Genomic DNA, 72089 nt, shown 5'->3' on the forward strand with positions numbered 1-72089 from the left:
ATTTGTTAACTTTCAAACAAGTACTACTTAACTGTTTTATACAAAATCCTTATTTCAACATATGCGAGCCCCAACTAGGATTTGAACTCGTGTTAGCGTATTTTATCAATATAGCACAGACAACCGCTTTTACGCTTTGAGCCAAAGCACTTCAGCAGACTAGTGACTGACCAAATCGACTGCTGACTGCGCGGATATAATGACGTCATTACGCTAGCGTGCTCAAAATCACGTGACGGGCGCATTTGAAGCAAGCCTCGAAGCGGTGCTTCGATCTCCAGCGCTTCGAAAGCTCGACACAGTGTCGAAACCTGAGTATCGAGCGTCCCATCACTACTGACTACATTGCATGGTCCATTTATTTCAACAATATATAACATATTGGCGACGAGGATGGCAACTTTTGGACTCTCGCCCCCTCCTGTGTTTCTCGAAACTCCAGGTGAGCCTGCAATACCGTTTAACTCTTGGCTAAGGATGTTTGAGAACTATGTGCTAGCTCTTACTGACACGCCACTATCTGATAAACGTAAACGTGCCCTATTGATTCATTGCCTAGGGACTGAAGCTCAGCGTATTTTCTATACTCTTGCTATTGCTGATGATACATTCGCTGCTGCTCTTGTTGCACTAAAAGACTTTTTTATTCCAAAAGTGAACGTTGTGGCTGAAAGAAGTAAATTTCGCCAAAGAGCGCAGAAGCCTGGTGAATCTACTTTGCAATATGTTGCACTGCGCGCAAGCTCATTGCTAATTGTGATTTCGGCGTGCTAGCGGATGACATGCTTAGAGATCAAATCATAGAGAAAACAAATATGCCTCGCATTCGAGAACGATTATTGCTAGAGACGGACCTAACATTACAAAAGCGATTGCTATTGCTGGGCAAATTGAATGTGCAGTGGCTGAAGCTAAGGCTATGGTTACTAATAATGAATCGTCTGTTAATGCTGTACACACAAATTCACAAGGTACGGGACGAGCGAGGCAGGAACCTGTTTTTAATGCGCGTGCATCTGCAAAACAAACAGCAGCAACAGCTCAGGCTTCAATTGCGGTGCAACAGAAAACATGTTATGGCTGTGGATCTCGAATGCACCTGGCTAATAACCCCAGTTGTCCAGCAAAAGCAGTAAGATGCAGACATTGCGGTAAATTTGGTCATTTTGCTAAAGTATGTCGTGGTGCCACATCCACTTGTGCTGTGCAAGAAGTTACTGTACCTGACCTTACTGTTCTTAGCATTGATGACACTACAGTTGCACAACGGAGGAAGGGTCTCTGGTGCACAGTGTCCCTTCAAGCTGCCTGCACTCAACCAGTTCAAGCAAACTTACTTGTGGACACTGGCTCAGCAGTTTCAATTCTACCAGAAGTATTCTATCGTCAACATTTTAGTAACGTACCACTTGTTCAGTCAAAAGTGCAACTAAAGACTTATATGCAGAAACCAATTCCAGTACTGGGATGTATTACTCTTTTCATTACAAGGATGCAAACCATACACAAGCTACATTTTATGTTGTGCCATTGGGAGCAGCTTTGTTAGGCATGGACCTTTTTATGGCACTTAATTTAGAAATTAGAAATGGAAAAATTGCAGCCAAGAAAATGCCCAATGACCTTGTATACAAGATGACAGTAATGAATATTAAGAATACTCATACATTAGGTGTGACTGATAGATTTATACATAAGGTTAAACTACGACATGAGGTAATACCTGTTCAACAGAAACTTCGTCGTCTACCATTTTCTGTCCGTGAAGCAGTCTCTAAAGAACTAAAGAGACTTGAACAGGAAGACATTATAGAGAAAACTGATTCGTCTCCTTGGGTGTCACCATTAGTAGTAATTAAAAAAAAATCAGGTGCAATACGACTATGTGTAGACCTTCGTGAGCCAAACAAAGCTGTGGTGATAGATAGCCACCCTTTACCACACATTGAAGAAGTGTTCACACAGCTTCGAGGAGCTAAAATGTTCTCCACCATTGATCTTCAAAATGCTTACCATCAGGTACCTTTACATGAGGATAGCAGAGATATTACTGCATTTATAACACATGATGGACTTTTTCGTTTTAAAAGAGTACCTTATGGTCTGGCATCAGCTCCAAGTGCATTTCAGAGAATGATGTCCTTGATACTAGCAGGGCAGGATGGGGTGCAGTGTTACTTTGATGACATTATAGTATATGGGGACTCACCATCTGTTCATGAACACAGGTTACAAGCAGTACTTCATTGTCTGCATGACAGTGGGCTGCAGCTTAATATGGAGAAATGTCAATTCAGAAAAACTGAACTGACATTTTTAGGCCATAGAATTTCTTCTGCTGGCCTTCAGCCCAATGTTGAACACATAAGAGCAGTAACTGAAGCTCCACCACCTCATAATATATCTTCTTTACGCTCATTTCTTGGATTGACTGCTTGGTATTCTAAGTTCATTCCAAATTATGCCACTGTGGTAGAACCCCTTCGTGAACTGCTTAGGAATTCTGGAGAATTTTCTTGGACAAATGTGGCACAACAAAGCTATGATTGTATTAAGAAACTTATTGCTACCAGTCCAGTGCTTGCAATTTTGACCCTTCATTGCCTGCAATTGTAACTACAGATGCTTCGGATTATGGTATTGGTGCTGTTTTTACGCAGAATCATGGTGGATTTGAGAAAACTGTTGCCTTTGCATCTCGTACATTGTCAGAATGTGAAAGACAGTACTCTACTATTGAAAAGGAGGCTCTTGCTTGCGTGTGGGCCACAGAGAAATGGCGTACCTACTTGTGGGGACGTCATTTTACCTTACGCACTGACCACTGTCCTTTAACCACACTACTTACTAGCAAGGGGCTTGGACGAGCAGGCATGAGAATTGCAAGGTGGTCAGCCGACTTATGTCATTCAACTACAGTATTGAGTATAAACCTGGGCATGAAAATATCACTGCTGACTGTTTATCACGCTTGCCACTGTCTGAGACAGTATCAGAACAAGACCCTGACTTGGAATTTGTTGCACTGGTGTCTGTTGACTTTGCTGCAGTGACTGCAGAGCAGTTTCAAAGTGCTTGTGCATTGTGCCCTATTCTACAAAAGGTCAAGACTTATATTACTAAAGGATGGCCTTGTACTTCAAAAGGACTTGAATCAGATGTTATTCCATATTTTAGAATTCAGACAGAGTTGGCAGTACAAAATGAACTTATTATTCGTGGCACTCATCGGGTCATTGTCCCATCAGAATTACAGTCTAAGATGATTCAGCTGGCACATTCTACCCATCAAGGGATTGTACGAACGAAACAGAGACTCAGGGATTTATATTGGTGGCCTGGCATGGACTCCCAAGTGGAAGATGCTATCAAATTATGTACAACTTGCATACAGCATGATAAAACCGCTAACACAAATACAGCTCCATTACAACCAGTGCCTATCCCAAATTCAGCTTGGAACAAACTTGCTATTGATATTGTGGGGCCATTTCAAACTGCACCATATGGCTATCGCTATGCCATTACACTTATTGACTACTTCAGTAAGTGGCCAGAAGTTGCTTTTGCATCTGCTGTGACTTCGGAAACCATTATACATTTTTTGTGCACTATTTTCAGTAGGGAAGGAAATCCACTGGAAATTGTTACTGACAATGGATCTCAGTTTACGTCTTCTGACTTTGAAGCATTTCTTAGTGATAGGGACATCATACACACTCGCAGTTCTGTTTACTATCCACAAGCAAATGGTGAGATAGAGCGTTTTAACAGGGTATTAAAGGACTGTTTGCAAACAGCAAATATTGAAGGAAAGCCTTGGAAGTCATTTGTCACTGAATTTTTACAGACATATCGTGCTACTGCACATGCAGTAACACAAAAGTCACCTGCTGAGCTCTTACATGGTCGCCCAATGATAACTAAATTGAATATTAGAGACCTGCTTCCAACTTTGCCTTTGAAGCAACATACTACTGTGGCGCAGCATGTACAACAGAAACAAGAACAAATGAAAAAATATACAGATATGCGTCGCAGAGCAAAATCACCTTCTTTCACTTGTGGGAGTTTTGTGCGTATTAGGAAGCCAGGCATAGTCCAAAAGGATCACTTCAAATTCAGTTGCCCTTACCAGATAATTGCTCAGAAAGGCCCAGCCACATACCTGTTGTCAGATGGCAAGATCTGGAATGCAGTTCACCTCGCTCCAGCTGTACAATCCAGTCTGACTTCAGACACACAACCAGAGGATTCATACGTTCCAACCCGTCCAATTCAGTCGGCTGCTATTTCTACTGGTACACCTGGGCAGTCTTTTTCAAATATACGGAGAAGTAGAGTGCGACAGGCTCCGGTGTGGACAAAGGACTATGTCAGATAAAGATTTACAGCATTTGGAAGCTACACGTGTTACCTTAACAGTTATAAAGGAATGGGATAGTTTAATTGGTTGGTTAGTATAATGTTGAAGATTAGAGATTACAGTTTTCTCTTATAATGTTTTAATATTATTAATGATTGTTCTTTTTTTGTGTTTTTGTTTTTTTTGTTTTTTTTTCTTCAAAAGGGGGTATATGTGGGATATTGATGTAATCAGTCAGGAGGTAGAGGTCGCTGTGAGGAAAGGGGTGGAAGAAGAATGGAAGAGTAGAGGGAGGAAGTGTGAATAAAGTTAAAAGAAGATGTATTTCAACAATATATAACAGACACATTGCAAGATAAACCCATAAACATATATATATACTAGCAAAATAACCCGCGCTTCGCAGCGGCAAAGCACTGCCTTAAAATTTTTATTAAGAAGAAAATTAAACCTTTTTAAACTGAGGGAAAATATACCAATAATTATTTGTTAAGGATCTCTTTGTATACCACATGGTGAGTTCGGCCCTCCGGTTGTAATATGTCCAAGCTGTGCGCTGAGCTTACTCTTAAGCATGCAACGTACAGTTGGCCATGTGAACAGTAATCTTGTTTCAAATCTCACAGCTTGGATAGCTGCTGTCATGATCGGTTTGAGTTTCATGGTTTGTTTGAATTACGACAGTATTTGTAGGACTTGTGTTCAAGAGACATTCTGCATCTGTCAAACGTTGTAAGTATACAATCAGTTTCATCGATAACTTCACATCCAGCTTTTGAGAGTTTAAACATTCATAAACATCAAAGTGTCCACTACTCAAATCGTCACCTGTGAATCCAAGATGTTTAAGAGGCATTGTAGTATAATTATCTCCTGTGCTGTCATCAGTCCACACCTTGAACATGTCCCTGTCATTCAATACTTAAGACACAATGTTCCTCCGGATATCAAGAGTGAGCCTGATATGGCCGTGCAATATGTAACAAAGAGAATGGAAAAGGTAGGTTCCATCTCCGGGCATGGAAACCACTCGGTAAGTGACAGTTCTTTGATCCATGGTGATCACCTCGATAGACATGTTAATGGGGGTACGGTTGGAATAATAAAGGAAATGGGTACCTGAACAATGTAAAGTAAGTCTAAAATACCTACACAATAACTATAATCGTAATAAATGAACAATAAAACAGCGGAGAAGCCGTGAATTAAATAAAAAAGCTGTAGTTATCAGCAGGGAGATGTAAATCCCGTGGCGAAGCAAGGAAGGGAATGTAGAGACTGGAGCGACAGACGGCCTTATATAGGCAGGCAGTCAACAACGTGGGAGGCGTTGGGATGGAGGACCCAACGCCGCCTCACACGGTGAAAAAGCTGCAGGCTATGGACGTATATATGTACGTAAGTAGGATTCAGTTAGCGTTGGGAACCCGCGTACCAAATTTCTTGAAGATGGGCCCATAAGTAACAAAGACCGTTGAAAAGTTCAATATGGTGGCCGGCAGTGGCATCATACCACCGAAATAAGTACGTACATTGGTTTCGGTTAGCGCAGGGAAGCCACCTTCCAAATTTCGGGAAAATGGGGCCATAAATAAGAAAGTTCAACATGGCGGACGTTGTCGACTGTTATGACCGTTACGCGTAGAATTTCGAAATAAAACCTGCTTAACTTTTGTAAGTAAGCTGTAAGGAATGAGCCTGCCAAATTTCAGTCTTCTATCTACACGGGAAGTTGGACAATTAGTGACGCTGGAAAGTTCAATATGGCGGCCGACAGTGGCGTCATACCATTGAAATAAGTACGTACTTCGGTTTCGGTTAGCGCAGGGAAGCCGCCTACCAAATTTTGTGAAGATGGGGCCATAAATAAGAAAGTTCAACATGGTGGACGTTGTCGGCCGTTATCGACGGTTACGTGTAGAATTTCGAAAAATCAAACCTGCTTAACTTTTGTAAGCTGTAAGGAATGAGCCTGCCAAATTTCAGCCTTCTACCTACACAGGAAGTTGGAGAATTAGTGATGAGTCAGTGAGTCAGTGAGTCAGTGAGTGAATGAGTGAGTGAGTGAGTGAGTGAGTGAGTGAGTGAGTGAGTGAGTGAGTGAGTGAGTGAGTGAGGGCTTTGCCTTTTATTAGTATAGATAACTTTATATTCTTGTTACTGTACAGCTGAAATGTACATAACAATATTCAATCCTCTTCATAAATATTTAACATGTTAGTGTGTGGTATAACGGGTCCACAGCTCAGATCAAAGACCCTCGTGGCTTAGAGAGGGGTTCCCAGGTGATTTGTGATGTGGACGGTCCTCACTTAAGTGCACAGGTGAGGAGTCATCTGCATCCATAATTGTTGCCAAGAGCTGCTAATTGCCACACCTAATCCACGTCCCCGTAATATTTAATAGAAGCGCGAGGAGGATGAAAGGGGAATGAAAAAAGAAAGAAAAAAGAGAGAGAAAGAACAGAGGCTAATGGAGAAGAAGGGGGCAAGAAGGAGGCAGGAAGGAGAAAGCCGGTGCGGGAGAGTAAGAGTGAGAGCGTGAGCGACAACAGGCTCTAATAAGGTGGAAGGCAGCTGGTAGGATAGCCCCAGAGGAGTGTTTGGCCAACTCTCGGATGGGGCAGATTGAAACGGTCACTGTAGCAGAGCAATTTTGAGGAGCTGGAGTGACTGGCAGAGGGGTCGACTAGCCGTTGAAGGAAGCGGAGTTGAGGAGACTTTAGGCGTGTTGAGCCCCAGCATGAGCGCCCTGACCACTGGGGAAGGAACCCAAGTCTCAGTCCGGCTGGAGCTTGACGTAGCCGGGGATCAGAGGGCTACAGGACCAGAATTGAAGGATGCTGCAATTTGCTGGCAGGGTGACTAACCTGTTGCGAGGCCCATTATGGGAGAAGCAGGGGAGCCGCCTGTAAGCATCGGAGTTTTAAGAAAAGACTGCTTTCAGCCATTGTTTTTAATCTCATTTTAAAAGGATTTTTCTATTGTGTTTTTAACCTCCACAGATTCACCTGTTTTATTGGATTATTTATTTATTAACTTTGAGAGACACTGCACTCATTTACCTGAAAACTCTGATATTGTTGATTTTTAATAAAAGCACTTCACACTTTTTGCACCATCCCCTTGCTTCATGGTTGATGTCTTCACTGCCAAGCTCATTGGTGACATTACTGACGGTGTCGGGTTTGAGGGCTCCCAGAAGTAAGATGGGAGCATGGAGCAGAACCCGCATCGTCACATAGTGTCTTTAAGAAGCTAAGAAGACCTGAAAAGGGAGAGAGCAGGTGATGATGAAGGGGAGAGATGGACTGAGCTTCTAGGCAAGAAAGAGGAGCATACCCAATGTCTGCTTAGTTTTATTTTTGGATTTTAATGTACTGAATAAATTTATTTATTGCTGTTTTATATCTTCACCAATGCATTTATTTTTATTGGATCATTTATTTATTTTATGAAAAGAATGGCACTATACTTTTGGGCATTTTGTTGTCTGGAATAAGAAGCACAATGCACTTTGAACCAATCTTTGCTTGTTATGTGAGCTCTTTGCACTAGTATATCTCAATTAATGACTATCAGTGTCCTGGGTTCAGGAAAAGTAGATGCCAGCTGCTTGCAAAACAGACATTACAAAGAAAAGAAATATTCGTAAAGGTCCAGGATTTAAGAAAGCCATAAAAATGAGCAGCGAGGGAAAATCACCTAGCTAAGATGAAATTTTGATACTTTTAAAAGATAAGTCAGTATTTTTCAATTCAAAGTTATTTCTTCACAATATATAAAATGGTGTTCTAAAGTCAGGCATATTTTTTGATACATTTTAAAAATACCTTGTCTGTTCTTGCACCTTACAATAGGGCTTAAGTTAACCTGAAAAAAAAAAAATCAAATACCTCCATTTTTTTAAGGTAAAAATGTTATTGGATATTAATTCCCATCTTGAAATTACAGAAATATTGAAAAACAATGTATCTACATTGTTTTAGAAAGAATTTAAAAAAGGTAAACTATTAGTGAGATTTGGCCATTTTAAAAGAAAATCGAGATATAAGTACATACACACATTATATATAATGCAAAGCTGACTTACTCACTCACTCACTCATCAATAAAAGCACTATATCCTGTTTACTTAAAAACCTGAAGTTTAGAGGATGGTGTATCTAGGCCAGTAGGTATCTGATACAAAAGGACATTTCAATATATTCAATTTCAGGGGCAGAAAAACCCTACAACAGATAATCAAAACACCCCAAAATCTCAAAAATGCCACAATGAATTTGAATAAAATTTGGTGACATTATAGAAAAAAATTAGCTGCAACACTTTTTTTTACTTATTGACACTTACTAAAATTATGCAAACATACACACTCTTGCGAGGTGCTAACAGGTGGTTTTATGCAAACGAAGGACACAGCAGAAGCAACTGACAGCAGCACCAACCATTTAAGGTGGATGGTTGATTGAAGAAGAGTCGGTGTCCTGGAAAGGGAAAAACAGATGTAATGCCATTTGCAGTGTAGAGTGAGGCGTGAAATGAACAAGAGGTCAGCAAAAGTTAGCATGCCCTATAAAGGTTGAGTGCTGGTGGCAGTCATTGTTGCTGTGAACATTGGTTTTGTTTTGTCAACAGGATAAGGGGAGGGAGAATGAAATGACAGAAGTGGCACCCTTGAATCCAAGACAAGGAGGACAGATGACGTCAGTTTAAACTTAACAGGCCACCCATGAGCTACTCCACTGTAATATACACTCACATCTAAAGACGTTGAAGGGGGACCCCCCAACCTCGACTTCCAAAATCATTTATATTTACATGCATGTCTCCTTACTTTAAATGGGGATCCTCCACAACTGCTTTTCATGGTTCTCTACATATAGATTCACATCTGCTGTTTTTTTTGCCATGTATAAATATTCATCTGGGTCTAGAAAAAAAAAGCACAGTTAATTTACAGACCATCTGGGAATCATTCACTTCACTTTGCACATAAAAGAATCATCTTAGTTGAACAATGAAACAATACGTGAACTGCACTGCTCTTTTGAAAATGAAATCAGTTTTATTTATTTATATACTTACTGAGTTGGCTTTTTCAGAAAACATCTGCAAGATTCAAGAAAATTTTCAGCTTCAAACGTTATATAGAAAGGGTGATGTTATGTTAGGAGGGATATTTGAATTAAGTTATAAAACAATTGCTCCAGATTTCTCCTTCACACATAAGCCAGAGCAATGGAAATGTGAGAGGTGAGCAATTAAATTATTTTATGCTTTTAAGTGAGAAGACTGTTAAGTACTTCTTTATGGTGCCTGTAGTGACTTTTGGTTTTTTTTAGGATAAACTCCTTATTTAGTCTAGTATTTATGCATTTTCACACCAGATTTTAAGGTATTTGTTTTATTAATATATTGATGTTAATTAAACTTGACATTGGTGCCAAAGATCACATTCTGAGTAATGCTACATTTTATTCATAACAGTTATAGAAAAAAATAATAGCCACAGTTCATTTTTAAGAAGACAATAATAATGCTGAAATCTTTTGTCATTTATGATGTATTTGTAAAAAACAGTTGAATTGGTCTATCTTTTAGTTTCATTTCAGATTATGTTGAGTCTCTGTAAAATACTTTTTTTAGTTTATCTCGCATAACTGTATAAATGTATACTAGTGAGAACTCCCCTTTAAAGATAATTATTGAAAAATTATGCTTTTGTACAAAAAGCATGCATGGGAAAAAGTAAATAGCAGTTATTAGTTAAAGACCAAATGCTTTAAAAATGCACAGATATAACCTTTTTTGATTAAATTAAAACCATTAATATTTTTGAATTTGACATGAAATGAATCAGTTTTCAGTTTATTTTTATGTTTTATCTGACACTACACAAACACATTTAGAGTGTGTATATGAAAACATTCCTTTCTTTCTTGTTTAAGGAAAACTGCTTTTGGATGACATATTTGTATTGTATTTTTTTTCATGATAACAGTGTGGATTTTGAAGTGTTTCAGTGGGCACACACAATGATTTTTGCCATTGAAGAAATCAATCAAGATCCAGTGCTTCTTCCCAATATAACGCTAGGCTACAGGTTATATGACAACTGCTTAAAGCTACAGGTTGCTCTGAGATCTGCAATAAGTTTGATTGGTGGACTGAATGACAGCATTCCTGATAATGACTGCAGAGGACTGCCTCCTGTCGTTGGCATTGTTGGCGATCCACTTTCATCACATTCAATTGCCATTTCAAGAGTTCTGGGTCTGTTTAGAATGCCTTTGGTAAATTCCAGTTGTGTTGTTTTAATATAAAGTCTTTCAAAAAGCAAATCATTGTAATTATTTCACTTTTAATGATGCTAATTTATTGGAGTTTTAAATATTATCTGATATAAAAAGAAATTAAAATGACCTAAACATTTTTACTTTTTTGTGACTTTGGAATATGCCTTTAATTAAACATAAAGATATTTAAAATAAGAAAAAGTCAGTCAGTCAGTCATTTCCTAACCCACTTAGTCCTGTGCACAGTCATGGGAGCCTATGCACCTAGCATGGGGCGCAAGGCAGGAGCAAATCCTAGACAGGGTGCCAGTCCATCTCAGGGCAAACACACACACACCCATCCCAAGCACGCAAGTTCATCTAATCTGCATGTCATTGGACTGTGGGAGCAAACCAGAGCACCTGGAAAAAAACCAATGCAGACATGGGGAGAACCTGCAAACTCTGTACAGGGAGGACCCAGGACATGAATCCTGATCTCCTTACTGCAAGGCAGAAGCACTACCACCATGCCACCCTAATAAGAAAAAGTACTTAATAGTAATTAAAAATTACAAACTAATTTTTAAATTATGATAATACATTTTACACCTAAATAATCATTTAAGGTAATATTATATTAGTCTAATTAGAGGCAGCAGAAACTATATTATCTTACATTAAGAAGATTCACTATTATTTAATCATGTTTTTCTTTACCAGATCAGCTATTATGCCTCTTGCTCTTGCTTGAGCAATAAAATCGAGTACCCATCATTCTTTAGGACTGTACCCAGTGATGCATTCCAAGTTAAAGCTATGGTACAAATTATTAAACACTTTGGATGGACATGGGTGGGCATTATAGGAACTGATGATGATTATGGGCAATATGCCGTAAATAGTTTCCATGAAGAAATAAAACCATTTGGATGCATTGCTTTTACAGAAACCTTTCCCAAAGCCCAAGAAAAGTTCAAATATCTTCAAATAATCAATACAATAAAACATTCAACTGCAAAAGTCATTGTTGTCTTCTCTCCAACTGCAAATTTAATAGCATTATCCACAGAAATCATTCAGCACAACCTTACTGGAAGACAGTGGGTCGCCAGTGAAGCATGGAGCACATCAAACACTGTAGCAACCAATGAGAACTTTCCATTCTTTGGTGGCACAATTGGTATTGCTATTCGCAGAGGAGAAATACCAGGACTGGATAACTTTCTGTTCCAGATTCGACCCACTTCTGATCCAAACAATAATTTAATTCTTCGTTTCTGGGAGACAATGTTTGAGTGCAAATTTCAAGAAACTGTAAACAACCAAAATGATACTGCGTTTCCAGTCTCCAAAATGTGCACAGGATATGAAGATATTAAAAGCACCAGGACTGCATACACTGATGTGTCTGAATCAAGGGCATCTTATAATGTCTACAAAGCTGTCTATGCCTTAGCAATTGCCCTTCATGAATTAATGTTCTGTGAAAATGGAAAGGGGCCTTTTGAAAACAATTCCTGTGCTGATATCAAAAGTTTACAACCCTGGCAAGTAAGAAAATACTTTAACTCTATCTATCTATCTATCTATCTATCTATCTATCTATCTATCTATCTATCTATCTATCTATCTATCTATAACCATTCAATTCAATGTAAGCAAAGTAATAAGTTTAAATAAAAATAATTTAATTAATTTAAATGAAAATATCAAAACTCAAAGTGTAATTTAAAAAGTACTACTACAAAATTCTTTTTAATTTCTCAAAAAAAGCAAATGATATGATATATTTAAATAAAAAAACTAATTAAAGATTCTTATTTCTGCTTTGTTCTGTTTAATATATCACTAGCCGAAGCCCGCCATAGCATACGGAGGTGTAAGAATAGGAATGGAAAACGGCGAGAAAGGAATTCAGAAATCAAGAAGAAATAAATACTTCTTGAAAGACGCAGTTGTGAATAGGTGTTTTGGTGGTAACGACAGATAATGAGTCGAAAGATCTAACCCTAGAAAAAGCCATGTACAACTGACTGTGGCTGAAGATTGGTTGTTAGAATTATTGCGAAGAGTAAACAGCATGTGGGTATGAGGAAGGCCGCGCTTCTGAAATTCGATTATGTAAATATAATCAATAACAACCTCAAAAAGATGTTGTTGTAGAATGTCTCTAAGTAATTCCTGTAGCTTAATCCAAAAGACTCGTACTACAATATCAGGTCTTTGGGTATCCGACAGTGCATGTAAAATTTCCGGTCAAGAAGGATTACATGTGAAAGTGATAAAGAAATTAGGCTGTCCGAATTTTCGTACTATGGCCATGGCATCCTGACAGTTTTGTTGCATGTATCTTGGACTTCCTGGAAATGTGTAATATGATGATTTTGTCTACACATGCGTTGTTATTTTCAGCATTTGCTTGCAGTGCATCTGACAGTCCTTTGTATTGTTCCACGCGCAAATCTTGTTGATCTAATCTGAGATAGTTGAGATGCGCACCCTCTGGTTTAACATACGCATCTACGACGTACTGTTGAACTAGTTCGCCGCAGGAGTGCAAAATACTAAATGTCATTGCTAATCTGTACGTGTAAAATTGGCATTGAGTAAGCCTTCTTCGCTTGGCGGTTCTTTTATCGGGAACATGTTGTAAATCTTTGTGCCAGCCAATGTCTCCGTAAGGGAATAAAAGTGGGTAAACCATAGGATCGCAATTCATATTGAGCGTGGAAATCTGTTTACAGGCGTTGCCTATGGGACAGATGCAAATGTCCCTTTCGGCAGGCGGTTCGCCATCTTCTCCTATGAAAATCTCTGCAACATTGGTGTGACATGTCTGGGCATTGTATCGTTGTAAATCCTGCCTAGGGTTTTCCTCGAAAAGCATTCGTACAGATGCTGTTGGATTGGACTAAGTGATTTCATGCATGTGTTTGTATGATTGGTTCTGAGTATGGAATCTAGCTGGACAAGTAAATTTTCACTGCATGTAGAGTTTGCTTCATTTTGTAAGCGTACTTGAAAAGCTTGGCGAGAAATGCATGTTGGCTGCGTGTGGGTGGGACCGGTTTTGAAGAGGAGCCACTGGCAGCATGGGGAGGGGTTTGGAAGAGGACAAATAGGAATCGAGAAATGCCATGTCAGCTGTGTGTGGGTGGGACCAGTTTTGAGGTGGAGGCAGGACGATGGTCCTAGCTTCCTAGCTCTGATGGTATGAATCAGGGTTTTGTAGACAAAGGTTTTCCCTGTTCCTGCAGGGCCATCTAAGAAGAAGCATGTTTGTCGCGGATGGGAATCGCTGTATGCAGCGTGTAAACATGTGTTTGGTGAGGTGTTGGGGAGGGCACATGAGCAGGCAATGCGCATGCCTCGAGAGCAAGGGTGGACGCAGGAGGAGGGTTAGAGTTGGTGGGCGGCGCTCTGTCATGCATACTCCATGACGCGGGAGGAGGGTTAGAGTTGCTGGGTGGGGCTCTGTCGTGCGTACCCCATTGTTGGGCGACTTGGTCGATTATATATATAGAAAACCAGCTGGAACCGAAAAGAACAATGAAAAGTCAATGTGGCTCAGAGGTGCATGTGGACTGTAGGAGAGACGAAAAGGACTAAGGCTGTGTTTAGTGATGTGTTGCGTGCGGGCACATTAGCAGGCAGTGCACATGCCTCGAAAGCGAGGGTGGACGCGGGAGGAGGGTTAGAGTTGGCAGGCGGGGCTCTGTCATGCGTATCTCATGACGAGGAAGGAGGGTTAGAGTTGGCGGGCGGGGCTCTGTTGTGCGTATCCCATGGTCGGGCAACTTAGTCAATTATATATATAGATTATTAAGAGTACCTCCTATTGCGTACAGTTTTCACTGTGTGTTAATGCAGTACATGAAGTATCTGTGGATTTATTTTACCAGCATCACTGTAAAGTTCATCATGAATCAAAAGTGAAAATAGTTTAAAATTGTCAATGATGAAAATGTATTCATTTGGAAGACAAAATTTTATTTAATTCATTTGGAAATGTAAGTGCCACTGAGCTGAACTTTATAAACCCTACATATAAATCCATGTTTAAGAAGAAATGTTGAATAATTTCACTCTTACCACATTCTAATCTGTCTGTTTTATTTTATAAGCTAATGCATTATATAAGGAAAGTTAATTTCACCAATCGATTTGGTGAACGAGTTGCATTTGATGAAAATGGAGATGCCCTTGCAATTTATGATATTGTCAACTGGCAAAGAGCTGGTGATGGATCTGTGACCATTAAAACTATAGGTGTTTACGATAAAGCAGCCAGTGGAGGACGAGAGCTTTTCCTCAATGAAAAAGTCATCTTTTGGAACTTTGCATCTGGACAGGTAAATTCATGCGGCCTGTTTTGTTCAGATGTTTTTGTTCTTTGTTCATATTTTTATGCCATAAAATTTGTTTACCCATATTGGGTAATACTTTATAATAACTTTCACTAATGGTAAAAAATGCATTACTAGCCATTTGTTAAATAATTTGTCAATGTTTAAATGTACTTTACTTAATGTATGAATTATCATTTAATGACATTTATAACTATTGAACATGAACATTGAATGAACATGAACTTATGATCTGTTAAACATTACATATTGCTTGTTAATGCTTTATTACTGAAAATTATACCACTTATGGTATTACATGGACTCATTACCATAATGATTTACATTTCCATTGAAGTTCATGAGCCTCTCAAGTGTAAACTTATTGTAGATTTAGGTGGTCCTGAAAATAGATGGATAGTGTAAAGTATTTAATTGAATGGCGTATCTCAGATTTAATAATTTAAAATTTTCATAAAAAATGAAGATTGAATAGTTTGCTACTTTTTTGTTTACCTTAGTTTTATAAAAGTGGAATGTTTTCTTTGAAGTTTTAAATAAATGTACTTTCAATACCTGCTGTGTTCAGTATTTCAAAACTGTTAATTAATTGCATGTTTTACATATACGGGTAGACTGTAATGCTACTCAATTTTTGACTTTTATTTTGGCAATAAGCAAATAAGTTGTCTTAGTAGTATCAATAAACTGACTGCTTGAAAAGAAACGGGTCTGTTACAGTTTATCACTTTTAGTTAATATTTTCAGGGTAAGTATTTATACCAAATTCTGTAAATGTTCAATGTTCCTTGCCGCAAACTAGGCAACTCATCAATATGAAATTGACAGGAGGGACATGTCTGATGTTCCATTGAATGCCAGGAGAAATTGCTTGCTCAAATTAGTTGTTTTGTTAAGCACATAAGGTAACTGTCATGACACTCTTACAGATTAGACCAACCTTAAGGGCTACCTAATGCTAAATGCTTACATGTCACACAGCTCCAAATTTAAAACTAAGCTCAGATCAATACCAGGCAAATAGCTCCACAAGTTTGGGCCCAGTAGATAAATTTAACCTGGAAACTGCAAAAAGTCTGCATCTTGTGATCTTAATGAACGCTCTTTTGTGCAGAATGTATAAAGGCACTGTCAATTTCAAAGGTCAAGAGCAGAATTTTTAAATAAGTTTTTAAAAAATCAATTATACATTTTTTTTAAGGACAAGCAATTATTGTTCCTCCTAGTTCTATTTATAATTATTCAGTAGCTTTAATTAACTGTAAGACGGAGATGATTTGAAATACATAGATTTAGATTACGCATTTCTGTACAGTTCTTATAAATGAAATAGATTAAATACATTTTTTGTATTCTGCACACTAAGGAACCTGCTTAATCTCACTATATTTATATGCTGTACAGTAATGTGTGAAATAAACAATATATTGAATAGAAGATTATACACAACTTAATTGATTTTGCAAAAATAGACTTTAAGTTACCCTTTGATAGTAAAGTGTTTCTATAGGCATGAATGCAAAACTTTAATTAATTTTCTTTTCGCAAATTTGTAATTTCCTCTGCTTACTTGTTGGTTTTCTCTTCATACTTTTTGTATTATTTGTAATTTTGCCCTAATCACTTTCCTTATACTTATCTGTTTTAAGACTTTCAGATGTTAGTTAACAATCATTTTGTACTTGTTGGTCAGCTACCTTCCAGCTTCACTGTTCCTTTTTGTATATCCTTTGGTCTTTGATATTTTTTAAATTGTTCCCTTGGGTTTTGACTTCATGCTTTGTTCTTTGTTTTTTCTCCTGCTTTTATTGACTTGTTTGGTTATTTTAATTTCCTTTTTGTTTGTTTTAGTAATTATATGAAAGTACTGTAATTATATATCTTTTACTTTTTTTTGGCAAATTTTGTATCTTTGAGATGTTTGTATTGTGTGTTTTCTTTTTAAAATCTTTCCATAATAAGTTAAACATTATAAGGGTTTGGTTATTGAACCTTGGTTGTTATTGTTAAGATTTATTGTCTCTATTTTGAATATTTAGAACTTTGCTATATAATTTAACTTTATTGGAGTTTTTGTTAATTAAATTAAATTAAACAAATAGTCGTTCTTTGCTTTTTTTCTTTTGTTTGATATTTTGCATTTTGATTTTTGAATTCTATATTTAATTAACAAATAAATAGATCATTTATTGGTTTTCAGCAAGGCTTTCGGAGAGTTTTGGTCTTTCCATTTGGGAAAGATTACAGCAAATAAAAGTTTACAGACAGCTTTTATGTTGTTTCAGATTCCAGAATCAGTCTGTAGTAAAAGCTGTCAGCCAGGTACAAGAAAAGCCAACCGGAAAGGAGAGGCAGTCTGCTGTTTTGATTGTGTACCCTGTGCAGATGGAGAAATTAGCAGTGAAACTGGTAAGTGCTAAACGTTACAAAGGAGCTTGTACATGGAGCTTGAAGGATGCTAAGATGCAATGATCATTTATAACTATACAGTACATCTCTCATTGAATATGCATAATCCAGTTCAAGATCACAGCGACCAGACTCTGCCCCACTTGAAATGAATGCAAGGCAAGTACCAACAATGCAGGGAGGACATCACCAGGCACACTCAGATAAACATATCCACTTTCATTCATACAGGGTCAATTTGTAGTTGACAGTTACTCTAACATGAATGTCTAATGAATGTGATAGGAACAGTAGAGTGTTTGGAAAGAAAATAGCATGTACATAGGGAAAAGGTATACTTTCATTCCAGACTATGTCCAAGCTGTAGAAGCAGCAGTGTCTTGTTGTGCTAGAAAAGCAAGCAAAATAAAGAGTTCGACCAGGAGAAAAAGGGTAGTGAAAAAAATTTTAAAACTTAAAAAAAAATGTAAAAAAGATCAATCCACGCTAGCATCAAAACCAAAATGAGAAGCAAAAAAATCAAAGTCAAAAAGTATAGGCCAGAGAGGTCAGAGAACCAAAAAGATTAAAGACAAGCCTTCAGTTCTGAAAAAATTGCGCAAGGCAACAATGGTTTAGGAATCCGCAAACTCAGATGAGGAAGTGAACTTGAGATGACCATTTTAATCCATTCGTATCATTCCCAAAAGGTCACAGTCTCTGATGATACATCCATAGCAACACATGGTTACTACCCTAATGACAAGGGAACAAAATGGCAGCAGCTAATATGGTCGATAAAATGTTGCAAAGATTAAAGATCAAAAAGTTAACAAATTTGAATCTGTGGCTTGGAAACCCCAAAAATGACTGGTAAACAACAAAACTAATGAAGAAAAGACCTCAAAACATTAATCAAAAGCCCTAACATGTTGCAGTTTATAGCCTTACAATAACTGAGTACCAGTTGTTTTTAACTGTTTGAAACTCTATTAGGAGAATGCTTATAACTTATATACTATAAAAAATCCTGTGGTATGATTTCATGTATCAGTTCCTTTTGTTTCAGTATTGAGTTTAGGTTTGTTCTACAGTTTTGCATAGCCATTGTGGCAAGTTTGATGAACTGAGATGACCACATATCCGTTTTCCAGCTTAGATTTATATACTGTGCCACAGTTAACTTTTCTTTACAAAGATCCATGTAGTCATCAGGGTCTAAGGCAGAAATATTTAATGGGTACTGTTGGCAGAATAATACGTTTTTAGGTGATATAAATTTATACTAGAACCCACTGGAAAATCTATGGCTAACTATCTTAAGTTAACATGTTAAGCTTTTAAGGGTTGGTTTAAGATGACTAAGTCTTAATTCCTCAGTGGTGTTCATTTTTGATTGTTATGTTTGTTGAAATTTTTAATTTTAATTCCAATTTTTATTTTTAAATCCTCTGTAGTCTTAGAAACAATGGCTGTTATCACCTAGCCCCGGTTGCAGAGCAAGCAGTATACCGACATGCTTTGGTCTAATTGGCAGTTTCTAAGTTTCGTCCAGTTTGGCCAGAGCAACATTAACTATAGAGCTTATTGCAAACACTAAGAGAGGTATACACATGCAGAAATATGAAATTGGTGAAAAGGAACGTTTCTTTGGGTTTCTGGGAATCAAAAAGAACAGATGGCTGATCAGATAAGGTTTAAGATGGAGGTCTGAGTTGTGTAACACTAGATGGTGCTATACCAGTGCTTAACCTGACACACAGACACTGACAACACGTTTTAAAAACACCAAGAAGCAGTTTAATTTCTTCTTTTCAAGTAAATAGTGCCCAAAGCACCTCCACCACAATAAATGGGTAAATAATTACAGTATTAATCACACAATTCTCTCCTCCACACCTCCCAGCAAGCTCAGTTCTACTACCTCCTAACTCCGGCTCACTTGCTGGGTCTCCAAAAGTCCTTTAAATAGTCCTTGACTCGGAAGTGCTTCTGTTCTTCCTCCCACGTGACTTGCCAGCACTTGGTCAGCTGGAGAATTCAGGTTTTAATCAGCCCAGAAGTACTTTGGGGCGTCCGTTGTCATAGCCCATTAGTATTTCCGGGCTAGGCAAGAATTTGTTCTCCCACCAACTTCCCACAGCGTCCCCTGGCAGCACTCACGATCCCCAGCAGGGCTGTGTTGCCGAACTCCAAGTCCCATAGTGCCCTGCAGGCATCCGGGGCACCACTGCAGTCCAGGGAAGCTGCCATCTATCATTTGGGGGGAGGCAGTATCCTTGTTAAACTTCCATTACTGGGGCATCCCGGCCAGGATAAACTGCTGGCCATCCGTTACACCTGATAAACTGTAATACAGTATGAATGTGTGCTAGTGCTCCTGTGAATCACTAATTGTTTTGTGTGCCTGCCGTTACAAGCCTCCCTTGCCATTCCAGTCCCATTGCTTTGGCAGCTAACTTAAAACTGAATTATAATCTCTTTCTGATTCTTGTGAATGTTACAGTTACATTTATCAGCACAGTACTGGCTGTTTTGAACTCAGCTTGAAGAAACAAAGTGTCACATACTGTATAAGCTTGTGCACCACTGCTGGATTTTATGTGACAGTAAAATCAGAATCAATAATTAAAGACTGATAAATAACCTACATTTTATTAATGAGTATACTGTGACATTTATATAATAGTTTTGTTTGTTGTATGTTATGGAAGCTTTGACAGTATACTTTTTCATGTTTGCTTGCTGTACTGGGAGCAGGAACAAAAATGAATATTGTTGTTTTATTAGCATATGTCATAAAGACAAGTAAACTATACTAAAACTACAGTAACTACTTTGACTTCTAGACAGCTTCCTCTTATGCCTCTAAACTCACTGTAAAAAAGGACCATGATAAATAGTAAGTTGTATATAAACATGTATTTAAATCAATATTTTTATTTGTGCATATTTTATGTGAGGGCGGCATGGTGGCACAGTGGATAGTGCTGCTGCCTCGCAGTAAGGAGACCTGGGTTTGCTTCCAGGGTCCTCTCTGTGTGGAGTTTGCATGCTCTCCCTGTGTCTGCGTAGGTTTCCTCCGGGTGCTCCAGTTTCTTCCCACAGTCCAAATACATGCAGGTTAGGTGCATTGGCGATTCTAAATTGTCCCTAGAGTGTGCCGTGGGTGTGTGTGCATGCCCTGCTGTGGGCTGGCGCCCTGCCTGGAGTTTGTTTCCTGCCTTGCGCCCTGTGTTTGCTGGAATTGGCTCCAGCAGACCCCTGTGACCCTGTAGTTAAGATATAGCGGGTTGGATGATGGATGGATGGATATTTTACGTGAACTGTACTATTAATGTGTCTTTAAGCTACTGCCAGGAATATAATGACAAAATACAATGTAGATTGTCAATTTTTTTCTTTTCAAAATCCACTCATTTTCGTAAGCCATTTTTACTAGCCGATTAAGGAAGTGAATCTATTCATGTGGAACTGATTGCGGGTAGCAACCCCGAAAATGATGCCAGTACATTAAAAATTATACTTGCTAATACTAGGCATTTAATTTACAATGCAGATATTTGGGTTGTAGAAAGAAAGCTTTGAGATAAATATGCCACGTCCACACAGAAGGTAGCCTAGACAAAGGATTTCAGGTGAAGTTCCTTAGGTTCTGAGACATCATTACTAAATAGATCATATGGCCAAAATTTTTATTCAGGTGTTTTAGCCACTCCTGTTGTTAACAGGTGCATAAAAATCAAACACATTTCCATGGAGTTTCAATTGCCAAACATTGTCAGTAGAAGGAGTCGTACTGATGAGCTCAGTGACTTTAACACTGCTCATGGTATTTTATGAGTAACTATTTATTCTTGGGAGAGTCTTGTGCCCCCATCGTAGTGGACAGTCACCCTGAATTGATGCTGCAGTATTTCATGCTGTAATGGTGTGCAGGGTGAGGTTCATAATTTGGTTTAGCTACCATGATTATGACCCTGAGGATTTCTTGTGGGTAATTTGTATGCTACATCTTATTTGCTACAGTATCCTTTTATAAAAGTGTTTCTCAAAAACCTTAAGGTTATACTTCATACCATCTGTCATCACACTCTAATTATTTTATGTCATGTGGATTTTTTTATTTATATGGCAGCAAATGGATACATGACTTTTATTCTATTTTTGAAAGTTTGTAGCATTCCAAATTTGACAAATTCTCTAGTTCACTATATCCTGTGTTTTTTAATAGACTCTACACTATTTTGTTTGGTTCTTGCAGTGCTGTTTAGTCTTCATTATTTGTTAGTGGACTGATTTATAATGCACCTTGTTTTACTGTATTATTTAATCAAACGTCTCTGTTTTCTAGCTTTGCAAGTCTGCCTTTTTTATTCAGCAGTATACTTTATCACAGTTGGCTTTTAGCTTTAACTATACAACAGGTGATAAGTTTTTGAGGCCATTTGGTATCTGTAATATAGTATAAGCAAATATCACTCTTTTGATTGTTGCAAATGGCTAGTAAGGTGTGGAATATCTAACTAATTGTATTTATGCTTTAAAACCGAATATGATACATTTTATTTATATTGAAACACAGCACCACTACATGATACATGGCTGAGACATCCTCAGGGGAGAAGTCATTTTCATGTCTTATTCATTTTCTGTTTATGCTAAAAAAGTAAAGGATATACATAAATTTGTTTCACCAAATTTAAACTGAAAACACATTTATCTATTTCATTAAATTCACTTTCATGTCCTAGGGCAAAAAGTCAGTTACTTTTATTATTAAAAAAGTATTCAAAATATTTTGCTTGGTATTTATCTGTCATGTCTGTTCTGATCATTTATTTTGCAGATTCCATTACATGCACTCAGTGTCCACCTGACTACTGGTCAAATCAACAAAGAAACCAGTGCATATCAAAGGAAATTGAGTTTCTTTCATATGATGATGCCATGGGCATTACACTGGCTACTACAGCAACATTTGGAAGTTGCTTGTCTGTCAGTGTTTTAATAGTTTTCATTTACTATCGAAATACTCCAGTTGTAAAAGCCAACAATTCAGAACTGAGCTTCCTTTTGCTTTTTTCTTTAACACTCTGCTTCCTTTGTTCACTTTGTTTTATTGGAGAGCCTTCAAATGCAAGCTGCATGTTGAGACATGTGGTGTTTGGAATCAGCTTTGTTCTGAGCATTTCTTGCATTCTCGTAAAAACAATTGTTGTCATTATGGCATTTAAGGCCACATTGCCAGGAAATAATATGATGAAGTGGTTTGGTGTAACACAGCAGAGAGGCACAGTCTTCATGTTTACTTTTATTCAGTCACTTATATGCGTGGTGTGGTTGAGTTCAGCCCCACCATTTCCCTCTAAAAACACTAAGCATCAGAACTCAAAAGTAATATTTGAGTGTGATATTGGATCATTAATTGGATTCAGTTGCCTTCTGGGATACATTGGATTGCTAGCATGCATCTCTTTTGTATCGGCTTTTCTTGCAAGAAATCTCCCAGACACCTTCAATGAAGCCAAGTTCATTACCTTCAGCATGCTCATCTTCTGCGCTGTTTGGATAACATTCATACCTGCCTATATCAGCTCTCCTGGAAAGTACACAGTGGCTGTTGAGATTTTTGCAATTCTGGCATCAAGTTTTGGTCTGCTCAGTGCGATATTTGCTCCTAAATGTTACATTATTCTATTGAAGCCAGAAAGGAACACAAAGAGAGCCCTTATGGGCAGATAATATACTAAGGGAAATGTGGCCTAATTGTCAAAATTTGGTGGGGTTTTTTTCACAGTTTTTGACAGTTTCTGAATAAAATGTAAACTAATGAAAGGCAACTCTGAGTTATTGTTAAAATAGTATATTTCTTCATTGACACATTCCTAAGTCAGCTCATATTAATAATACAGCTAATAGGCTACATAGTTATAAAGTTGAAATAAAATTTACTTATGTCCTGAAAAAATGAAAAGATCATAAGCCTTAAATTGTCAAAACAAGCAAAGGAGTTTTAAAACTATTAACATTCTGCATTCAAATTCATCGATGCATTTATCTATTTTCATATTAAACTGATTCATATTAGCTATTGAGCCCGTGGAGGGATGACGTAGAGCAGTTTAAGAATACAAAAGGGAATTACGGCCTCTAGAAGGGGTCTTCTGGCTAGATCTTGCTAACAGAAAAGTACCTGGTAGAACTCCGCTTTGACTTTACCAAGCGGCTTGTGCCTTGATTATTGTAAATATTTTTTTCTTGTATATATATTCTGATTAATATCTCTGAATTAACTTTGGTGGAGGTATGTATTGGGTTGTGGTTATTGGTGCACTGTTTATTTTTGTATATACACTTTTTCTCTTTTTCTGTATTTTGAATATTGTTGTTTTTGGTGAATCCTGTACTATACACTGTTTGAAGGAGCAGCTTCCTGACTTGGAGCACTCTGGGGGAAGACAACTTCATATTGGTTTGTATATATATGGGTTTCACTAGTTAGTGTGCATTATTCTTTTTCATTTGGGGCTTTCAGTCAGCACTATAAATACTGTATATAGTCACTGTTTTTGGGCTTCATTTAATTACTGTTTTTGGTGTGTCCTTTGCGGTATTGGACTGTGAATTGATATATAAATTACGCAGGACATTATTTTTGTTTTCTTTAAAGGCACCTGTAAATAAAACCTCACTTTATTTTTCAAAAAACCCAACCCTTTTTGTGTCCGTGTCTCCCTGTCTTACACCACCATCCTGGTCACGCTCGGTCTCACATACTAGACACCTAGAGTGTAGGCTGGTGAACCCAATTCCCACTACACGGGGTGTCACATTCAGAAACACATATCCAAAAATGAATAAACTTAAAGTTCTACAGTAAGCTGATCCAGACTTCTGGGTTTAAATCCCAAGTCTGCACAGGGTTTTCCTCTAGGCACATTGGTTTTCCTCTCACATCTCAAAAGATGCAGAGTTTGACTCTAATTTAGTTCTGCATAAGTGTGATTTGAAGAGTGTGTATAAATAGGCCCTGCAAAGGAATGGCCTTCTTCCTATGGTCAATGTCTGCCTTGAGCCCAGTGCCGCATGGAGAAAGATCCCCACCAGCTGGAGACACAATACAGTCACAAAGGATTTTAAGCACTTCAATAGAAAATGATGTCTTATTTCTGTTTAAACATAGAGGTCCTCTGATATAACTTAACAACTTTTAAAGAAAGCATTATAGAGAATGTGAAAAATTAATTTCATCCATTAAAATTCTGTTTGGAAATTTCTTTAAAGTTGAACTATTATCATTTTTAAATAAATGGATCAACATGCTTTGGGATAATAATTTTACTGATTGACACCTACAGAAGCCATCCACTAAACTGTTCCCCAACATGCTTAATCCAGACTCAAGGTTGTGGTGACTAGAAGTCTATCCTTACAGTACAAAGTAAGAACCAACCCTAAATGGAACTCCAGTCCATCACAAGGCACGCATACTGTATGCACACATATGTTGATGGACACTAACTCACAGTACCTACAGAAGTTCTGACATAGAATTAAGTCAAGTCATGTCAAGTTGGGGAGCATGCAATGGTGCAGTGCGTTGCTATACCCACCCCATGACAAAACAGCTCGGGATCCCGGTTGGCAACCCCCCAGGCAGACACGCGGCCCAGTCCCACCATCCGGAAATGACCCTCTATCTGCGGCTCACCGACAAAAGCGCGATAGACATATGTGCCCCAACAAAACCGCGATGGACAAATGAGCGCCGACAAATCTACTAACTGGTTTTCGACAAATGCACATCAAAAAAATCGCCACGACAAAAAAGCGAGAGGCCAAGAGAGTGGGACGCCCTTGCTGCAATTCTTCCTACATATGCAGGGTGTGATCTTAAGGACTATCTGCGTGCCATGCTGATGGCATGTCGCGTCTCATAATATTGACTTCTAAAATAAACATTATTGTATATGCTTTAAACTAGTAATTCATATTTAATGAAACTTTCGCAATTTTGTCGGCGCGATTTTGACGGCATGTTTTAATCTGCATTATTTTGTCGGCGTGCATATGTCTATCGCGCAAATGTCGGGTCACACTATCTGCCGAGCCAGGTGTTACGTGGGTGACCCCTTGGCCTGGTCCAGCCACTCAAGTCCCCAACAATGAGAATCCTACAAGCTGGCCGTAGTACCGTAACTGAAGCTCCTTAACAATACAGGTAATGTGCCTCATTTGGGACTCCATGAGCAACTGCTCATTAGACACAAAGCCAAACCAATGGTACCCAAGGATTTTCCAGAGAGTCAAAGTACCAAAGGAGTCCAGTCTTCATCTCAGGTCACTGGATAGTGTCCATGTCTCGTAACCGCTTATCAACACAGGTAACATCAGGACTCTAAAAACTTGGACCTTTGTCCTTTTGCATAGGGGTGCCACACACCCCTTTCCAGCAACCTCATGACCCCCCATGCTCTCCCAATCCGTCTACTGACTTCATAGGAAGAGTCACCAGAGACATGAATGTCGCTGCCTAGGTAAGTAAACCGCTTGACAAGGTCAACACTCTCTCCACCTACAGACAAACTGCTGATGGCTGTGCCTAAGAGGTCATTAAAGGCCTGGATCTTGGTTTTTATTCAGGACACTCGCAAGCCCAGACACTCAGACTACTTGCTCAGTCTCTCGAGGGCCCCGATCAGAGCCTCCATTGACTCTGCAAATTAAACAGGTTAGAAAATGTATGCATGACATAACATTCAAGTGTGTTCGAGAGATGTGCAGGCACTGTAGTCTTCAGTGGACTGGTTCAGTAGTTAGATTCTAGAACCTTCTCAATCCATTTCAGGATACTGGGGGCTAAAAACTATCTAAAGAGGTCTTAGCAAAAGGCTGAAAATAGCCCTGGGTAGGACTCTAGTCCATCACAAGGACCACTGTTAGTCACATATGCGCACAAAAAACACACACTATATTCACATTAAGTGACATTTTTCTAGTGCCAGTTAACCTAACCTAAGTAAATAAATAAAAATGTTGTAATGAATTCCTTCTTTGTTTGAGCATGTCTGGCCGTAGTAATTTTCATGAAATGGGACTTACAAAGCTATTCAGTTATGACAATGTTAGAGAATACCAAAATTGAAAGGCACATATTATTATATTGAGTGACCATAATGGATATCAAGTGAATGTGGCACTTTGATGGTGTATTATAGGCTGACCAGATTTTTTAAGTCCCAATCTGGGATACTTGTGTAGTATGTGTGCTCACCCATAAAACTGCTTGTTTGTTTAATGCATGCTTTATCTCATCATCATCAAAAAGGAATCAGGGCACAGGGGAAAAAACAAACAGTTTCACAAATGAAAACATGGGATTCAACGCCTGAAGCGGAAACAAATAAATGCCAGTACTGTGTTTTTGTCTGTTTCCCCTGTGAGGTTTTGAGAGGCTTGATAAATTAATAATAATGTTCCCAGGTTTACTAATTTTGGAGCTCAGTGGACCAGTGACAATTCATAGCCAGTTTTTCGAGGACTTGCAGTAGACAATAACTGCATTAATATGCTTGACATGTTTGCCTTTTCCAGAACTGGCACAAAATGTCTACAGACCACTGCCAATCTATGGGAAACACTAACCTAAAGCATTTGGAAGAGTGAAATACTGGTGCACTGGTTCTTCTCCATTTGTGCTCAAGCCACTGGAAAGACTTCATGAAGCAGAAACAACATACTGATGGAAAAGTTCCAGTGCATTCCTGCCTAGACACACAGATGTCAGATTGTCCACTTGCACGCCCAGCCGCATGCGTGAAAAGCCATTGACCCCAAATAAGGACTTGTTTTATACTTACCACATGAAGCCAATGAGCAGACCACAACACTTGAATGCACGCAAAAACATATTGATACTTGTTGCTGCCCATTCAATCAGCATGTTGATATTTTCCTAGTCAATAAGTTACAGTTTTTGGTCAGTGATGCATACCTATAACAACTGAGGAACTGAGACTCAGCTAATGGAAGAAGATTTGGGCTTGTTATTACTGGAATTAAAAGGAGAAAAATGAGAAGGTAGAGTGACTAAATGCAGTAAAGGAAGGACAAGTATATATTCTTGTGAGTGGGGGGGCTTACAGTACATGACAAACAAATGCACCAAATATTTCTGTAGGTCTGTCCTGCACTTGGTTGATCTGCTGAGTTATATTCAGCCCTTCATACATAATTCTAGTACCCTTGTAACCAGCCTTTCATCCAAATTTACTACTTTGAATCCATGGCAGTGTGTCCACATTGCCGCATAAATAGAAATAATTCTGTGCGCAGTGCACGGCTAAAGTCCATTGGGGCATTCCTGGATGTCTGACATTATTTTCACCCCTTATTCCTCAATGTATTAAATATAGGAACTTGTTTATACTTAAGGCAGAGTCAATAATCTAAAGATATTCATACTTGTTGTGGCCTGTTCAATCAGTACATTCATGTTCTCCTAGTCAGTAGGTGACCGTTTTTGGGCAGTGTTGCATACCTAACAATATCACAGTAGAGGAAGTGAGACTTTCCTGATGGAAGTGGAGTTGCACCAGTTATTACTGAATTTAACAGGAAATTAGGAGAAGGTGGAATGAACAAAATCGGTAGAGGAAAGCCAAGTAAAATCTCATGAGTACGGGACCTTCATGATGAACAGATTCACTTCAAATACAGTATTTTTGCATGTCTATCTTTGCATTTTGACAACTTGTTGCACCATATTCAGCCTTTCATTCATAATTCTGGCTCTGATGTAACAAGCCTCTCACTCAAATTCACCATTTTGGATATGCATGCTGCACCTGCATTGCCACATCGTTAAGAAAAAATTCTGCACATAGCAAAAACCCAGTGCATGCAGGGGTGTGTGGGAGATGTTTGACATCATTTTCTCCATACAGCACACTTGCCCCATGCGTGTCAACTATAAACTAGACTTTAACCAGCCTTTATTTTCTACCTGTACACACAGTCTGCTGATGTTTCAGTAAGTTGTATTGAGAATCTGTTCATCATGACTAGCAGCTATCAACGGTGAAAAAGAGGAAAATACAGAGCCACCTGTTGGACATATGTCAAAGAAAATCAAACTGTCTCCACAAATTACCTTGAAGAATAAGTGTGCTACATTTCAAAAAAATTGGTCCCCTTTCATACAGGCAGATGGACATAGGTGTTTCACATGTTATATGCAAAGGCACCTAAAAAATAAATACAGTACAATTAAAGGGAAACTATGTAATTCTTGCATAGTGTATGATAAGCCGTTACACTACATGTAGACAAGGCAAAAAATATATATACTGTAACTATGTTTATACAGTATAGATCATTAGAATCTAATGTGGATGGCCATTTACACTATCCCTTAATTATGTTTAGAATACTGGCAAAGATAAGAAAAGGAGAAAGAATCAAGTTTATAGCAAAACCGTACCACTTACATTATGTTATATTATACTGTACATGTACTGTATAATTAAGAACAGGATTTTAAAATGTTAAAAGATGTGCATTTCACCAAGTAGTTTGCAAGACTGAATCCCCCAGTTGAGTTCTAATTAACAGTTGATCAGGTTGGTTCAATGGAAGAGTTAATGATTGTCACTGACAGCTGTATTAGTATACACTGTCTGATTAAATCTTTTTCATTTTACATATGCATAATATCAATGCATTTTTCTATTAATATAAACCACAGACGCACTTTAGAGTTACTGAAAATTATAGTGATTCCTTATAATAATCAAAAGAAAAATCTATGTTGTGCTCCTAAACTGAATGGACAGAAGTGCAAATGTGAATGAAACTGCTTACTAGAATAGAATATACATGTACTGTATAATTACCATTATAACATGAAGCAGTTAATTTTGAAATTGAATCATGTTGAGCAAAAAGAAAAAAAAAACAATAACAAAAGCAACATTTTAGTGTGCTGTTTGTGCTAATACCAAGGAGATTAGATCCCCAGGCAGCATATTCCAGTATATATACATATTTATATATCCTTTCCTAACCATGAATGCATTATCAGGTTTTCACTTTTGTAAAGATGAAATGTATCTTTTATTATTTTCTATTTTTGCTGTTGGAGTTTTCAGCAACTTCACTTGAGCCCACATGCAATATCAAAGAACAATTTGAAATGCAAGGCTTGTATAAAAAGGGGGATATTATAATAGGAGGAATTTTTGAAGTAAGTTTTAAAGCAATTTTACCAGATTTATCCTTTCATTCTAAACCAGAGAGATGGAAGTGTGAGAGGTAAGTGTAATATCTATCTATCTATCTATCTATCTATCTATCTATCTATCTATCTATCTATCTATCTATCTATCTATCTATCTATCTATCTATCTATCTATCTATCTATCTATCTATCTATCTATTTATGTACCTTGGTTAAGACAGGAAAGTCTACTTTCCATTTTTCAATAGCGTTAACCAGCTATTATTTCCAAGATCCTAGGTCTACTTTCTTAATTAGTCACTTTAAAAACAATCTCACATGTTCTGCAAGCTTTTATTTTTCATGAGTCAGTCATGTTTCCTCCCATACCTAAAACTTGTATTGTAGGGTAGGTTAATTGGCAAGTAAACTCGGAGAGTGTACAGCACAATGGAGTGACATTGTGACCCCTAGCACACTCTCTTCGAAAACACAGATTCAGAAAGTGGATAGATTGATAAAATCATTAAGAATATGTTATTGAAAAGGTTGCAGTTTGAAAAGGTAATTATAATTGTCCTTTCTGTTGCTGTTTTGCAGAAAATCACTTAGAGAAAAGGTTATACCATTTAAATGTTTTTCTTTCTATGACAAATTTAAGAATATCAATTTTAAATTTGTTTTTTCATTAAAACGTAATTCTGAGAGAAAAGTTCATTAGTAAGGCAGAAGTAAAATTTACTTAGAAATTTTAAGTTATATATATGATATCACCTCTTTTATGCAAAAACACATCAATTAAAATTTATTATAATGAAATATTTGCCATTAATATGATTTCATTTCTCATTAATACATTTACCTATATATGGGGAATTTAATGATCTTTAATTTTATATATATACAGAATACTTTATGTATGCATATATTCTATTTTGTATATGTACAATATGTTTTATATCCATCTTTCAACTTACTGTATTTTCCATATCTGTTATTTCCATTACAGACTTGTCTACAGACTACTGTAGATCCTATTTTTGTGGAATTGGATATACAGTAGCCCTAAAAGGTTCGAGAAGAGCTAGTCTTATTGTAAGACATCTAAATATTGAGACAATTTAGAGTGGCTTGTAAACCTAACCTGTGATACACTGAGTTGCCCTTTCTGGGTTGTTTCTTGCCTTATGCTTAGTGCTGCCAGGATAGGCTACAATAGTACACAACCATTAACTAGATAGAACATGATGTGCATGAAACAAAATGGAGATCACTCAGACTCCATATAGATAGTAATCAAGCTTAAAAACTGAACTACTATCATTAATAGGTAAGGCAACAACATTTAGTTTTTCACAACCAATTCTAACGTACCTGTTTGCAATAGTACTATAATATAAATTCTATAAGAATATGTATTTGATTTGTTACAAACCTATTTTATAGAATATGTAGCATTTAATATACATACAAATGCTGAATCAATTAAAAACTGATATTTAGCAAGTGTTCAATGAAACACATTAGTTTAGAAGTTCATGCAGTGCCACAGCATATTCTGGCAGCACTGGACAGAAAACGGGAATGAGAACAGTCCACTGCAAAGAACACTCACATTCTCAGTTGCACGCTCAGCCCAATAAGACAAATGTATAGATGTCAGTTACCCCAGTCTGCATGTGCTTAGAATATTGGAAAAAGTCAGATTATCTGGAGGAAATCTAGTTGCACATAGGGACAGAATACAAATCCATATAGACAGCACCTAGAAGAGAATTTGAAACCGGCATGGTGATGCAGTGGTAATGCTGCTGCCTTGCAGTAAGGAGACCGGGGTTTGCATCCCACATCCTTCCTGCATGGAGTTTGCATGCTCTCCCTGTGTCTGCATGGGTTTCCTTCCCAAGACTCGTAGGATAGGTGGATTGGAGGTTCCAAATTAGTCCTTTTGTGTGGTTGGTGTGTGTGTTTGTTGACGCTGCGAAGAATGAATGATGACTTTAGAGATTTAAGGTAGTAATGCTAACTATTTAATGATTACACCCACTTATTTTGAAGCTTTGAACAAAAATAGAACAATAAATAGATTTATTCTTAAAAAGATTTTAAAATATATGCAATTTTTCTTTCTCATTTTGTTGTTCCTTAGTTTAGATTTCTCTACATTTCAGTGGGCACTAACAGTGGTTTTAGCTATTGAAGAAATTAACAGAGACCAATCACTACTTCCTAACATCACACTGGGCTACAGGCTCTATGACAATTGTATGAAGCTCCAGGTTGCTCTCAGAGCAGCAGTTACACTGATTGCAGGTCTTGAAAACACTGTTACAGATTACAACTGTGAAGGACTTCCTCCTGTTGTTGCCATGATAGGAGATCCACTTTCTTCTCACTCAATTGCCATTTCGAGGGTGTTGGGTCTTTTTCGCATCCCTATGGTAATGTATGCATTTTTTCATTTTCTAAAATTGTCTTTGTGTGTAAGGAATACAAAGTGCATAATAGCAGAAATATAGGAACAGTCTCCTAGGCTTGATGCATTTTTTTAAATATAAACATTGTTGTAAATCAACTAAAAGGCAATTCATCTTTCAAAAGATGAAGTGGCACAATGTAGGAAAATCCCTAGAATTAGATTTTTTGCTATCAATGAGAATGTGTCAAAATCTAATATTTTATGACTTGTAGATGATAAAATATGTAAAATATTTAAAGTTTCCCTATAACTTAATAAAAATATTGGAGTTTATAACTGCATAAAATGTGCACAGTTATTTAATGCCTGTAACCTTGAACTGTTATTTTCTAAGAATGAAAAAACAAGAAATAATACATGTATGTTTGTATAAACAGGGGTGGGTAAAAGTAGGTTTACAGTTTAATGCAGTTTATGATTGTTACAATAGCTTTATTAAATCAAAAGAATGTCATAATGGCACAATAAACTTAGGTACAATCTCGTAAGAGCTCAAATTGCCAGCCTTGATTATTTACACATTCTTTTACTCTACTTGCTAATAACCATCAATCCATCCATTTTCCAACCTGCTGAATCCGAACACAGGGTCACGGGGGTCTGCTGGAGCCAATCCCAGCCAACACAGGGCACAAGGCAGGTACCAATCCTGGGCAGGGTGCCATCTCACTGCAGGCTAATAACCATTATAATAAGAAGAAGAAAACAAATAATACAAGTAAATAATACAATAATTAATAAAGAAATAATAATAGAAGAATAAACTCTGTGTTTCACGTACTCACAACTGGAAACCTACTTTTGCCAACCACAGCCCTCGTATATACAGTGTATATACTCACCGACCACTTTATTAGGTACACCTTGCTAGTACTAGGTTGGACCCCCTCCCTTTTGCCTTCAGGACTGCTGTAATTCTTGGTGGCATAGATTCAACAAGGCGCTGGAAACATTCTTCAGAGATTTTGGTCCATATTGACATGATAGAATCTCGCAGTTTCTGCAGATTTGTCAGCTGCACATCCATAATACAAATCTCCCATTCCATCACATCCCAAAGGTGCTCTATTGGATTGAGATCTGGTAACTGTAGAGGTAATTTGAGTACACTGAATTCATTGTAATGTTCAAGAAACCAGTTTGAGATGATTTGAGTTTTGGGACATTGTGCATTCTCCTGCTGGATGTAGCCATCAGAAGATGGGTACACTGGAGTAATTAAGGGATAGACATAGTCAGCAACAATACTTAGGTAAGCTGTGGCATTTAAATGATGCTCAGTTGGTACTAAGGGGCCCAAAGTGTTTCAAGAAACTATCTCACACCCCATTACGGCACCACCACCATCTTGAAACATTGATACAAGGTGGGATAGATCTATGCTTTCATGTTGTTGACGTCAAATTCTGATCCTACCATCTGAATGTCGCAGTAGAAATTGAAACTCTTCAGACTAGACACAGTTTTTCCAATCTTCTATTGTCCAAATTTGGTGAGCCTATGAGAATTGTAGACTGAGTTATCAGCTCTTAGCTGACAAGAGTGGCACCTGGTGTTGTCTCCTGCTTCTGTAGTCCATCTGCTTCAAGGTGCGATGTGTTGTGTGTTCTCCTGCATACCTCAGTTGTAACAAGTGATTATTTGAGTTACTGCTGCCTTTCTATCAGCTTGAATCAGTCTGGCCATTCTCATCTGACCTCCGACATCAACAAGGCATTTTCACGCTCAATGGATATTTTCCCTTTTTCAAACAATTCTCTATAAACTCTGGAGATAGTTATGCATGAAAATCCCAGTAAATCAGCAGTTTCTGAAATACTCAGACCAGCCTGTCTGGCACCAACAACCACGCCATGTTCAAAGTTAATTAAATCAACTTACTTCTGCATACTGATGCTCGGATTGAACTTCAGTTGGTGGTCTTGACAATCTCCACATGCCTTGTGATTGGCCGGTCAGATACTGTACTTGTGTTAACAAACAGTTAAACAAGTGTAATAATAAAGTGTCTGGTGAGTGTATAAACACACATACACACGCACACACACACACACACACACATATATACTATATATACATACTGTATATATGTATAGTATATTATACAGTATCTGCCAAATAATACAAAGAGTACACAACATGTGTTTCGTCCTTATTGGGGCTCATCAGGCATACGCACTTTTGTATCTCCTTATGGGGATCAAAACTCAGACATCAGCACCTGAGCTGAAACCTCTGATGTCGCGCCATCTATAAGCTGACTGACTGAAGGTGAAAGGCTTCCCTGCAGTGAGAGCCTTTATGTGTTGGCAGTGTCACAGAAAACTGGTATGTTAGATCCACTATGAGGTAACAACTCTACTGCTTGAATTGCTGCATATGGTAAGACTGGATTGCTATTCTTTAGTTATGTTTATTATTTCCCTTATAGATAAGTTACTATGCTACATGTTCCTGTTTAAGCAACAAAAGGGAGTTTCCTTCATTTTTCAGAACTGTACCCAGTGATGCCTTTCAAGTTAAAGCCTTAGTTCAAATTATCAAACATTACAGGTGGACCTGGGTAGGTGTTGTAGCATCTGATGATGACTATGGGCAGTATGCTGTTAAAAGCTTTCATGAAGAAATGAGCAAATTTGGATGTGTTGCTTTTAGTGAAACGCTCCCTATTGTTAATGCCAGAGGAAAAATTCTTCAAATTGTCAACATAATTAAACAGTCAACTGCAAAGATCATAGTTATCTTTTCCACAAGACAAGATGCTACTGCCCTAATACAAGAAATTGTTCATCAGAATATAACTGGCAGACAATGGATTGCAAGTGAAGCTTGGAGTACATCAACATTTTTAGCCACAAAGGAAAATTTTCCATCATTTGGGGGGACAATTGGCACAGCTATTCGCAGAGGTGAAATCCCAGGAATGAAAGATTTTCTTCTAAAAATTCGTCCTGATTTTGCTCCAAGTAATAATTTACTTTTAAAGTTTTGGGAAACAATGTTTGAATGCCAATTTATGGAAAACATAACCAATTTGAACAATTCTTACCTGCCTGACAGCAAACAATGTACAGGACTGGAAGACCTCAACAGCAAGCAGACTTCTTACACAGATGTCACTGAATCCAGGGCTTCATACAATATTTATAAAGCGGTTTATGCCTTGGCACATGCCCTTAATAATTTAGCATCCTGTAAAAATGGAAAAGGCCCTTTCGAAAACAGCAGTTGTGCAAGTGTTACACACTTTCAGCCTTGGCAGGTAAAAATGTTATTTAATTGAAGCTATTTTAAAAAATAATTTTGTGTGCTTGGCTGGACAGAGCTGAATTTTCTATTTATCATGCTGACTAAGAACACAACAAAATAATGCTGTTGTTTAAAAATATGTCCAAGGAAGAACAAGTAGTTTCTAGTTATGCACACCATGTTTGGAGCCAGCACCCATAACACACGCCTGTAGTATCATTACAATTCCGATTACAACTGTTTCTTTCTAATAGTCTTATAATGAATTAATTTTATTGCCAGAATTTATTTTAGAATCGAGTCATAATTGAGAAGTACCAACACAGTTTCAAAACTATTTACTGTATGTGATTCAATGTAAACTGCCTTATTTTTTATGAAACTTCACCTTAAGGCAAGTGAAAAGAAGATTTTTCTTTCATATTAGTCTTGTACATTATTGTTCAAGTAAAACATTTCCAGATAATTAATACATTTACGTATTTTTTTAATTATATGGCAACTTAACCTACTATAACATGCTTACTGTGAGAACTACAAAACATCTTGCATTTTCTAGATCATGTTCTCTTTTGCTCTTCCTCACTCTGTGTATTCCTTATGCAAGCTGATGCATTATTTGAAGACTGTCAATTTCACCAGCCATTTGGGAGAGAGAGTGGCTTTTGATGAAAATGGAGATGCCCTTGCAATCTATGACATTGTAAACTGGCAAATGGGAAGTGATGGGAATGTGGAAATTAAAACCGTTGGCATTTATGATAAAGCTGCTGGCACCTCACAAGAGATTTTCCTTAAGGAGGATATGCTTTTTTGGAATTTTCCCTCTGGAACAGTAAGGAAGTTTACTTATAATATAATGTGTCTTGAATTAACATATCAATAGAGACAAATGGCTACTGGACAAAAACTGTTATAAATTTTCATGTAAAATGTTCTTATATTGTTACTACCCTAAAAAACAATGTGTTGGATTCTCAACCAAGCTCAGCCTCTGTCTGTTTAGAGTTTGCATGCTCTCTCTGTGGATATACCTCAAGTACTCTTGTTTAATACGACAGCCAAAGACATGCACATTAGGGTGACTGCTGCCTCTAAACATTTAAAGTATTTATGTGTAAGAGTGCACTATGATGGACTGGCATCTCATTCAAGGTTTATTCCAACCTTCTGCTTTAATGCTGATATGATGACCTCTGTGCCCTCACAAGACTGTAGAAGTGTTAGTGGATTCAAAAAATGAATGAAGGATTTTGTGTTATTTTAGTATTTATTAACTTTTTTATTTTATATTTGTCTCATGCCTTAATCCATGGTGCCACACAAAACTGGTATTCGTTATTTAGTTTTTTTAATAATTGGCAGGTTAAGTGCCTTACACATGGTGAGTTATTGAAGAGAGGGATTAATCATTATATTTGTTTAAATTGCAATGCCTTAGCCACTACACCAGACTGCCTGCCTGGGTCTTGCAGTTTCTTTTTTCATATGAGTACTAATATTATATTAGCTTCCCGGGTCCTCACTGCGTGGAGTTTGCATGTTCTCCCTGTGTCTGCGTGGGTTTCCTCCGGGTGCTCTGGTTTCCTCCCACAGTCCAAAGACATGCAGGTTAGGTGCATTGGCGATCCTAAATTGTCCCTAGTGTGTGCTTGGTGTGTGTGTGTGTGTGTGCGCACACGCCCTGTGGTGCCCGGGGTTTGTTTCCTGCCTTGAGCCCTGTGTTGGCTGGGATTGGCTCCAGCAGACCCCCGTGACCCTATAGTTAGGATATAGCGGGTTGGATAATGGTTGGTGGGTACTAATATTATAAGGAACATCAGGAAATTGTTTTAAGTACTGCAATTTAAGAAAGAAAATACAAGTGTTCCAGTTTAGAGGTTATTGATTTAAACTTTTCTTTGCTTACTTTTTTCTCTGTGTCAAAATATTTAAATAAATAACTAGCATTTTTGACAACTAATTTAGAAACTATTTACAGTGGAACCTCGATTTATGAGTAACTTGGTTTACGAGTGGTCTGCAAGACGAGCAAAAATTTTTAATCAATTTTGACTTGATAAACGAGCGATGTCTTGCAATACGAGTTGTATGGATACACTTTGTCTGCTGAGCATCATGTGATCACAACTGAGCTGATGGTGGTTCTCTCTCTCTCCTTATCTCGCTCGTTTGCCCAGCGCGTCTCTCTCTCTCTCTCCTTATCTTTCTCGCTCACTCACCAAGCGTGTCTCTCTCTCTCTCCTTATCTCACTCGCTTGCCCAGCGCGTCTCTCTCTCTCTCTCTCTCTCTCTCCTTATTTCACTCGTTCACTCGCCCAGCGCGTCTCTCTCTCTCTCTCTCTCATCTCGCTCGCTTGCCCAGCGTGTCTCTCTCTCTCTCCTTATCTCGCACGCTCGCTCGCCCGTCTCTCTCTCTCTCTCCCTCCCTCCCTCTCCTTATCTCGCTCGCCCGTCTCTCTCTCTGGCAATCGTCTCCTCTTCTCCGTCTGAGTCTGTGTGCCTCACTCATATAGTCAACATCCGTACGAGCGTATAGTGTTTACTACAGCATTGTGACTGTGTGTGTGTGCGCTGTGAAGTGTGAGTCTCCATCTTGCTCCCCAAAACACAAAGCTGAGTCTCAGTATTTTAACACCAGCTTTATTCAGCTTGAAACAGCAACAGCGCTGTTATTTATTGTAGCGGGATCTTTATAATGTTCCTTGTATGACCCATTGATGACAGGCGCTTATAGCATGTCTGCGATCTTTTTGGATGCGCTTATATGGCGAACTGCTACAGCACTCGGAGACTGCGATTGCTTTGGGACGCTCTTTCACGTGTCGTCCCGTTGGGCGGAATTCCACATGAGTTCAGAAACTCACACCAGCCATGATTCTTTTTAAAGGTAAAGTGCAGGTTAATTGTATTATGTATTATACCTTATATTTTGTATTAATCATTTTTATATGAATAGTTTTGGGTTGTGGAACGAATCATCTGAGTTTCCATTATTTCTTATGGGGAAAATCGCTTTGATATACGAGTGCTTTGGATTGCGAGTACGTTTTCAGAACGAATTATGTTCGCAAACCGAGGTTCCACTGTATTTTATTAATCAGTTATTTTTAGTTAATTGCTGATGGATAACAATGGATAAAAAATGTGTACATAATTTTCATGTAATCTTCAGTTTCCAGAGTCCATTTGCAGCAAAAGCTGTCAACCTGGCACTAGAAAAGCAACTAGGAAAGGAGAGCCAATCTGCTGTTTTGATTGTATACCTTGTGCAGATGGAGAAATTAGCAGTCATATAGGTGAGTATTCTTTATTTCGTGCTCTCTCAATATAAATAGAAAATACATCTCTACTATTGCATACTGTATATGGTGTTCTTAGGTATTTGTCAAGTTTTCATTACAACATTAATATCAAGCCCCTCCCTTTATAATTCTGTATGTTTTATATATGATTTTTTCAAATATGAACTTTTTATCTGTATGGTGGCGCACTGCTGCCTCACAGTAAAGAGACCAGGGTTTACATCCCAGAACCTACCTGTGTGGAGTTTGCATGCTATCCCCATGTCTGCGTGAGCTTCCTCTGGGTGCTTTGGTTTCCTCCCACAGTCCAAAAACATGCAGGTTAGGTGGACTGGTGATACTAAATTGGCCCTTGGGTGTGATTGTGGTGTAAATGTATTTGTGGGTTCAACCTGCAATGGGCGGACACCCTGCCCTGGGTTTGTTGGTGGGTTAGATTCCAGTACCCCCCTGCAGCATTGTTCAGAACTAAGCAGGACTTTTTATCTTGTATCAAAAGAGGTGACATGGATGATAAAAAATATGTATGCATCAAATCATCCAAACTACTGAACCAAGTTGGCCAGCTTGTTTTCCAAGCTTTAAACAAAGTCCTTCCCCTTTTCTATTCTCATTGTACACACATCTTACAGTTAGTTATATAGTGTCAGGGACCTTTTTACAAGATCCTAGACCATTAGGCAATGATATCTTTTGTAACACTGATATTATGCTCTTGAACACAATAGTTATCTAACTCGTTCCTGGGAGGCATCTGTTACAGCAAGTTTTAATTGTAATTACTGCTTAAATGAACTCCCTTTCTAATTAAACATACTTGTTTTCGTTCAGTCAAGTATCCCCCACAGGGTTTCTTCATTTTCTTATGCCCTTTCAAAGCATGACACTAGTCTTACTGTTTTATGTTGTCAAGATTTTGCTCTCTCTCACATTTATTTTGGTAGTTTTTCCTGATTTAAGCCATTACTTGCCAATGAACAGTTAAGTAGGCAATACTCTTTAAACATTCATTGTTGTTTGTACTGGTGTTTCAATACATCATTGTGTCTTCCTAAAAACATAATGAGAGCAGAAAAACGCTAGTTAATTTAACTAACGACATATACAGTAGATTCAGAAAATATTCAGACCCTTTCACTTTTTGCACACTTTATTTGGGTTGTAGACGTAACTTTAAATGACTAAATGAGTCTTTTTTACCAATGAATCAATGATCCATAATAACATAGTGAAAGTATGTTTTTAGAAAGGTTTACAAATTCTTTAAAAATCTGTCACTATCCCTCCTAATCCATTAACAGTTGTGTTTGGTGTACTTCCAGATGGGCTTAAACTGGAGAAGGACAAACAAACTGTAATACCTTACTATTAGCAGGTAGACCTATCTTGCTCAACTGGAAGAATCCTAGTCCACCTCATTTAAGTCCGTGGGTAACTGATGTTATATACTATTTGAGTTTGGAAAAAATCTAATTCTCACTTAGAGGATCTGTAAAAAACTTATTCAAAACCTGGCAGGATCTAATCAATAACATTTTAGAATCAGCATTTAAATTGAGGAAGCAGATTTTCTCCCTTCCTTCTTATTGTATTTATTTTTGTTCATTTACTAATTTATCCATTTACTTTACTAGTTTAAAGTTTTACTTTGCTGGCCTTGCTCTCTTTCTTGTGGGTGGGCGTTGATTTGTTATTGTTAAACTTGACTTGCTTGTATGGAATGTTATTTGATTTTAATAAAATCAATAAAATGCAAAAAATTCAAAAAATAGAAAACTGAAATCTCTCATGAATGTAAATACTCAGGCCCTTAATTGGGTATGTTGTGGAAAACCCTTTGGAAGCAGTTACAACTTTGAGTCTTCTTGGGTAAATCTCCACAAACTTTGCTCACCTGGATTTGGGCAGTTTATTCCATTCTTCTTGGCACATCTTCTTAAGCTCCATCAATTGGGAATGGTAGCATCTGTAAACTGACATCTTCAGGACTCTCCACAGATGTTCTGTGGAGGTTAAGTCTGGGCTTTTCCAGGGCCACTCAAGGACAGTCAAGAATGTGTCCCAAAGCCACTCCAGCATTGTCTTGTCTATATGCTTCAGGTCGTAGTTGTCCTGAGAGGTGAACCATCACACCAAGCTGAGGTTGCATGCAGTCTGGAGCATGTTTTCTTTAAGGACCTCTCTGTATTTGGCTGCATTCATCCTTCCATCAATTATGACCAGTTACCGTTCCTGCTGTTGATATGTACCCCTTCAGCATGATACTGCCACCACCGTGCTTAACTGTAAGGATGGTATTAGGCATGTCCTGAGCAGTGTCTGGTTTTTGGCAGACAGAGTGCTTGAAGCTCTAGCCAAAGAATTCATTTTTTGTCTTCTTAGACCAGAGAATATTTCTCATAATGCTCACAAATTCATTTAAATTGTCTTTTTTTTACCTGAGTGGTTTCCGTCCAGCTACTCTACCATAAAAACCTGATTGATGGAGTGCTGCTGGGATGTTTGTCCTTCTGACAGGTTTTCCAGTCTCATGAAAGAACTTCTGAAGCTCTGCTAGATTTACCACTGGATTATTGGTCACTCCTTGTTTACTCAAATTGGCAGGACAGCCAACTCTAGGAAGTGTCCTGGAGATTCCAAACATTTTCCATTTCAAAATTAGTAAGACTCCTGCATTCTTGGGATCATTGAGAGCATTAAAAATGGTTTTATACCCTTGACCTGATCTATGCTTCTCCACAATTTTATTGTGCAGGTCTACAGAGACTTCCTTGGACATTAGTGTTTGGTTTTTGTCCGGACATGTCGTGTGAATTGTGGGACTTTAGATACACAGATTCTAAGCACAGATGCTTAGATACACAGATACTGGTTCTCAGTTACTGTATATCCATTGAATTAGGTTTGCCACAGATGGACTCCAGCCAAGTTCTACACAAATTTCAAGGATAATTAAAGCAAACAGGAAGCACCTGACCACAATTTGTAGTGCCAGAGCAAAGGGTCTGAATACTTAAATAAATTTGAGATTTCAGTTTTGGATTTTTAATAAATTTGCAAACCTCTCTGAAAACATGTTTTCACTTTGTCATTATGTGTTACTGAGTGTAAAAAAGTGAAGGGTCAGAATACTTCCTGAATCCATTGTATGTAAGCACAGGTTGTGAAATCGGATGGAAGCAAAAACTTGCAGACACAAGAAAATCTGGAAGGTAATAAAGAAAATGCTACTTGAGTTCCCATTTAATCTCATCAGGTGTTTTATTTTCTTCTTTTAGATTCCATTGAGTGTGTCAAGTGTCCGTCAGATTTCTGGTCAAACAGTGAAAAAACACAATGTGTAGTGAAAGAAATTGAATTTCTTTCATATGAAGACGTAATGGGAATTACTTTAACAACAACAGCATTGTTTGGAAGTTGTTTATCGTTTAGTGTTTTAGGAGTTTTTTTACTCTATCGAAGTACTCCTGTCGTAAAAGCCAACAATTCAGAGCTCAGCTTCCTTTTACTGATAGCACTAAACCTCTGTTTCCTTTGTTCTCTCTGCTTTATTGGGCAACCTTCCCAGCTGACCTGTGGGCTGAGGCATGTGCTGTTTGGCATCAGTTTTGCTTTGTGTATTTCTTGTATTTTGGTAAAGACATTAGTCGTGATTATGGTGTTTAAAGCCACTTTGCCAGGTAATAACGCAATGAAATGGTTTGGTGCAGCTCAACAGAGAGGCACGGTTTTCATTTTTACATGTATACAATCCTTGATATGCATAATATGGTTAACCACAGCACCCCCTGTCCCAGCAAAAAATACCAACTATCAGAATACAAAAATTATTTTGGAGTGCAATGTGGGTTCTTTAATGGGCTTTGGCTTCCTGCTGGGATACATTGGTATTTTAGCTTGTGTATGTTTTATCTTAGCCTTCCTAGCACGAAATCTGCCAGACAATTTTAATGAAGCTAAGTTCATCACATTCAGCATGCTTATCTTCTGTGCTGTCTGGATTACTTTTATTCCAGCTTATATCAGCTCCCCAGGAAAATACACTGTAGCTGTGGAAATATTTGCTATTTTGGCATCTAGCTTTGGTGTTCTCATTGCGATATTTGCACCAAAATGTTATATTATTTTGTTTAAACCAGAAGAAAATACAAAAAAAGCACTGATGGGCCGAGCTGTTACTAGCAAGTGAACTTTTATTTTATACCGTACTATTTCCTGACAAACCTTACAAAATAATATCTATTTTTATATATTTTGGTGCAGCATTAAGTTCATAATATAATTATAATAATTATGTAACTGCATTGTATTAATAAAATATACAATAAAGTGAACTATATTGCCTTAGATTATTGAAAATAATCATGGGATTAGTCTTTGGATACAGCAATTTCATCTTGTTCTGTATATAATAAGACCTGTTATGTAATGACCTGTTATTTCAAATTCTCTCATGCTGTCACAATCAAAGACAAGAAAACAAAGCTTATCTTCACACAGGTTTATCTTCCATCTTTGCTCTGTATCCAGTATAGTATATAGCAAAGACACTTTGGCAGACTTCTGCATATATGTGTGTAGATACAGTCATAGCTTGGTTGCACAGTGGTTAGCATTGCCACCTCATATCTCCAGCTTCCTGGCTTTGGATATCAGCCCCTGCACTATCTGTGTCAAGTTTGTTCTCACTGTGCTGACATGAAAGTTTTCCACATTGTCCATTTTTCTCCAGCATTCCCTAGATATACATGTTTGGTTAAATGTCAATTGGCCAATTAGCTGAATGCATAGGTCTTTCAGGTTGGATTTTTTCCCTGTCCAGATTTGGTTTCTGCCTCAAGCATACTGGTGGGATAGAAGCTAGTTCTTCATTACCATGAATTTGATAAAAGAGTTGGAGAATGGGTGAATGGATATTTATTTATATAGAGTTTCCAACACCTTATGGTTCTGTTTCTTGGGAGCTGGAAAATGTTGAGGACCAATTAGATAATTAGCGAATAACCATTAATTAGTTTATATAATATTGTTTCAATTCCTGTACAAGGTTATTGAGTGGGCAATGTTCAATAACTTTACATTAAACTGTATAAACCTATTATTAAAGTGACATCTTTGTTTACAAAGAAGATAATGTCTTTAATTACTCTTGTAAGAGAATGAAGGAAACCTGGTGTTTATTGTCTCATTATTCATTTATTCATATATTTAGTCAAAGACAGTTAATTTCTGAATGATATACTTCATATGATTTACCCCTCATTAAGCTGGCAAAGATGATTAGCAAATTGTTGAAACTGTTAAAGAGTCAAAAGGTAAATGTAAGAAATTGAGAGCCTTCTGTATAACTGTGTGCAAATTGTTTTTTAATAGTGACCTTGTGACTCAAGGGTGAAAGAGATGTTTATCCATGTTTATATGCACCTAGTGCTGTCAAAGTTCTCTTATTTTATTTAGCAGTCAGCACATCACAATACAACCCAAATACCTGCATGAATAATTCAACACAGAGGTTAAGCTTCACTTGCCATATCCAGCCAAGGCAGAGTAACAAAAGTCTTAAAATCTTATACCTAACACAAAATAAATTTGTGTTCCCTAATTTTACTTCATTTATTTTGTCTTTTTTCTCTTTCTTCATCATGTAAAGCACTTTGAGCTACATTATTTGTATGAAAATGTTCTATATAAATAAATGTTGTTAATGTTGTTGACAATTACCACTGGCTTCATACCACAGTGTTAAGTATGCAGATGATACTTATGAGAAGAGGATTTAAATTGATGCCGATGTTGCAGCATACCTGCGGTGGGCTGGCACCCTGCCCAGGGTTTGTTTCCTGCCTTGTGCCCCATGTTGGCTGGGATTGGCTCCAGAAGACCCCCGTGACCCTGTAGTTAGGATATAGTGGGTTGCAGCATACGGTTCTGTGAGCCAAATGAGCAGTATAAGAAGCACCAATACTTAACTTGCATCTTGCCTGAAGAAGGGGCCTGAGTTTCCTCGAAAGCTTGCATATTGTAATCTTTTTAGTTAGCCAATAAACGGTGCCATTTTGCTTGACTTCTCACTACTTTCATAATGGCTAACACAGTACAACACCCTAGTACTCTAAAGTTCAATAAACCTAAAGAAATAATTTTTCAACTCCTTATGAAGAACAATGCTGGATATAATTTCTGAAAATCAATACTATAGCTATGTACAGTAGATATTAACAAAATGAGACATAAGAAGCAGAATTTGTTCAAAGGGAAAAACAGAATTTCTACTTGAATCTTGCTACATACAGTATTAAATGGAGATGTTTTATCCAAGTACCATTTACTTTTTCCTCACTTTCTGCATTATTAAGTAATACAGTAAAATGGTTTCTCTCATTCAAGAACAAATAACTCTGAATGAATCATAACGTTGACAAAATGATCATCAACTATCAATTCCTGTAAACTATGTGAATATTATACATGACAGTATCACTTTCGTACAGAAGGAGTCCATTTAAAATAATACTACACATCTACATCAAAAGGCCAGGGCAATGACACAGCTCTCTCTTGTTCTCTAGTTAAAGATACTAATGATACTAAATTGAATAAGAAGTATACAGATTGTTTTTTATTTGATACATTACAATAATACATGTATATTTTCTTTTTTTTATGTATAAATATAAAGTTTTATTGAGTATAGTGTTTAGAAAAATAAGTTCACAACATTTCAGAATACAAACAAAAAAAAACCCTATCATTTCACTCATAAAATCTATTACAGAACATAACAAACAAATCTGTAGGAAACGGATCTTTGGTTTAACAGTTGAGCATGTGAAACTTTGCCTGACATACTCATTGTACCATCACCAAATAGTGCAGCATGATACTTGTATATTTTCTAAACGTTTTAGGATCACTGCATTGTAGCAGGGCAGATGGCAACTCTGGATGGGCCATCTGTCCATTGTAAGGCAAACTCATACATACACACACATCCTTCTATATTTCAGCATTCTAAACTAGACTATGCTTCACATCCAATAATGTCACAATATCAGTTAAACTAATGTGATATAGGAGGAAATTTAAATACATGCAGAATGCCCACATCACAACAAGAAGAAAATGCAAACAGACACCACACATTCAGTGGTTGAGACAGGAATCGAAACAAGATCTTTAGAACTGTGAGACAACATTAACCTTTGTGCCAATGAGCTGCTGTTTCATAAGCAGTAATCTCTTTTGGAAGGTTGAAGATAGTTGTACAATTAATAAAATTTTCTGAGTTAAGATGTCTCATTTTCAAAACTGGTGTAACTACAGCCATTTTATGGAAACACATTAATAGTGTCTGTACAAAACAATCAACTCATGGAGTTAAACCAACAAGCAGAAAATCTACTGTAGCTTTATAAACAAACATGAGACAGAACATGAATTCAAAAGAGCAACAACGTCAAGAGTAGTTCACTGTAATAATGGAATTCCAAGTTGCCAAAAGAAAAAAAAATGGGTCAGGAAAATAATGCATATTTAATAAATTGATGAGATGCAAATTATAATTTTCAGATATATAAATATTGATCGTAAACATTTTGTAGCTTGTGTAACACAAATAACATATTACAAGATCAATGCCAGGTTGGGGGTGCCAGCTATGCATACCAAGTACAGAATATGGCCCATTTTGGTGACTTGGAAACCTTACAGTCTGGCTAAAATGAAAAGCATTCGAATTTGAAGTGTAAAAACCAGCTGGAAGTATTGCATTAAAGCCACCATGCATCAGTAATGAAGGCATGAAGTACAAGTGACAACAATCTCAAAAATATATTTACAGAGGCTTTTTTTTACAGGAAAGGTGATTAATCAGAAAAATCAGCACCATTGGAAGTCAATGCTCTTAAAAGCTCAAAAGGTATACACTTAATACAGGAGTAGACTTGACTTTGAGATAAGCAAAGTACTAATTAACAGATGCCTCGCTTATCACTTTTCCAGTACATGCAGTTGGCAGTCACACAAGCCTTACTTCCCTCAGCTAACTGCCCACTGTGTTTCAAAACTTTTATATGCAGTACATTTCTTGTAGTTACTGTAGCTCTTGGTCTTTTTTCCAGAGGATTTTTTAGGGACAGTGTATTATTGCGTTATTTGCCTCTAGCAACTTCTTGCCAGCTGGGCATTCCTTTAGAGTGTATAACATATTGCATCTAACAATTATTACGAACGTTTTGCATTTAAAACTAACATCAAAATTTTAACAGTGTGGGCAGCATGTGTTCCAAAAGAAGATTTTGAAGGATGGATCTTGGTGATTCCCAGGTTAACTGAGAGCTATCTGCTTTTCAAATTGATCAGTACTGAACATTCATATGGCATCTTCATCTCTAGAGTGTAGCATACATGCAAATATAAGGGACATTTCTTGCATCAGAGAGTACATTATTGTTTTCTTCAACTTAATAATAAGCCATGAAATCTATGGTAATTTTTGTTTTAGTTTTTTATGTAGTATATATAGCTTCTACTGATGATCCTTTATGCAGAATTCAAGAAAAATTTGATCTTCAGGGTTTATATAAAAAGGGTGATATTATTCTTGGAGGAATATTTGAAGTGAGTTTCAAAACAATTGTGCCAGATTTATCTTTTCGTTTTAAACCTGAAAAGTGGAATTGTGAGAGGTGAGTGGAATAGAATGAAAATGCAAGAATTTACTTTATACTTGAAACATGAGATATGCATGGGGTTTATCCACATAATGTGCATATTTACTTGTGAAACATATAGAAAGCAAAGTGTATTTTTAAGAATAATAAAATGTATCTATTGCAGCATTGATTATTTGTCATTAGTTAGAAATGCATTTATTAACTAGGCAGGATCTAATCAACTTAAACTATAAATTAGGATGTTGAAGGTTTATTCTTCAGGGTTGATTCATCAAGTGACAGAAGCTAGTCTTTCAAATGCGATGGCCGTTATCAGAACTAATTTGTCGGAGTATAAACGATTAAAACAGCAATTAAGTGACTGGTATGAGTAATCGCGTACATTGCGATTATTGCTGATATAGTAAAAGCGGCACTGTAACTTTAAAGTTATTTTTCAAAGAGAGAGTGAGATTAGGAAGCAGCATGCATTTATGGACTAACACTAAAACCTGCAGCAAAAAGAAGGCTTTTCTGAAAATATGAAGCTGCTTGGCAGGCCTTCAGTTTAGTTAATATCAAAAATTATGAAGTTACGAAGTTGAAGGCGCCTTTCTTTTTTAAAATATCGTGCTTTGAAACATTAAGTGTGAAATATAATTCTAACCATTACATACAAATATGCTGACTTACAAATAGTATATTTTAAGAATACTATAAAAAAAAACTAAAATGAATAAAAATATAATATAAAATATACAATAAACCTGTTGTTAATACGAAAGCTAATGAGCGCTCTAACTCAGTACTGACTCCATGTTAATAACTCTCCCAAACCATTTAGTAGTTTTAGCAAGGTCGTTCAAATGTTAAGTATTCCTAGTATCCAGTGCTAGTCCACATATCAATCAGTCTCGTATACTAAAAAAACGACGAGATAATATCAGGCAGGGTTGCGGGTGCGGGTAGCTGGAGCCTATCCCAGCAAGCAGAAACAGTCACAGCAGGACGCCGCGCCGGCCAATAGGGGGTCTGTACACACCCACTTGGTCATCGGGACAAGTTTATCCAGCTTCAACGACGTCTTTGGACTGTGGGGAGGAAACTGGAGCAGCCGAAACCAATTCGGCGAAGACAATCCGTGCCGTACAGGGTATTAATCGGTCCTTCCTAAAACCCATTTGCATCGACCCTCTCTCCATTTTGAAATTACTAATTAAACATTCCAACACATTTTTTGTATGGGTAATCGGAGCAGCCAATGAGGCAATTAGAATGCAATATAGATTCGATCTCTTGAAATCAAACAATACATTTTGCATATAGTGATTTTTATAGAACAATTGTTGATGTATGTTTTATAGATGGGACATTAGTAGTTTAGGGAACTTTCTTGTTTCACGCACCGAGTCAGGCGCAGAACGAAACAGCGCTTTAAACTGCTATACTTTAGACTAAAAATGTAATCAACATCTAGACGTGTTAAAATAATTCTCCACTGTCCTACGGGCATTATATTAAAATTAAATAAAATATTAAGGGCTGCGTTATGTTTGGTCAATAACGTTATTAGTTTTGGCTATGCAGTTCACATTAAATGCATTCACTGCCGTGAATCCTTTATCACACGGTCATTTTTATCATTCATTTAATCTGCCAAAGCCTTCAAGTGGAATCAGTAGTCACCCTTTGGCCCACGTCTGTTGGTGCGTTTGGCTGACCAGCCCTCCGGACTGGCATCCCGTCCTAGACCGTTAGTTAGGAGTATAAGCTTCGAGTTGTAGGACGATGAACTGAAATAAGTGAGTTCACAGAATAAATGAATATATATGTAACATCTGTTCAGAAGACTAGCGGTTTGTGATGACATTCTCTGTGAATAATGCAGAGAATAATGTTTTATTTTGCTATATTTAGTTTTAAGTTTTTAGAATTTTTAGAATTTTAATTCGTGTTACTGTAATTTAGTAAATGTGTTTCAAAGGCAAAACTATGCTGCAATACTTATGAATTCAAATGGCTTCATGACTGGAATTCTGATATGGAAGATCCAGTACTTTAAAATATATGATAAATCTTACCAAATTACTGTGTTGAAAAACGTTCCATGCTGTCTTATTGATTTTCCTTGCAGCTTGGATTTTTCTGTATTTCAGTGGGCATTGACAATGGCGTTTGCAATTGAGGAAATAAACAGAGACCCTACTATTCTTCCTAATATCACATTAGGATATAGGATCTTTGATAACTGCATGAGACTGCAAGTCGCTTTACGGGCAGCAACTACCCTCATTACTGGCATGGATGAGGTCTTAACGGTGTCTGACTGTAACGGACCTCCGCCTGTTGTTGCCGTTATTGGTGATCCTCTGTCCTCACATTCTATCGCCATATCAAGAATACTGGGGCTGTTTCGTTTGCCTATGGTAATGTATAACTTCCATACTGTGTTTAGATGTGTTTTCACGTTTTCCTTACAATGGCTTGCAAGTTTTAGAGTCTTCGAACACTCATTTAAAGCAGATTTACAAAATATCTCCCTGGCATGCCGTCTGTTATAATATCAATAACGCAGGAACAAACTAATTATTGTTCTTAAAGCAGCTTATTATTGCATACAGTGCAGGATAATTTCAATATTCTTTAAAAAAAGTACACAATTTTCTGGATTTAGTAAAACTTAAAAATATAAAATATATAAAAGAAATAAAGAGTAGTAAGCAGTTACAGTTAGACCTAATGAAGAAACAAAACACTGTAAGTGACATAACATTTTATACCCAAGTAAGAGCAAAACAGAATTACGATGGCCAACTTTGGGCGCAAAGCAGAAACCAACGATGGAATGGGACCTACTCACACACCCACATAGGGCCCATTTAGACCTGCCAACTAACTTAAAACATGCATATCTGCACCCACAGTACTGGGAGAAAATTCCAAGAGATACAGCAAAAACATACAGACTTCACACAGACAAGAGTGAGGTGCAGGATTCAGTTCTAGTATGCTGTGATTTGTGAAGTTAGAGAGAGTTAGAAGTGCTAAATCCTGGGCCACTGCAGCCTCACCCTGTACGTGACCCAAATGTTTAGTTTTTTTGTTAAATCATTTCTTTGGATTATGTAACTAATATTACTAAATGACCAAGATTACCTTCTACCTTCTAATTTGTTTAGATTCTAATACAGATCAATATGTAAGAATATTTGTTCAAGCTGTTCTACAAAACCATACCATTATAAACATTACTAGCTTAAGTCTTTTATGCTCCTCTCCATCCATGACAAGGGATACTAGTATTTTGTTACCTTGTTTTTAAAAAAAGTATCCACACATGCAAATCCATGTATCCATTTATGTTTGTTTCTAAACCTATATTGTCCATGATGTGTGGGGAGGGAAGGTGTGAATTCTAAATAGATAGAAATTGACCAGTTCTTCATACTTCAAAGGCTAAATGCTTTTTGTGTAAGTAATTTTATCGTAACCTAATAGTCGTCATTAAAAAATGAAGGTAAATTCTCTTTCTTTCTTTTTCTTTCTTTCTTTCTTTCTTTCTTTCTTTCTTTCTTTCTTTCTTTCTTTCTTTCTTTCTTTCTTTCTATTAATAAATATGTTTTGTGTCTTCTTTAGGTCAGCTACTATGCCACATGTTCCTGCTTAAGCAATAAACTGCAATATCCATCATTTTTCAGAACTGTACCCAGTGATGCCTTTCAGGTCCAAGCTATGGTTCAAATTATCAAACATTACGGCTGGTCCTGGGTAGGCATTATTGCAACTAATGATGACTATGGACAGTATGCTGCAAAAAGCTTCCAAGAAGAAATGAACAAGTTTGGATGTGTGGCTTTCATTGAAAATCTTCCTATTGTTAGTGAAGGAGCAAAAATCCTTCAGATTGTTAATACCATCAAACACTCAACAGCAAAAGTAATTGTTTTATTCTCAACAACAGTTGAAGCAACTCCCTTGGTGAAAGAAATTATTGGACAAAACATTACTGGTAGGCAGTGGATTGCAAGTGAAGCTTGGAGCACCTCCCCAGTTTTAGCGAGAGAAGAATATTTTAGTTCATTTGGTGGAACATTAGGCATTGCCGTTCGCAAAGGCAATATTCCAGGATTGAAAAACTTTTTGCTTCAGGTTACCCCTCACCCTGTTTCTAGACAAAATTTAGCAACCAAATTTTGGGAAAGAATGTTTGATTGCAAATTCAATGACAACACAAGCATGGAAGATACTTCTGCTTTATTTGATGTCAAGTATTGCACAGGATCTGAAGACATTAGAAACAAGGAGACAGCTTATACAGATGTGTCAGACTCAAGGGCATCTTATAATATTTACAAAGGTGTTTATGCATTGGCACACTCCCTTAACAAGTTAGCTTCTTGTGAAAATGGAAAAGGGCCATTTGAAAATAACAGCTGTGCCAGCATTACTAATGTACAGCCTTGGCAGGTAAGAAAGACATATGTTCAATAACTTTTTTTCTTCCATTTATAAAATCAGGATAGAATACTATTCATACTCCACCTAAGTTTACCCTGATACTGTATAGATCTCACACATCCACTACCTCATAATTACAGAGGGATTACTGTATAAGTAAATGTTTGTTATTTTTCCTAAAATTGCTTACATGCTTATGCCATAATTAATGATCCACATGACCAAAAATAGGATAACTAGATAGCCATTTACTAACTTAAAGCTTAAATGCCCTATATTAACAAAACATTTTTTTGTTTACAAGCTGATGCACTACCTGAAAAGCATTAATTTCACTACACATTTAGGAGAACGAGTGGCTTTTGATGAAAATGGAGATGCACTCGCAATTTATGATATTGTGAACTGGCAGCAAGGCAGTGGTGGAAAGGCAGAAATTAAATCAGTTGGTGTTTATGACAAAGCAGCCATCACAGGAAAAGAGCTTGTGCTTAATGAAGGAGCTATATTTTGGAACTTTCCTTCTGGCACAGTAAGTTACTTATAAAAAAAGTAATTTCCTACTCTATTTTTGTTCAAATATCAAATTTTCATTAATATAGTCAAGATTAACAGGAATAACAGGAGAAAATTACATTCATAAGTAAATATATTTTTAAAAGATTCTTACTAAAAATACTTATGTAGAAAATACAGGTAATGGAAGATTAGTTGGGCGGCCCAGTGGTAGCACTGCTGCCTCGCAGTTAGGAGACCCTGGTTCGCTTCCCGGGTCCTCCCTGCGTGGAGTTTGCATGTTCTCCCCATGTCTGCGTGGGTTCCCTCCGGGCGCTCCAGTTTCCTCCCACAGTCCAGAGACATGCTGGTTAGGTGGATTGGCGATTCTAAATTGGCCCTAGTTTGTGTGTGTCCTATGGTGGGTTGGCACCCTGCCCAGGATTGGTTCCTGCCCTGTGTTGGGTGGGATTGGCTCCAGCAGACCCCCTTCATCCTGTGTTTGGATTCAGCGGGTTGGAAAATTGATGGAAGATTAGTCTTTTCAAGATTATGTGCAGAGTTGCTTTAGATTGTTGTTTGATCCGCATAGGTCTTGCTAGTTTCTTTGGGTTCTTCTTGGTTTTGTTGTTCCCATCTGTACTCTCCTTGCTCTTTCTCTCTCCTGCTCTGCTCTTCCTTTTTTTTGTGCTTCATCCCAAACTTAAAGGCCTCACATTATGTTGAATTAACAATAATTACAAGAATAATCAGTAAGTGTTGGCCTTTCTCATGCTGGTTGGTCATTCTGATCTAATTACCTCAGGACTAATAAATTACAAAACACATCTGTAACTATCTGGCTCTTTTTTTAAGATTCTAAAATAAAGATATAAAAGATACAAGGTTCAAGTCAGTAAAAATGCACAGTTTGAAATCAACCCATAGCAGTCATTTAAAAAGACACACAAGACATCCACAAAAGATGTAGAACCCTGAGTTTAAACATTTAAGGAGGCTCTGTTGACGTAAAGAAAAAGGTCCACATTTTCTCAATGCTGTCCGTTTACTGAGGTGTCCAAATTGCTGGCCAGTTAATCAGCATTAGCTCACACAATTCAAAATAGGTATTGTATTTGCAGTCCAAGTTCTTATTTTATATGTTGTTTAATTCATAGTTGAGTATTGTGAGTTTTTTATTTTTTATGTGAAATATTTCTATAGAAATACAGGAAGGAAGAATGAAAGTGCATTTGATTTCACTGACAAACTGCAGTTTGCCATTCCACCACTTTATACTGTTGTAACAAAGGCTCTATATAGGCGTCTGACCCGACACAGATGGACACGGGGACACGTATAAAAATAAACAAACTTTCATTTTTCTTCACCCTTGGGCACACGTCTTTCCCGTGACCCACAGGCAACACACAGTCCCAAACAGCAATCACAACACAAAACACTCTCTTTCTGCTATTCCACCACTCCTTCCCAAGCTTCATCTCTTTCCTCCCAACTCTGGCTCCTCGAGTGGTGGTGGCTGGGCCCTTTTATAGCCCACCCGGAAGCGTTCCAGGTGATTGACCACCTGGTCCTAATTGCACTTCCGGGTGGAGCTGAAGACTCGTCCAGCCAGGCTGTTGGAAGCAGACAGCCACAGGCCCCCCACACCAGCGGCCACCCTGGGCCCCAACCAAGCTGTGGAGGACTCTATCTCCCATGGAGCCCAGCAGGTGGTTGGGAATCACCGTCGGCCAGGGAGGCTGCCACCAAGCGTCCCGGGGGAGATATTGGACTGCCCATGGTGGCTCCCCTGGAATATAAGCAGCAGAAGTGTCCCTGCTGGGCATGTGACCCGGCTGTCCTTCACACTGTATATATTAGACTAAAATAACATACCTTGATGTCACAGAAGTTCCAGGATCCTTTGTAACACTGTTAATGAGTAGTTAACTCTCTACCACTGAAAACAGAGTAATAAATTCTAAGTGCCATAAACTAGGTAAAATAAGAATAATCATCCGTCCAACAGCATGTCATCATTCTCCTACTCCAACCTCATTTTTGTTAATTTATTAATTACCCATTACTTTTTGTTGCTACTGGGCCCTGACATTTTCTCATATGATGTCTACATTGGGTTTTTAATTATATTTGTGCCTGCTCTCTGATATTGCTTTCTTTATGAGGTTCCAGAATCTGTATGCAGCAATAGCTGTCCGCCTGGTACCAGGAAGGCTAACAAGAAAGGGGAGCCTGTGTGCTGTTTTGATTGTATTCTATGTACAGATGGTGAAATTAGCACAGATGTAGGTAAGTGTTAAAGATAGAAGTAATTTAAACAGAATTATGCTACTTTTAAGTATTCCTTAAAAATAAAAAACAACATCAAAATGATTCTTTTTTCATTAGAGTACTATTAGGCCAGTTCCTGTCATGGGAACAATGCTCCCTGAATTGGAATTTGCCTCTCTTACGAATCTGTACTTGATAAACAGGGTAACAAAATTCTTGTGTGGAAACCTGTTACATATTTTTCAAAACAGAAAAGTGTGAAGGGCTGATTAAATGATTATTTCATGCAGTAATGTCTACTTTAAAACCAAATTTAATGAGAAAACAATATCACCATCCAATAGAAGTTCACAATAGGCACACCATATTAACATTGTTGATCAATCATTTAATTATTAATTTTTTTTAAACATGTTAATAAGTTGTAATTGAGACTTTTCTTCTGTTGTAGATTCCCCAGAATGCTTTAAGTGCCATCCAGATTTTTGGTCAAATCCTGAAAGGAACAGATGTGTCATGAAACAAATTGAATTTCTTTCTTATGAGGAGACTATGGGAATCATTCTGGCAGCTTCAGCGATATTTGGAAGTTGCCTATCATTTGGAGTACAAATTGTTTTTGTTTATAATCGACACACTCCAGTAGTTAAAGCCAATAATTCTGAACTGAGTTTTCTCTTACTGGTATCACTAAGCCTATGCTTTCTGTGTTCACTCTGCTTTATTGGTCAGCCGTCACAGCTCAACTGTTTGCTGAGGCATATCATTTTTGGAATCAGTTTTGTTCTGTGCATTTCATGTATTCTTGTTAAAACTGTGGTTGTGATAATGGCATTTAAAGCCACACTACCTGGTAATAACATGATGAAATGGTTTGGCGTTGCTCAACAAAGATTCACTGTTTTTCTTTTTACTGTTATACAATCCATAATATGCATAATCTGGCTTATAACAGCTCCACCTGCTCCCAGTAAAAACACCAAGTATCAAAATGCTAAAATTATACTTGAGTGTGACATTGGGTCAGTAGCTGGCTTCAGCTTTTTACTGGGCTACATTGGCCTCCTCTCACTCGTTTGTTTTGTCTTAGCGTTTCTTGCAAGAAATCTTCCTGATACCTTTAATGAAGCTAAATTCATAACTTTCAGCATGCTGATTTTTTGTGCTGTTTGGTTAAGTTTTATTCCTGCTTATATTAGTTCTCCAGGAAAATATACAGTGGCTGTGGAAATATTTGCAATATTAGCTTCAAGTTTTGGCTTACTTATGGCAATATTTGCTCCAAAATGTTATATTATTCTGTTGAAACCAGAGAAAAACACAAAAAAAGTTCTTATGGGCAGATCTGATAAAAGCTAAATCAGGTGACATAATTTAGGACATTTTAAATGTTTAATGAGGAAAGCACATGAAGAATAAGTTATTTTTAGCATTAATATTACAATATATCACTCTTCTGTACATTCTGAGGCAAATCTCTAGTTGTCCTTTAAATAGTTATTACTTAACAATGTTACTATGCATAGATTAAATACAATTATTTAATAAGGTAATTTTGTGGAGCAGTTGTATCATTTTCTTATAAACATATTTCAAAGAAATGTTCATTCTCATTCAGTTTTTATTGTATTATATCTCATTAACACATTACTCCCTTTTACAATGTAATTAATTTGATATACAATTTAATACCTGAATTACTGAACACGTGCAACTTTGTAAAACTCCAGTAAGTGTCATCATTACATCATGCTAAACACATTTTCAATTTAATTCCATTTGTTTTGCAAGGAATATAGTTTTTTGAAGCCTTTTTCACTTGGAAATTGCAACTATTTATCATGTCATCTTTATTATTGGTCTCCATTTATTAGTTGTGTTTTTTGTAATATCAATAAATCTTTAATTACTGTTATTAATAAAATGATATGCCATTTAGGACAAATCTTTCTGTTTTCTATTTTCTATACTGAAATACTTTTTGTAATAAAATACATTCTATACTGAAACTCTTAAACAATATACTGAAATGTATACACTGTTTACTAAAACATATACACTGCTGTATATGTTCTGATTTATAAACACACACATATTATACTGTTTACTAAAATGCATAAAATCTGTAATGTTGTGTATATCATTTATTCTAAAACACTCAAGCACATGGACTACATCCTGAAACAGATATAGTCGAAAGTGAAAGGCATGCAATCCACAAAAAAAAATGTAGTCATTCTACATTGGAGCATATATTATTTGTATTGAATGCAAGCAGACTGCTATTACATTAATCATATTTGTTTTAAGGAAATTAATAAGTGGTTTCTGCATTATGCGCAATACTGAAGGTACAGGCTCTGTCCCACCTTGCTCGAGACCTTCTTTAGAAAGAAAAAATCTAATTCAATTAAGCATTTTTGAAAATGGTATTAAATGGGGGAAAAAAGAAACAGAATATATCATTTTTTCATGTAATCTATCTGCAAAATAACGGCGAACGACTTTTTCTGTGCTATGAGGAGAAGCACACACGTGCTGCGTTTTTCAGTACAACATTACAGTGGCAATAGGAGAACCTTGTTCAGCTTTTATTTAATTACCAATAGTGTACCTGGCAAATGAAGTATATCACTAGTGTGGGTGGCGTGGTGGTAGCGCTGCTGCCTCACAGTAAGGAGACCTGGGTTCACTTCCCGGGTCCTCCCTGTGTGGAGTTTGCATGTTCTCCCTGTGTCTGCATGGGTTTCCTCCAGGTGCTCCGGTTTCCTCCCACAGTCCAAAGACATGTAGGTTAGGTGCATTGGCGATCCTAAATTGTCCTTGGTGTGTGGGTGTGGGTGTGTGTGCCCTGCAGTGGGCTGGTGCCCTGTCTGGGATTTGTTCCTGCCTTGCACTCTGTTGGCTGGGATTGGCTCCAGCAGACCCCTGTGTTAGGATATAGCAGGTTGGGTAATGACTGATATTAAACCCTAGGTAATGATTAACTCTATAGCACGATTATGAGCTTATGTGGGATTTTTCACAATATGGAGAAATCTTACTGATTCCATAAATGATAAAAATGTTTTACTAAGTAGATAAATTTCCACATCTACAGTATGTGATAATAATTTTATCATAACTGATAGCTAAACTTGGCTAAGAAAGTGGAATAAAGACTTGCAAGTGATTTGCCAATTAATAGTATACTTGTGTTTGATTCAGTTCTAATGTCTAATATTAGAACCTCAAAAGATGTAATATCATCTAGAGACGAGAATGATTTTGGTTTGCTTCAAACTTTAGACCAATGAAAATAAAGCTTAGAATACAAGTTATAAGTGCAGAGGAACTGGGTAAACCTCTGGCACTATCAGAATTACTAGATGCTATAAAGTTACTTCAAGGCGGGAAAGCAGCAATAAATCGTTTTTTAAGCAATTAAATTCAACAATAACCTCATTTATTTGGAACTCAAAACATCCATGTATCCAAAAAGCGTCCCTACAAAGACCTAAGGCAGAAGGTGGCAAGGCTCTACCCAAGTTTCAGTTTTATTACTGGGCAGTAAACACAAATAGATGAACATACACAGGCTTGGTCTGCAATAGAAGTAAAATCCTGCAGTACTTCTTTATATTCCCTGCTTTGTGCCCCAATAAATGCAAGTTATCAGCAATATACTAATAACCCAATTGTGCTTCACTCACTCAGAATATGGAACCAATGTAGAAAGCACTTTAAGATGGAGAAGCTTTTATCTGCGGCACCTCCGCAAGAGAACCAACTGTTTCAACCCTCGCAAACATATGCAATTTTTAATATCTGGAAAAGATTTGGAATTAAATTGCTTAGAGATCTTTATATAGACAACATCTTTGCATCCTATGAACAATTATATTCCAAATTTAAACTTCCAGCTACAAATTTCTTTCACTATCTTCAAATTAGAAACTTTGTTAAACAGAACCTGCTGGATTTTCCTCATCGTACTTCCTCGTCCATGCTGGAAAAAATATTGCTCAGTTTCAAGGACTTAGACACCATCTTTGTAATATATAAAATTATTTTACAGTCCCTCCCTTTCAAAGATCCAAAATGAAAATAGGAAAAAGATCTCTCAATCAATATATCAGAAAAGGAGTGGAAAGTAGCAATGCAGAGACTTCACTCGAGCTCCATATGCGCAAAGCATACAATTATTCAACTCAAAATTATATATCGAGCATGTCTGTCTCACTTAAAATTGTCCAAAATGTTTCCAGGGCAAGATCCAACCTGCGAATGCTGCAATCAAGTCCCAGCCTCACTGGGTCACATGTTTTGGGCCTGCAGCAAATTAACATCATTTTGGATCAAAACTTTTAAGTGCCTTTCAGACAGCCTTGGTATCACAATCCCTCCTAACCCATTAACAGCTGTGTTTGGTGTTCTTCCAGATTTGTTTAAAGTGGAGAAGGACAAACAAACTGGACAAACAAACTGTGATTGCATTCACTACACTTTTGGTACCCGGACTTATTTTGCTAACCTGGAAGAATCCTAACTCTCCTCTTTTAAGTCAGTGGGAAACAGATGTGTTTATACTATTTGAAATTGGAAAAAATCAAATATTCAGTTAGAGGATCAGTACAGAATTTTTTCAAAACCTGGCATGATCTAATCAATAATATTTTAGAATAAGCTCTTAAAGCAAAGAGGAAGCAATTATCTCCTCATTTCTTATTCTTCTCCATTCATCTCTATTAGTCTATTAAACCTTTCAATTTAGGTAAGTTTACAAGCCTTAAGTTTTATACCGTTGGCCATGCTCTCTCTATCAGGGGTGGGGGTCGAATTGTTTTTCAATCTCAATCCTATTTTTTGTAAATATTGATAGATTTGTATGGAATGATTATAATAAAAGTATTAAAAATTAATAAAAAAAGAAAACAAGTTATGACTTTTAATTATATTAGTTATACAGAAAATATCATTTCCTTTTGTTGTGCTGTATTTTCATGTAACTTTAGAAATAATAATTAGATTTGTTTTAAAAAATTGTTTAGATGTAAACCATACATACACTCACCTAAAGGATTATTAGGAACACCATACTAATACGGTGTTTGACCCCCTTTCGCCTTCAGAACTGCCTTAATTCTATGAGGCATTGATTCAACAAGGTGCTGAAAGCATTCTTTACAAATGTTGGCCCATATTGATAGGATAGCATCTTGCAGTTGATGGAGATTTGTGTCATGCACATCCAGGGCACGAAGCTCCCGTTCCACCACATCCCAAAGATGCTCTATTGGGTTGAGATCTGGTGACTGTGGGGGCCATTTTAGTACAGTGAACTCATTGTCATTTTCAAGAAACCAATTTGAAATGATTCGAGCTTTGTGACATGGTGCATTATCCTGCTGGAAGTAGCCATCAGAGGATGGTTACATGGTGGTCATGAAGGGATGGACTAGGTCAGAAACAATGCTCAGGTAGCCCATGGCATTTAAACGATGCCCAATTGGCACTAAGGGGCCTAAAGTGTGCCAAGAAAACATCTCCCACACCATTACACCACCACCACCAGCCTGCACAGTGGTAACAAGGCATGATGGATCCATGTTCTCATTCTGTTTATGCCAAATTCTGACTCTACCATTTGAATGTCTCAACAGAAATCGAGACTCATCAGACCAGGCAACATTTTTCCAGTCTTCAACTGTCCAATTTTGGTGAGCTTGTGCAAATTGTAGCCTCTTTTTCCTATTTGTAGTGGAGATGAGTGGTACCCGGTGGGGTCTTCTGCTGTTGTAGCCCATCCGCCTCAAGGTTGTGCGTGTTGTGGCTTCACAAATGCTTTGCTGCATACCTCGTTTGTAACGAGTGGTTATTTCAGTCAAAGTTGCTCTTCTATCAGCTTGAATCAGTCGGCCCATTCTCCTCTGACCTCTAGTATCAACAAGGCATTTTCGCCCACAGGACTGCTGCATACTGGATGTTTTTCTCTTTTCACACCATTCTTTGTAAACCCCAGAAATGGTTGTGTGTGAAAATCCCAGTAACTGAGCAGATTGTGAAATACTCAGACCGGCCCGTCTGGCACCAACAACCATGCCACGCTCAAAATTGCTTAAATCACCTTTCTTTCCCATTCTGACATTCAGTTTGGAGTTCAGGAGATTGTCTTGACCAGGACCACACCCCTAAATGCATTGAAGCACCTGCCATGTGATTGGTTGATTAGATAATTGCATTAATGAGAAATTGAACAGGTGTTCCTAATAATCCTTTAGGTGAGTGTATATTCGGTGGAAAAGAATAAAATAATCCTGTTTATAATTTCTGACTTAAGACTTAGACGTCTACACATTTTAAAAATATTTTTCTGGAGTTTTTGACTCTTAATTGAAAAGTGAAATTATGATTCTAAATTGTAAATCCTGTGACTTAAATTTGAAACATTTTAAATATTATTGTTGTTGAGTCTGTTGCCTAGCTGTTTTATATTAAGATAAAATGATCCAATATAATATTTCTTACCATGTTTCTAAAACAGCCCTGCAGTGGGCTGGCGCCCTGCTCGGGGTTTGTTTCCTGCCTTGTGCCCTGTGTTGGCTGAGATTGGCTCCAGCAGACCCCTGTGACCCTGTAGTTAGGATATAGCGGGTTGGATAATGGATGGATGGTTTCTAAAACATGTACTGTGTTGCATTGACTGATGATTCTGAAACTTTCTCAAATGTTAGCAGGTATGTGTGGCTAAGTTAGTCATGGCTATGGAGAGGTTCCTGCAACTACTGTATTTATTAAGAATGCAGAAACAGAAAATTAACAGATAAATGGAAGGTGTCGTATTCAAGGGTAATAGTATTCCATAAAAATTACATAAACTGTTATACATAAAAATGTAATTAACGTGTTTGTAAAGAACAGCAATAGTTAATAACCTATTAAATCAATCACCACCATCTGTCAGTGAGTGTGAGCAATCTATAGCGAGTCAAGAAGTCACTGACCTGCAAGAAAACCCCCTACCTGACTCTGCCCACCACTGCAGTATTTTTAAAGGGTGCCTCTGGCAACACCCAGTTGTTCCAGACATTGATGCAATCAACAGATTACCACATCAGTGCAATACTCACTGGTGGTGGTTGATTGTTTCCTCTGCTAAATGCATAACAGGTCAAAACCAGTTAAAAGATGAACTTGAGGTTATTTAAACTGAAATATCAACCTAAAGTTTAGGACAGCAACACAAAATGAACCGCCTTACCTATCCCACAGCCACGAGTGGAATGTTGGTTGGTGAAGGTTAGTAGTAGTGATTGATAGAACATAGACTGTGCCAGGCAGGATCAGTTGAAAGGAATGAGGCCAAAACATGAGGAGGTTGTTGGTTTCTAATCTACGATGCCCCATTGGGTCAATGTGCACAGTAAGGAAGAACAAGGCAGGCACAACTATATTCCATGCCAGCATTGATTGTCTCTCGCTCCTTCCATCAGTATCCATCCAGACATGATACCAAATAGAAAACATATCAGCTCAAAAATGCAACACAATATTTAAAGGGTCAAATGATATCCATGCACATTGGGAACCTAGTATCCTAGCAAGAAGAACTGCTGTCCAATCAGATTGTACTGTTGTCACACCCATTTCTGCTTTGATTTGACTACTAGAATCTATAGCAAAGTTAAAATTTTTAATGAATGAATACAAGTTGAAACCTGCTCCCTGCTTTGCTTAGTGTTTTATCTTACTGTCCAAGAACTAGAGGGTTAATGGTAAAGTAATAATTAAATTTATCAGTGCAGTCAAACATTAGCAGGAAGACACAGAAGGCTGAGACCTGATATTAGACTGGAGAGTGTAAATAAGGTATAATTTGGGTATAGGACTATAAAATGCTAAGAGGAGTAGGGTCACTCCTTAAAACCCTTCTATAATAAAACAATTGAGGAGTTTCTAAGACAACTGTTGCAGCTAAAGTTAGCCTTCCAGCACAGACTGTTCTCACTGAAACTTCCGTTTCAAGAAAAGCAGCTAAAGGCACACCGATACAAAAGTTTCCAGCAGCTTCTAAGGTTCGGCTTGAAAACAACAATACTGAGGTATACTTAAATATTTTTGAAAGAACAACACTTTGCTTCAGATGGTTAAAGGAAGAATGAGAGCATACGTTCATTGTATTCCCTCCAGGCATCCTATGACCTCAATGAAAATCTAGGCATATTTACAACACCCAATGACGGAGAACTGGCTAGATACTGAGTGATGGTAGCTCTGCCTCTAAAAGATCTCAGCCTATGACTCAGGCAAGATGGTAAAGTTGTACCTCTTTGATGTCTTGAGGGAATGTACCATGGAGCTAGTCACTACAGAGTGATTCATTTAGTTTATCTCAGTATCCCTCTTCATTTTAGTGCAATGGCATTCATAGAGAACAGTCAATGAGTTATCTGAATTTGTAGACCATTACTATACTGTGCTGTGCTCCAGAACATGAAATCAGAGGCAGACGCAACAAAATCAGAGAAGAGGAAGACTCAACCTTCAAAATGAATTTCTACTATACAGGAACCCAAGGTTTTCTGGAAATGACCTCAACAACTCAAACCTTCCAGAAGATAGTCAACTGCTACAAGTGTGCAGAACCTATGCACACAGCACCATTTTGCCTCCAAGTGGAAGAGGCAATAGACTACAGCTCAAAACCAATGGTGTTATGCTCTTTCTGGTTATTCTAGTCACAATTTTCACTTGGTTGAAATCATATATCATTTCGTATCTCATACAGTATCTGCAGAGTGTAATGCAATGTCTTCAGGGTATAGTTTTACCCAATCTTCTTCTTGGTTGTGATTAGCCAGAAAAAAATGGTGTGGGATTATACTGTGCATTCCAAAATTAGGAAAAGAACCCAGAAAGTTAAATTATAGCTCAAACACAAACCCAATGCAAGGCCTATTGTACAAGCTTACTGGTAGAAAAGAAATTCAAAGGTGTGGTGCTTCAGTGCTAGAGTGCTGGACAATCGTTGTGGATATAGTTAGACTCAGAAAATAACAGAAAATAAGCATTACAGAATTAATACATGGTGGGTTTCATTCTGGGTTCTCAACCGTTTGTCTCTTATTTTACACAACAAAATATTTAATCTAATTGAAGATAATAGTCTCTATTCATTTCAAAAACTGTTATTTTCCCAAAATGTATGCTTTGAAATGTGAAGCTGAAATGACTCCCATTTCAAATACTCAAACTTTGATGCCTGATACTTTCAAACAACATATCTGACAACACAGATGAGAATGTTTAGAAAATTCTCATATGAAAATTCTAATCATTTAATACCATATAAACATAACCTAATAAGAAAACTTCAGGATTTTGTGTGCCCATTACTTTTACAGACAAATCAAAGGTAGCAAATCAAAGTTATCTGATATATAAACCAACAAACCAACCAGAGTAAAATGTATGCATTGATTGACACTATGTTAATTCAGTTTTTTATAAAACTGACCTCTACCCTTTGTTTATTGATCATTCTGTAACAGACTGCTGTGATGGATGCTCTTTCAAAGGAATTTGCCAAGGATTAATAAAAGACACAATGAACAGCTTTTCTCCTGCCTGAATACTGAATCAAAAAGGTTCTATCAAACTTGTCCCGGTGGAGGTTTCTTTTCTTTAATTAAGATTTTGATTTCTACCATACTCCAAAACAATTAAAAATGAATTTCTGACTAGCATTATAGGTTTGTAACATTTTTTGTTTGCTTTGCTTTAGGTTTCACTCTATATTTTAATCTGTTTATTTTCAATTAATTGTATTAAAAGTGTTTATTTGCAGCAAAAGCTGTCAACCTGTCACTAGAAAAGCATTTAGGAAAGGAGTGACAAAATGCTGTTTTGACTGTATATCTTGTGCAGATGGAGAAATTAAAAATCAAGTAAGGTAAATTTCTTTCTTAGTATCTCCATTTATATGACATATATTTGAAATTTTTTAAACAGTGTTATTAAGACAATTTTAGCTTTGTAACCACTGCACATAATACATACATACATATATATATATATATATATATATATATATATATATATATATATATATATATATATATATGGCAGACGGCTAGGACCCATGCCTGGCCGGGATGCCTAGAAGGACCAGGAGAGGGATTATACCTCCCCTGGGCCATGAGAGAGCAGCCACTTTGGTCTGTATGGGGACCACGCGAATGGAGCATGGAAGCTCAACCCCACTGAGGCCTATGGCCACCACAGGGGGGTGCCCAGAGGACTGTGGAGCCCTGGGTGTCAGCACTTCCACCACAGCCGGAAGTGCTGGTGGAAGAGATTCCAGGGACACCCAGAGTGCTTCCAGGTGCTCATGTGATAGTTTTGCCACACCAGGAAGTGTGACTGGAAAATCATCAGAAAGCACCTGGAGCTCATCCGGGTGATTATAAAAGAGCCTGCCTCCTCTAAGTGAACAGCCGAGTTGGGAGGAAAAAGGCAACGCTCGGGAGGAAAGATAGAGAGGTGGCAGGTGAATTCCAGAAGGGAGAGAAAAGGGCAAGAAAGGTGTTTGGTGCATGGGCACTGTGTTGTATGCTGGACTTTTATAAATTAAAGAGTGTGTTTTTGGAACATTGTGTCCGTGTCTGTCTGTGCCAAGGCTGATCTACCACAATAAATATATAGTGATGTATGAGTCACTGTCTTGTACCCAAAAACGAGGCTGAGTCTCAGTCCTTTAGCAAAACCAGCTTTATTTTTTTTATTTGAAACAGGAACAACATGGTTATTTATTGTAACGGGATCTACCACTCTCCTATACACAGACACATCAATCGGGCAGGGTTGGGGCCAAGTCAGTGGCTAGGTTATACTGTTCCCTTCATTTAAAATGTTCCTAGTATCACCCATTGGCAACAGGCACTTATAGCACGGCTGCTATCAGCTCGTAGTTTTTTCGGTGGCGCTATACTGCAACACTGCGAACCAGTGGTTGCCTCAGCTACAGGCAAGCAGTCTTCCACTAACATGGCAATCACGCTTTGGCATGTTGTCCCATTGAAGGGGGTCCCAAAAGAGTTCAGAAACCTCACAACTCCCCCCCAAGCTTTGTTCACACCAGTATGGGCAAAGTGACTGTCTAAGTTGGGCTCGGCCAGTCAGGAGAGAACAACAGCTTTGATGAGTGCAGGTCTGGGACAGTGGCAAATATCAAAAGCAAAAGCCTGCAAACTAATAGAGCACTGAGTAAACTGGGCATTCGTATCCTTCTGTTTGTACAGCCACTGAAGCGGGGCGTTGTCATTCACTAGGGTAAATCGCCATCCCCAGAGGTAGTAGTGGAGCTCCTCCATTGCCCACTTAATCACTAAACACTCCTTTTCAATGACCGAATAATTACTCTCCCTGGGCAGCAGTTTCCTGCTAAGAAATGTAATGGGGTGTTCTTCCCCCTCAAAACACTGTGAGAGCACTGCTCCTAAACTGAAAGTGTTTGCATCTGTTTGCAGAATAAACTCCTTTGAAAAGTCGGGATTGTGCAGAACTGCAAATGAGGATAAAGCTGCTTTTAGGTCCGAGAAGGCACTGTCATAGGCATCGGTACAGACAACATTGCGATTTTTTCTGCCCTTTGTCAAGTCGGTGAGGGGGCTGGCCTGATGTGCAAAATTGGGACTGAACTGCCTGTAGTATCTCACACGCCCCAGGAGGGTACGAACATCTTAGATAGTGGGTTTTTGACATACCCACCTTGTACTTTTTAGAGTTAGCCATCAACCTTGCAAACCGCAAACTGTCAAGCACCACCTGAAGGCAGACAAGATGAGTTTCCTAGTCATTACTAAAAATTGCCACATCATTAAGATAGGCACCTGCGTGTACAGAATGGGGATGCAGGAACTGGTCCATCATCTGCTGAAAGGTCAATGGTGCACAAAGGAACTGCTGTAAATTCAAACAGCCTATCCGGAGTTTTGAACACGGTCTTCTCACAACTGGACACCTCCAAATGCACCTACCAATATCCCTTTTTGAAGTCTAGGGTAGAAATATATGAGGTCTGCTTCTCCAACACCTCATCCATACTTGACATTGGGTATGCATCAAACTTGGAAATCTTATTCAAATTCAAAAAATCAATACAGAACCGAACCATCAGGCTTTGAGACAAGTACAATTGGGCTCTGCCACTTGCTTTTGCTTGGACGAATTACACTTAACTGAAGCATCTGCTGCACTTCTTCAGTAACACCAGGAGAGGTTATGATCTTGTGTTCTGCAATGTCTGGCCAAAAAGATGTCGGAGTTACTCTTGATCAGAGATAATTCTGCTTCCTGATTGTCAGTTAAATCATCCCCAATAGTGACCTCGGTCTGGGGGACCGCTGCGAACATGACCAGGACTGCGTTGGGGTTATGCCCCTCCTTTAAAAGGTTAACATGCAAAATCTGTACTGGTTTCCATTGACCAGGAAACCTGACTTTATAATTCACTGGGGACATATGCTTTTCTATTACTGCCAGCTCTTGCCATTCATCCCGAAATTTATGTGGATCAGACTGGATCAACACCAGCACACAATCCCCCTTCTTAAACTCGTAGAGTTTACTCGTCTTATCAAAATGATGCTTTTGTGCCTGCTGCTCGTGCTGCTGATGTCTCACCACAACAAAGGACAATCTGACAACCTGTTCTTGCAACTCGGTCAACAAATCCCCCTTGTTCATTCTTCCCGAAACATGCCTAACACCCCGCATGGTCAGTGGCCAAATAATAGTTTGAAAAGACTCAACCAGGTGGATGCTTGAGGGGACTCTCAGACAGCAAACAGGAGGAAAGGCACTACTGTATTCCAGGAGGTTGGGTCGTCATGGGCTACCCGCCAAATCATCTGTTTTAGTGTTTTATTAAATCTTTCAGTCAGGCCATTCGTCTGAGGATAATAAACCATGGAGTGTAACTGCTTAATTGCAAAACATTTGCATAGTTGCCTCATGATGGGAGACATAAAGGGCATGCCTTGATCAGCCAAAATCTTCCGAAGGATATCAATATGCGTGAACATTTTTGAGAGTGCTTTTGCAATAGTTCGGGTGTCCACCTGCTGCAGCATTCTTGGTATCTTGTTGCATAATTTACTAACATGAGCATATATATACAGTACATCATTCTGTAGCATTTCATCACTAATGCTCTTGTCTATCCCTGACAGGACTATATCAATAGTGAGCTTCTCCACAATGTGCTTGAGAGTGTCTCTGGTGAATCAGCTGTAAATCAAGAGTACTAAGTCCTGGATCCGTACTCGTATAGGGCAGTCCGGATCAATGTGCCACAGATGAAAGTGGCACTCCTTGACCAAGGGGCTCACCGCTGTACAGAGGAGGCTCTGTTGCTTCAGGAAGTCATAATCATCAAGTCTTTCAGAAGGGAGGTTTCGCACAACCTGTAGGGCCTCCCCGGTTAAAAAAGGAGCCGCAATAGCTGCCCAGGCTTCTCTGTCCCAGTGCATCAATGTTGATGAGTACTCGAAGCAGAACAGGAAACTCTCCGGGTCACAAGAGAGAGCCATCTTCGCTAGTACATCCCCGGGGAGAGCGAAGGCTGAAGCGCCCAGAAGAGCCATATATATTGTCACACACGTGCGCATGGGAACCAGCTGAAGGGCCTAAACACTAGTAATTCTATGCCAGGCCAGGGGGTGGCGGAGTGTACTGACTTTCTCTCTCAGGCCCTTGCAGACCTTTTCCCGGGAAATCCCGCCTGTTGCCTGCCCCAAGGATGATGTCACTTCCGGGCACAAGGACACCACTCCCAGTTCCGGCATAGATGACGTCACTTCCCTTCCAGCCCTTTAAAACTGCCATCTTGCCTCATTACAGGCAGTTCTGTTCTGGACTCTGAAATAAGCATATTGTGCTATTTACAACTACTTTCGCAGCTGATTCAATTATACGGGAGGCTGCCCCAAATCTTTATGATGTCTCCAACTTATTCTTATCACAGTGGCGTAGTCGGCAGGATGAAACCTTCCCAGAAGAAACCAGGAAGGAACCTTGAATTTACTCAGGTAGTAGAGTACCGGGGCCGTGTTTCCGGGTGGGGGGCCTGCTCAGCGGTCCGGAGCGACACGGTGCAGGCTTCGCTTCCAGCAAGGGAAAACGAGCCCCTAGTCCTACACAAGAAGAATGTGGAGGAGACCCACCGACGTGGACTGGTTCCTGTGGGGAAAACGAAAAGGGCTTACTATGTTCTCTCAGAGGACAGGACTGAGCCGTCCGTTGGGACCACGGTTCCAGAGACATATGGGCTGTCCCCAGACCAGCAGGTAAAGCACCTACAAAGCTGGGAATATGATCCAGAGAGATCAACCCGGGAGCAAGCTTATGCTCTCTGGGAAACCGTAGGTTCATGGTTGAAGCCATTCGAATCAACTACCCTGCAAATTGTGCAGCAGGTAGCCTGCTTCATATTAATTAATGGTCTTCCCGCTACTTTTACCCAGCCAGTCTGGTGAGACTTTAATTCCATGGATGAGTTAATAACTCAATTAACAACTAAGCCAGCCTCACAATCTGTGGGAGCAGAACGGTCCTTTAGTGGACTCCGTAGGGATTACGTTCCACTGTATAAGTCCCTTCCACATAAACCGAAGCCTGCTCTGATGTCCCCGAGGAGCGGGGTGGGTCGCTCGCACGGGAGCGCGGGGGAATGCGAGTGGAAGGGGAGAGGACGGTTGTGTGCACTTACGAATCCCCTGGCTACTGGTCATACGGGAGTAGTAATTCTAAATGGATTTCGAGTTACAGCCCTTCTAGACTCCGGCAGCAACATCTCCGTTGTTGATTGCCGTTACGTACTACCGCGACAGTGGATGAGGAAAAAGACCAGTATACGCTGCATACACGGGGAAACAAGGACATATAAGAACGCCCTTTGTATTATATGTTATGAAGGCTTAGTAAAAAAGTTCCCCGTGGCGGTCCACCCACACCCACCTTCTCCTGTGATCCTAGGGCGGTACTGGTCTGATAGTAAATGTGGAGTGTGAATAACTGCTCCCCTTATTCCTGTAGGCCTAGTCATGGAAGGGGATAACCCGACTCATCAATCAAAAAATTAATGATATTAGAGATAACATAGTATATCTCCCCAACACTGCAGAACCTCCAAAGCCCTGGTACTCCATTATAAACAAATTAAATGCTTTCACCAGGATAGATTTACCTTAATTGCATAGTATAATCTCTCAACTGAAACCCTCCACCTGCGTCCTTGATCCAATACCAACCAGGTTTTTCAAAGAAATATCAGGCGTGCTAATTGACAATATTCTGGACATAGTTAATTCTTCATTAGATACGGGGGTCATCCCAGACTGTCTTAAGACTGCTGTAGTTAAACCTCTACTCAAGAAAAATAATCTTGACCCCTCTGCCTTTGAAAATTTTAGACCCATTTCTAACCTGCCCTTCTTAAGTAAAATTCTAGAGAAGGCAGTCATTATGCAGTTAAATGACCACCTCAATAAACATGCTATTCTTGATACATTTCAGTCAGGCTTCAGAACAAATCACAGCACAGAAACTGCACTTGTTAAAGTAGTAAATGACTTGCGGGTAAATGCAGACAGAGGCCGTTTATCTGTTCTCATCCTCTTAGATCTGAGTGCTGCATTTGACACCATTGATCATAATATTCTTAGAAATCGCCTTAGTCAATGGGTGGGCCTCTCTGGCAGTGTCTTAAATTGGTTTGAATCCTACCTGGCAGGGAGAAAATTCTTTGTGAGTTGTGGTAATCAAATCTCAAAGACACATGATATCCGATATGGTGTTCCACAAGGCTCTATCCTGGGTCCGCTGTTATTCTCAATCTACATGCTTCCGTTAGGTCAGATTATCTCAAGTTACAACGTGAGTTACCACAGCTATGCTGATGACACACAGCTGTACTTATCAATAGCACCTGATGACTCCGACTCTTTCGATACACTAACACAATGTCTTACTGGTATTTCTGAATGGATGAATAGTAATTTTCTCAAACTAAATAAAGAGAAAACTGAAATTTTAGTAATTGGCAATAATGGATTCAGTGAGGTTATCAGAAATAAACTTGATGCACTAGGTTTAAAATTTAAGACGGAAGTAAAAAATTTAGGGGTAACCGTTGACTGTAATCTGAATTTTAAATCGCATATTCATCAGACCACTAGGACAGCATTTTTTCACTTAAGGAACATAGCAAAAGTTAGACCTCTTATATCATTGAAAGATGTGGAGAAATTAATTCACGCTTTTGTTTTCAGTCGACTAGATTACTGTAACGCACTCCTCTCAGGACTACCCAAAAAAGACATAAATCATTTGCAACGAGTGCAGAATGCAGCTGCTAGAATCCTAACTGGGAAAAGAAAATCCAACACATTTCTCCAGTTTTGATGTCACTACACTGGTTGCCTGTGTCATTCAGGATTGACTTTAAAATACTGCTTATGGTTTATAAAGCCTTAAATAATCTCGCTCCATCTTATATATCGGAATGCCTGACACGTTATATTCCAAATCGTAACCTTAGATCTTCAAATGAGTGTCTCCTTATAATTCCAAAAGCTAAACTTAAAAGAAGTGGTGAGGCGGCCTTCTGCTGTTATGCACCTAAAATCTGGAATAGCCTGCCAATAGGAATTCGCCAGGCAAATACAGTAGAGCACTTTAAAACACTACTGAAAACACATTACTTTAACATGGCCTTTTTATAACTTCACTTTAACTTAATACTGATACTCTGTATGTTCAATTCTTCATAATAACTATTCACAGTGGCTCCAAAATCCATACTGACCCCTACTCTCTCTTCTGTTTCTTTTTCCGGTTTCTTTGTGGTGGCGGCCTGTGCCACCACCAGCTACTCAAAGCATCATGATGCTCCAACATTGATGGACTGAAAGCCAGAAGTCTACGTGACCATCATCATCAGGTCCTTCCATGAAAACCCTAAATACAAAGAGGACTGTTTGACTAATGTTAGGTAGATTGCCCAGAGGGGACTGGGCGGTCTCTTGGTCTGGAACCCTACAGATTTTATTTTTTTCTCCAGCCTTTGGAGTTTTTTGTTTTTCTGTCCACCCTGGCCATCGGACCTTACTCTTATTTTATGTTAATTAATGTTGACTTATGTTTATTTTTTATTGTGTCTTCTATTTTTCTATTCATTTTGTAAAGCACTTTGAGCTACATTTTTTGTATGAATATGTGCTATATAAATAAATGTTGATTGATTGATTGATTGATTGACTCAAGCTGATTCCACGCCATGTAAACAGCCGGCGGAGACGGGTACGGAAGACTGCGAGGAGGATGGGGAGGCTCCTAGGCCGTCGCACTTAAATACATCATCAACCCAGGCCTCGACGAGTCGGGAGGACTCCCCGCCCCTTGAGGTCAGACCGGACCCCCTCTCCGAAATGCACTTTCAATTTAACCAAACGCCGGCATCTTTCAGGAGAGAACAATGGAATGATGACTCCCTGAAGTTTGCAAAAAATGCAGT

The 72089-nt window shown here is 38.1% G+C and overlaps 3 protein-coding genes across 3 annotated transcripts; all 3 read left to right on the plus strand.

Moving 5' to 3' along the window:
• The first annotated feature begins 9472 nt into the window (after positions 1-9472).
• On the plus strand, positions 9473-23146 carry LOC120531768 (extracellular calcium-sensing receptor-like). Its single transcript, XM_039757484.1, has 6 exons — positions 9473-9621; positions 10370-10661; positions 11367-12197; positions 14771-14998; positions 17299-17422; positions 22251-23146. Exons 1-6 carry the CDS (start codon positions 9533-9535, stop codon positions 23144-23146), a joined length of 2460 nt encoding a protein of 819 aa, XP_039613418.1. The 5' UTR covers positions 9473-9532.
• A 2615-nt stretch (positions 23147-25761) lies between these two features.
• LOC120529395 (extracellular calcium-sensing receptor-like) lies at positions 25762-42843 on the plus strand. Its single transcript, XM_039753194.1, has 8 exons — positions 25762-25788; positions 29408-29486; positions 29554-29716; positions 31771-32062; positions 34532-35362; positions 35957-36184; positions 38525-38648; positions 41933-42843. The coding sequence occupies exons 1-8, from the start codon at positions 25762-25764 to the stop codon at positions 42841-42843; spliced, it is 2655 nt and encodes an 884-aa protein (XP_039609128.1).
• Positions 42844-49461: 6618 nt separating this feature from the next.
• On the plus strand, positions 49462-55894 carry LOC120531762 (extracellular calcium-sensing receptor-like). Its single transcript, XM_039757471.1, has 5 exons — positions 49462-49734; positions 50945-51775; positions 52071-52298; positions 54430-54553; positions 54987-55894. The coding sequence occupies exons 1-5, from the start codon at positions 49477-49479 to the stop codon at positions 55892-55894; spliced, it is 2349 nt and encodes a 782-aa protein (XP_039613405.1). The 5' UTR covers positions 49462-49476.
• The last annotated feature ends 16195 nt before the right edge of the window (positions 55895-72089 follow it).

The sequence above is a fragment of the Polypterus senegalus genome, chromosome 1 (assembly GCF_016835505.1).
Source record: "Polypterus senegalus isolate Bchr_013 chromosome 1, ASM1683550v1, whole genome shotgun sequence".
Classification (NCBI taxonomy): domain Eukaryota; kingdom Metazoa; phylum Chordata; class Cladistia; order Polypteriformes; family Polypteridae; genus Polypterus; species Polypterus senegalus.

What these genes read in the sequence shown, in the direction of transcription:
- LOC120531768 (XM_039757484.1), top strand. Translation starts at nt 9,533, where the DNA reads ATGTTAGGAGGGATATTTGAATTAAGTTATAAAACAATTGCTCCAGAT. An exon ending in GTCTGTTTAGAATGCCTTTG is followed by an intron (nt 10,662 to 11,366) that starts GTAAATTCCAGT and finishes TTTCTTTACCAG; the next exon opens with ATCAGCTATTATGCCTCTTG. An exon ending in AGAAATTAGCAGTGAAACTG is followed by an intron (nt 17,423 to 22,250) that starts GTAAGTGCTAAA and finishes TTTATTTTGCAG; the next exon opens with ATTCCATTACATGCACTCAG.
- LOC120529395 (XM_039753194.1), top strand. Translation starts at nt 25,762, where the DNA reads ATGTCTCGTAACCGCTTATCAACACAG. An exon ending in GAGAGATGGAAGTGTGAGAG is followed by an intron (nt 29,717 to 31,770) that starts GTAAGTGTAATA and finishes GTTGTTCCTTAG; the next exon opens with TTTAGATTTCTCTACATTTC. An exon ending in CACACTTTCAGCCTTGGCAG is followed by an intron (nt 35,363 to 35,956) that starts GTAAAAATGTTA and finishes TCCTTATGCAAG; the next exon opens with CTGATGCATTATTTGAAGAC.
- LOC120531762 (XM_039757471.1), top strand. Translation starts at nt 49,477, where the DNA reads ATGGCGTTTGCAATTGAGGAAATAAACAGAGACCCTACTATTCTTCCT. An exon ending in GGCTGTTTCGTTTGCCTATG is followed by an intron (nt 49,735 to 50,944) that starts GTAATGTATAAC and finishes TGTCTTCTTTAG; the next exon opens with GTCAGCTACTATGCCACATG. An exon ending in CTAATGTACAGCCTTGGCAG is followed by an intron (nt 51,776 to 52,070) that starts GTAAGAAAGACA and finishes TTTGTTTACAAG; the next exon opens with CTGATGCACTACCTGAAAAG.